The sequence below is a fragment of the Acomys minous genome, assembly GCF_964271855.1.
Source record: "Acomys minous genome assembly, chromosome: 6".
In the NCBI taxonomy this organism is placed as follows: Eukaryota; Metazoa; Chordata; class Mammalia; order Rodentia; family Muridae; genus Acomys; species Acomys minous.
Window position 1 is genome coordinate 72736989 of NC_140487.1, and position 72089 is coordinate 72809077.

At 44.6% G+C, this 72089-nt stretch overlaps 1 protein-coding gene and 1 pseudogene across 2 annotated transcripts; one reads left to right on the plus strand and one right to left on the minus strand.

Annotated features, from left to right (window-relative positions):
* Nucleotides 1-12050: 12050 nt before the first annotated feature.
* On the minus strand, nucleotides 12051-39978 carry BPGM (bisphosphoglycerate mutase). The gene is made up of 3 exons (XM_084787037.1): nucleotides 39826-39978; nucleotides 28566-29226; nucleotides 12051-12912 (listed from the first exon to the last, which is right to left on the minus strand). The coding sequence occupies exons 2-3, from the start codon at nucleotides 29164-29166 to the stop codon at nucleotides 12734-12736; spliced, it is 780 nt and encodes a 259-aa protein (XP_084643163.1). The 5' UTR covers nucleotides 29167-29226; nucleotides 39826-39978; the 3' UTR covers nucleotides 12051-12733.
* On the plus strand, nucleotides 24801-27113 carry LOC311599058 (mitochondrial fission regulator 1-like; annotated as a pseudogene). Its single transcript has 2 exons — nucleotides 24801-24827; nucleotides 26073-27113. The product of its transcript is annotated as a mitochondrial fission regulator 1-like (transcript).
* Nucleotides 39979-72089: the final 32111 nt, after the last annotated feature.

Below are 72089 nucleotides of genomic sequence, written 5' to 3' on the forward strand. Positions count from 1 at the left end.
GTGCCCAGTGTCTAGCACGGCCAGCAGGAGGGCAGTGTCTGTGCCTGGTGCCCAGTGTCTAGCATGGCCAGGAGGAAGGCAATGTCTGTGCCTGGTGCCCAGTGTCCAGCATGGCCAGCAGGAGGGCAGTGTCTGTGCCTGGTGCCCAGTGTCCATCATGGCCAGCAGGAAGGCAGTGTCTGTGCCTGGTGCCCAGTGTCCAGCACGGCCAGCAGGAGGGCAGTGTCTGTGCCTGGCACCCAGTGTCCAGCACGGCCAGCAGGAGGGCAGTGTCTGTGCCTGGTGCCCAGTGTCTAGCATGGCCAGCAGGAGGGCAGTGTCTGTGCCTGGTGCCCAGTGTCTAGCACGGCCAGCAGGAGGACAGTGTCTGTGCCTGGTGCCCAGTGTCTAGCACGGCCAGCAGGAGGGCAGTGTCTGTGCCTGGTGCCCAGTGTCTAGCACGGCCAGCAGGAGGGCAGTGTCTGTACCTGGTGCCCAGTGTCCAGCATGGCCAGCAGGAGGGCAGTGTCTGTGCCTGGCGCCCAGTGTCCAGCATGGCCAGCAGGAGGTTAGTGTCTGTGCCTGGTGCCCAGTGTCCAGCACGGCCAGAAAGAGGGCAGTGTCTGTGCCTAGCATCTAGTGTCCAGTGTGGCCAGCAGGAGGACACTGTCTGTGCCTGGTATCTAGGGCACTGAATTCTTGCTGGAGCAATCTGATCTGATCCACGTTTTGCTGTCAGCTGTGTGTCCAGGCTTCACTCTCTGGCTATCCCAAGAGTGTGAGGCACCTACCACCCTGGTCAGTGTAGAGCAGCTAGCACAGCGTTGAGCATCTCTCAGGGTCCAACGCTAATGTCTCCTGAAGCTGAAGCTTCAGGCCTCTAACCCTCCATGCTGAAGAGAGCATGGTTTTACTCTTGTTTTTTTCCTTTCCTGATTATCAAACATTTTGTATGTTTACGTCTACGTATTTCAGCATTTCAGTCAGACTTTAACATGTATCCTCTGGACTCTCCAAATTTCAAGACAGATAATTCGAGAAAAGAACAAAAGCAAACTCACATTTAGCCACTTAGGAAAGTATGTTTAAATATCATGTAAAGGAAAATCTCAGCTCTCTGGCTCCACACAGTGTCCAGTGGGACTGGAAAGATATTTGCAAGTGAGTGAAAAAGAAGCATTATTCTTTCAGCAGTCTTGGGTGGATGTTTCTCCACCGCCCCCCCCCCTGCCCCATGTCTCTCTCCCCCCCTCCCCCCCACCTCCACTAAACACAGTACAAAGGGGCTGGTGGAGATCAGAGAACAACTTTGTGGAACAGAGTTTTCTCCTTCCTTCTTTGTGTAGATTCCAGGAATTGAACTCAGGTCATCAGGTTTGCAAGGCAAGGGCTTTTACTCCAGGAGCCATCTCTCTGGATTCTATTATCTGTTTCTGTGTGTTTGTTTTGCTTTTGCAATGTTAGGGATTGAATGACCAGAGTTATTTTGTTCTTAAATACTCATTATACCTTGGAGTTACGGCCTATGCTGTTTCTTCAGCCACGTGTATGTTGATGTTTTGTGATTTACAGCCATATAAAATGGCTTTACGCATCTTTTTGTTTTGTTATTTTTCAAGACAAGGTTTCTCTGTGTAGATTTGCCTGTCCTGGAACTTGCTCTGTACATCAAACTGTCCTTGAACTCACAGAGGTCCACCTGCCTCTGCTCCTGAGCGCTGGGATTAAAGATGTGGGCCACCACACTTCTCTTACATATCTTAAAAATCTTATTACGAAGCTTTATCTTTTAAGGCATAGAGATATTTAACAGTATGTTAGCTTAATTTTATATTCTTAAATGTTATTTATTATAGAAAAATTGCAAGTACTGCCTCAGGATATTTTATGTTCTATCCACACAACAGAACAGCATTCAGTTGTGGAGTTCGCGTCACAGAGCCCTGAAACATAGGGACGTGTTTATGATAAATAAAATAATACAATATGGAATACAAATTAAGAGTGTATCCATGTGAAATAAATGAAATAGTTTTTGTGATCACAAAACTGGAGAATTCCTTCCACTCAAAAAATATTTATATTGTTATGTATACTCTGTAATTTGAATGACAACATGGCAGATCTCGGTAAATAACCTGCTTCTGTGGCATTGTAGCAGCTGCCTGAGGGGAAATCTCTGAGCTGATTATATATATTATATATTAGGCCTCTTTTACTCTCCTGTGTACCAGCAGCCAGGGCAAAGAGGGCAGCCCACTAGAGTCTAGACAGGTTAACGATCAAGGGCTGATTATAAGAAGAACCTTAAAAACCAAACTGACACTGGAGGAGATTCTAGAGGTCAAGTGTGTGTGTGACTTTGGTACCCAGACATGAATTCACTCACTTCCCTGGCTAGCCAAAGAGACAATCGAGCAAGTGTGCTCCTGTGAGGCTGCCTAACCCCATTAAAAAAAAAAAAAAAATATATATATATATATATATATATATATATATATATATATATATATATATATATATATATATATAAACCCATGTTTTGTTGGTGCCAAGGTGTAGTAAAGTGAACTATTTCAAATACACATAATAAAATTTTTAGTATATATCAACATTTTACATTTATTAAAGTTTCTCACACATCATTTCATTCTGTGTTTACACTTTTAAAACTTCACTTTGCATCCTGGCTGCAGCCCCATCCCTCCTCACCTCCCAGTTCCACCCTCCCTCCCTCTCTCCCCTCCCCTTCCTCTATTCCTCAGAAGAGGGGAGCACCCCCCTTCCCATCCACCCCAGCTCATCAGGACTGTGTCCTCTTTCATAGCCTGGCCAGGCAGGACTGCCAGGGGAAAGTAATTGACCCTATTTTTGTTTTGTTTTATTTTGTTGTTGAGACAGGGTTTCTCTGTGTATCTCTGGATGTCCTGGGCTCTCTTTGTAGACCAGGCTGGCCTCAAACTCACAAAGGTCTGCCTGCCTCTGCCTCTGCCTCTGCCTCCCGAGTGCTGGGATTAAAGGTGTGTGCCACCGTGTCTGGAGGGGGAAGTAATTGAAAAGCTGGCAAGAGAGTCCATGTCAGAAAGAGGCCCCGCTCCCCTTAGTAGGGGACCCACATGAAGCCAGAGCTGCCCATCAGCTCCATCTGTGTAGGGGGCCTAGGGCCAGTCTATGCATGGCCCTTGGTTGGTGCTTCAGTCTCAGCAAGCCCCTCTGGGCCCTGACTAGTTGGCTCTGTTGGTCTTTTCTGAAGCTCCTGTCACCTCCAAGTCCTTTTCCGGCCCCCGCCCCTGGCCCCCAATTTTTCCACAAGGCTCCCTATACCAAACCCAATGTTTGGCTATGAGTCTCAGCATCTGTTTCAAGGCACTGCTGGGTGGAGCCTCCCAGAGGTCAACTCCACTTGGCTCCTGTCTGCAAGCGTAGCAGTGTATCCTTAGTGGTGTCAGGGGTTGGATCTCTCCCACGGGGTGAGTGCTCATCCACTTTACAAATGGAGAACTCGTTTGAACTTCTGCCCAATCAGTCCTGAAGGATGAGCAGATGTGAGGCAGCAAACGAGCCGGGGAGAGGCGAGTGAGGGCAGGAAGAGCCTGGAAGGCCGCTAGCCCTTCTGGGAGACCGCATGAGGCCCCGCAGGGCAAGACTTGGGAAGTGTCACCCTGACAGTTGTCTGCTGAAGAGGAGTAGGAAAAGTTGAGGGAGAAGAAGTGAGAGAAACGCTGCTGAAATACCTCTGGGGGAGATGAGGGCTTTATTTAAGCAACAGATATAGTGTGGAGAAGAAATGAAACTGTTAGTGGAGACGATTAATTAATCAAGAAAGAGCCAGAGGTGGTGGCCAGGATGCTGGCTCAACATCCTGATATGACCAACATTACCAGACAAGTCTCTAGAAATCAGCAAGGACTTGGGTATCATTTTACATATTAGATTCAAAACTGTCTCTTTCCCAGGCTAAAGTTTCATGGAGATCCAGTGTTTTTATTTGTGTTTATGGTTACATACATAGGTGGGGCTCTCTAGTTACATCACCACAAAAAGAAATCCCACAGAGGAATTCCAGGCTTCCTTGTACGTGGCCAGTGTAGTAGATTGCCAAAGGTAGGGTGAAAGCCAAACCCAGAAGCATTTGTGAATAAATACTGACCCCCAGTGTCCACGTGCTGAAATAAAAACTATCAAACCGTCCCCTGGCTGCATCTTTGCCCTGCTATCAGTCAGGATCCAGGATATTTCAGAAACAAAGACACCAACTAGTGGACTGTGGTGGTTAACAGTAGGCCTAATAATGTTTATTATCAGGCCTATAATTATTATTATGGCAATATTTTCTAACCCTCTAGCAATGAATCAAGACACAGACACCTGTTATATTTTAGAATAGCCTTAGTCAACCTGGGGCAGGGCAGATATTAACCCCTAAACTACCTCCCATATTGGGGCAAGTATCCCATACCCTGGCTTAATCCCATGCCATCTGCTTCTAATAATTTCTATCTAGATACCTCCCATCCATAGTCTCAAATACTTGCTAATTATCATCATCTGGGCCAAATCTCCATCCACGCTGGCCATGTGCTTCTCCTCCACTTAACTCATGGTGCCAGCCTCCTCCTTCCTCTCTTCTCTTCCTCCTCTTTCCCAAGATTCTCTGTCTCCTAAAGCCCGGGAACCTTAGCCATGCCTATGCCACTGGCCCTGCCCAGGTGTGATGGCCCTTTATCAGTCAAACAGGAAGTTCCTTAGGCAAGGTGACATAGCAACCTTGGGGTACAGAGACAGCAAGCACTACCTACCATTAAAGTATGTCAGACCTACCTCCAACAGTGACCCTATGACTAAACGCTGCCAGGGGGACTCTGGGTGGTCACAGAATCTGTCAGAATGGATCAAGGGCCTCACTTATGGGTGCAGAGCTCGGTGCTAGTTTTCACTTTCTGGCACAGTGCTTACATTTGCCAAGGCCCAGTCTCACCAGCTTGATAATTTTATCACTGTGAAATAGCCATATGCAATTCCTTTGACCGATACAAACTCCAGCTCCATCTGACACCCACCTAGTCCAATACGGTTTCCAGCGAAGTTTCCTCTCAAGTAGATGCCAAGCAAGGCGACTGGGCAGATGGCCCCTTCTCAACTGAGTGCTGGTCACTACTACTCGATTTATAGAAATGTCCTCCTGAGGACAGTGGTCACCTAACTTCCTGGCTAGAGTCAACAGGGTTGCTAGTGAATAGCTTCTTTGGTACTTGGGATGTACAGTGGTGTCACATCCTGAGATGTGTCGAATCTTAGCACATCTCTTCAAGAAAATTCATTTTCATTTTAAACTGCATTTTTCAAAGTGAGGAGACTTAATGTTACAGTTTGGATGTGAAATCCACCCCACCCCCACCCCATCTGCCACAACTCCCCTGTGTTAACATGGGGCTTTGGTGGACAATGACAATACCAATGTACATGCTAACAAGGGGTCCCAGGCAATGGGGCCCAAAGCCTCCAGGTAACTAATGACTACTGAGAAAGGAAGGGTGAGTCCCCTAACTGATTACACAATACCAAGTGGTCAGCAACAGTAAACAAACTCAACAGGTTGTGTATACCTATGCATTATATATATGTACACACACACACACACACACACACACGTGTTACACTAATTTAATTTTGAGTGGGAGTAAAGGCAGTGGGCATGGGAGGGGCTGGAGGGAGAAAAGGGGAGAGGTAAATCATGTAATTATATTTTTATTAAAAGATAAAAAAGAGAAAAATCAAATTATTTTGTTTTGTTTTCTTTGTAAAAGTTGGGGCTTTGGGGGAAGTAACTGGATTGTGAGGATTCTGATCTAAACAAATGAATGCAGTGAGGGCTGTAAGATAGCTCAGCAGGTAAAGGTATTTGCCACTAAGCCCAATGAATTGTTTGAAGTCTGATAACCCCAGTTTGATCCCTGGGACTCACAAGGTAAAAGGACAGAACCCAGTCCCCAGTGTCGTGCAATGTGGCACGCATGTACCTCTATAAAATGTGTGTCTCTTATTAAGTACATTGGCTAATTGTGGGCTCTGCGTTAATAGCCATCTATCACAAAAAGTAGCTTATTTAATGAGGGTTGAGTGATGTACCAATCTGTGTGTAAAAAGATAGGTAGTAAAAGTGGGCGCAGTTTACTACTATATACATGTAACATACTACTTGTTAGTATGTTTTCTCCTAGAGCATATGATCTACCCAGCCATGGGGTCTTGGCACAGTTAATGGTACCGGGCATGGGATACATCTTCTGGAGTGGGCCTTAATGCTTGTCAGAAGTTGGTGAGTTACTTTAATAACATTAGTACCATTAATGCATCAGTGTGCATATCTTACCAAGCCAAATGTCACTGTAGTTTGCAGGGCTCATCCGCAAGTAGTGAGCATAGCACCTTCCATCAATATGAAAGGTAGCCATTAGGGACGAAAAATCCAGGTCTGACCCAGCTTGATTCCTCCCTGCACTGTATAGCCAGGTATGTAGTGCCTTCTCTCCTCTCAGATCACCACAAAAGAGAAGATGGAAGGCTTGTAAGAGCAGAGGCAGTTATTAACTGCAAAAGAGGCAGTGTTTTCTGCACATAAGAAGTCTGTTGCACACATGAACACACAGCAGATAGGACAATATGCATATAATTAAGCCAAAAAGTCTGAGCATGGTCATGAAATCTCTCTTTGAGGAAGAAGAGTCTGTTTTCTTCAGAGGTGCAGTCCATGAGAGGTTGCCCATGCTCCAGTACATGATCCCACACCCCACATGTGATGGCAGCACCATGTGGACTCATACACACACACACACACACACGCACACACGCACATGTACACACACGCATGCCCACACACGTGTGTGCGCATACACATGCACATAGGTACTCGTACACACATGCATGCACACGCACACAAGTGCGTGCAAACACACACACGCGCACACGCACGATGTTGGGAGGGAATAGCAGTGCAGCAAATAGGCAATTGGAGGAAAGGAACGAAGGGTGGGGTGAATTTGGCATTTCCCTTTTTATGACATAAAATTATATAAAAACTGAATAGTTCTGAAGCAATAAAAAAAGATCTGATGCATTGACAGAGATATACCTGAGTGGACTATTGAGAAATAGAAATTGTGGGGTGTGAGCCTGCTTCGAGCCTGGTCACTGGTGGCCTGCCTTCGAAGTGTGCACACTGCCTGACCTTGCCCCGCCCTCCTCCCTGGCTACCTCTGCTGTCCCACATGCGTCTGCCCACCACACCTGGGGACAACAGGGACAGGTGACCATGGACTGAAACCTCTGCACCAAAGAAACCTTAAGTTCTTTCCCTCTGGCTGTTTGTCAGTGAGAGAAAGCTGAAGAACACACATCTCGACGCCCAGCTGTGCTGTAAATAGAAGGGAAACCTTTAGTGCTGGCATTCGGTGGTGCCGACGCCATGGGTGCGTTTCAGGCCACTGACCCTCGGGAGTCCCCGCAGCTGGGTGCACGGGGCAGCAGGAATGATGGCTGTTTCCTAGCCACTCAGATTCCAGCTGACCATGACACTGAGCTGAGGGATACAAGAAACATCTGAGAGGTGCCTGCTGCAGGGAAACGGGGGGGGGGGGGGGGGGGGAGCAGTTAAGAGGACTTTAGGAGGCGTGGAGTAGCATCACGAAGTCATGCCGCTCCAAGGTACCAAGAAGGGAAAAAATAGAAATGTCTGGGTCAGAAGAGAAAGTCCATTGTTATTCAACTGAAAGGTGATGTCAATCAAAGTCATGTGGCTGCTGTGTTACATCACCAGATGAGCTGACTTGGTCTGATACACAGCTGTAGTTTCAAAGGAAAAAAAAAGTGCAGGACTATGTAATTGTCATTATATTTCTTTAATGTGTGTGCATCTAAGTACTACAACATGCATGTGGGAGTCAGAGCTAACTTTGGGGAGCTGGTCCTCTCTGCCCACCACGTCCTCAGGCTCGGCAGTCCTTACCTTCAGAGCCATCCCACCAGCCGGAGTATATAATTTGCACTGTATATAACGAACATGAAGTTTTCTATTTCCCTTATCTACCAACGACTGAGAGTTCAAGACAGAGACAGAGACAGAGACAGAGACAGAGACAGGCTGCCTTTATCCAGCCACTCCATGCAGCTAAGCCAGTTTAAGGACTGAACTCAGCACAAAGCTGTACGTATCAAGTGTTTTCTCCTGTCAATTATCATTACATTTTAGGAACTTGTAGCATTTTGTTTCTCTCTCTAAAATCTATGATTTTTATTGGCTATTTCTAATTTCAATGTCCTATTACCCATTACCATTTTAAATTACTGTTTTTAAATTACTTTTCTTAAATTGTCCCAAATTTGTACCTTCAAGCCGACTTTTCTATCCCAGCCGTCTAGGGCGCATCTCTCTCTCCTGCCTGGTGGAGATGCTGCAGGCTCATCCCGTGCTTCGTCTGTTTCAGATCTGGAACCAGTTCCTTAAACATTTCCCAGTTGTGTGTAAAAGTACTTAGGAACCAAGATCAAAGGGAAGTAGGTATGCTAAGGATTAGTGGGTTATGGCTGCTAGGCCCTTTCAGAGGATGCAAGTTGGCACGGCTGGCGGCAGCTGAGGAAAGCAATACACACATGACGATACACATGCGTGTTCATTCAAACGCTTCCAGTTGAAACAGTAGCAAAGGGCCCATCTTCGCCTTCTTCCGTCTTGTGTCTCTTCTCCCATGATGACGTCAGTTACAATATCGGTAACTTTACTCACCTCTAATGCTACAGAGTCACTGCAGAGTTACATCAGTCTCCACAACGTCATCTGGGGGAAATCACAGCGTTCCACACAAATCACACATAGCGAAGGAAGCAGGGTCGCTGCAACATCACCTCTAAACACACTTCGTGTTGGAGGTACCCACACGGTCCTCCGGAAACATCTAACCGGCTTTTTAAAAGGCCTCTCGACAGTAACCAGGAACAATACAGACCACATACAGGTCGAAACTTGAGTTGTAATACTTTGCCAGAGCTGCTTTTTGGTTCTGTAGAGCACCAAGAAGGCACAAGTGCAGGTAACTTTCATTTTTACCTGAGAAGGCTAAAGCTCGTTGTCTTCTTCAATGGTTTGTCCTTGTTTTTGTTTCAACATAGTCAGTGGGGAATGCGGAAAGCAGCGAGGAGGACCGTGTGAGCGGCTGTAAGTTGACACAGTAGTCATGTGACCACATGAGTGCTCTCTATGTTACTTATGCTCTCTACTTATATGGATATAAAACTTTTGTTATGAAAAGATTTTCAAGGTATTGGCAATGTATAATAAATGGTCAGCCCCAATTCAAATAAGAGATTAAGTTGTGGTTGTATCACGTGTACACAGTAAGTGGTACTGCTCTCTAGCTTGCTTTTAAAACTTTGTCAAAGTAGGAACCGGGGAGATACCACTAATGTGATGAGTTTGAGCCACAGAACCCATGTTTAAAAAACAAACCAGACATGATGGTACACATTTGTAATCCCAGTTCTGAGGAGGCAGGCAGGCAACCTAGCTTGCTTCTTGCACTCCAGACCAGAGAGAGATCCTGTCTTAAGACGGACAGGCAGGCAGGCAGGCAGGCAAACCGACCAACACACACACACACACACACACACACACACACACACACACTTGTCAAAGAATTTTGGGCTCAACTTATGGTTCTAAGCTCTTAAAAGATGAACTAGCTAGCCCATCCTGTTTTCATTTGTTACTATATTTACTGCTTGTAAAGAGAGGTTAATTTAGCTCGTGGCTCTGGAGGCTGGAAGGGCCAACAGCATGGTGCTAGCTAGGATCTGGTGAGGCCTATTCTAAGGCAGCAGAGAGCACTGCATGGACAGGTGGAGCAGGAACAATACCTCAGGTCTCTCTGGAGATAAAGCCACCATGAGGCTCCACTCTTGCGACTTCATTTAATCCTAATTACTTAATAGCTCTACCTCCAAAACCCACTAACAGGAATTTGGAGGTTAAATTTCACTCGATGACAGCACTTTTGAATAAACACAACTGTCAGCTACAGAAGCACAGCCTTTAGTTCTGTCAAATAACTCGACATTAGAGATTGGATAATTAAACTGATCTTTGTTGCTGCTGTTGTTCCACACTTGCCTTGGACTCGGTGGTTTAAATTTCTTTCATAGTGAAAACCCTCGCCTGTAAGATGAGGCACTTTAATGCAACAAGTGCATTAAATAAGTGAGCCCCAAATTTGTAACAAGCCAATCATACAAAAGATAAGATAGAGAATACGAACACGACCTGCCCTGTGGAAGAAATGATAGGGTGATTCTAAGAGAAGGAAAGCCTTTTTCCTGTGAGGAGCTGAACTTTGTGAAGATTCTGTATTGCTATAGAATAAAAATGGCCAACCCTGACCCTGTGGATGAAGAATCTTCTGTCTTGCAATGCTGTTTCCTCCCCCACCTCCCACTGAGGTAATTTTGTCAATATCAGAACAGTGCTAGGAAAATAAAGCACTAAAAGTGCACAATAAAGTGTCTATGGGGAAGGTGGCTGCGTGACCTGACACCTCTCCTAGGATAAGCAACGGGACCAAACAGAAGACACTGCATTTCAACAAGAGTGGGCAAAAGTCTAAGAAGAGAAACAACCTGCTGACTGGAGGCAGAAATCAACTTGGAAATGGATCACGGTGCTGACTTTCCGTGGTGCGGCAAAACACATTAGAAAGCATCCTGTCAGTGGGTGTGCTGTTATTTCAGGGCAACATTACTCAGAGGAAAACCATTCATTTTTCTCTCTTCAAAACAGAACTCCTTTGAGAAGACACGTCTGCAGCGCCTTGGGATGCTCGTCTGTGACACGCTGAAGGTGCTGCTGCGCTGGCCTTTGCTCGTCTTAACCACACTGGACATAGCAGAGGAGACCTGTCAAGCTGGCCCCCGTGGAGCCCACAATGACTTCTCCAGGGACCACACTTACAGAGGGGCTGCCTTTCTATGCTTTAGAAGGAAAGTGCTCCTGTCTGTCCCACTTTCAGAAAGAGACCAAGAACAGGATGTGAGTTAGGCCCACTTCTGGAAACCTCAGGTGCACGTCGACAAGGCCAAGAACGGCTTCACTAGCTGGTCCTGAGGCTGAGGCACTGCAGTTGCTAAAGTCGTTTCATGTGAGGTCCCCCAGAAATATCTCTTCTGCTCACATATATTTCAGTCATATTTCAAAAACAGTAACTATTGGTGAGTATTGGCAAAAATCATCCACAGAAGTCTCTAAGATTCCAAATGCCTTGCTCACCATCTCAGCCATCTTTTCTGCCAATCCCTAAAGATAATGAAAAACAAAAAACAAAAAACAAGCCGGGCGTGGTGGCACACGCCTTTAATCCCAGCACTCGGGAGGCAGAGGCAAGCGGATCGCTGTGAGTTCGAGGCCAGCCTGGACTACAAAGCGAGTCTAGGACAGCCAAGGCTACACAGAGAGACCCTGTCTCGAAAAACCAAAAACAAACAAACAAAAAAAAACAAAAAACAAAAAAACAAACAAACAGCAGCAAAACAATTCAGAATTGGTTCTGTCAAAGGCCAATTTTACTATAAAATGGATGCAAGTAAACTAATCTGCCCCTGGAAATGCATGAAGAATGATTTTTTTAAAAATCTATGGTAACTGCTGTGATGCAAAATGTGTACACGACCATCACCGAAACATCCGGGACTTGCTTTCAGTGAGGCAATGGCCTGAAGAAACGACTGACACACAGAGCCTGGACACATGTCGCTTCTCTTCACAGCCCACCTAAGCCAAGACACACACTACAACCTTTTGTCCTTAGCCGAGGAACAACAGAAGTACACGAGAAGCTGCCATATGCCTGTCACCCTGCTCAGGCGAATAAAATCACACGCACTGTAATCTCCTTCCCCAACCGAGCCTTCAGTTCAGGGGTGCCCTGGGTTGAACCAAGTGTCAGCCATGGGGTGTTACAGGAGACAGCATCAAGAACAGGTTCACAAGCCGGCCTACAGTTTATCACACACCTGAGACACTTTGCACATGGTTTGCAGTCATAAAACTTTATTTTAAACTAACTGTTAAGTACCCAAAGGTTAAAGTTCAAAAACTAAAAATGAAACAGAAGAATATAAACCACCACAGCTGTGCGTATCCCGGTTGTTCTAATGGCGGAAGGTAACTTCTACTGATGGCGGATAGGATGGCACTGAGCTCATCAAAGGGCCTTGCGCTACTGTGGCACTTGGTTGCCTTCCCTGGGACCCATGGGTGACTGCCCATGCGATGGGCCTCTGGTCTAAACTGCTCAAGTGCTACCTAGTAGTCTTTACTCATCTCAGAGAGTTTTACTGAGTACAAAAATGAGAGCTGCTCGCTGGAACAGTACCCCTCACTGATAACGCAGAAATGACTTGTTAAGTGATTTACTCTCCTGTCTCCAAACTTCATAAAACAACCCTGGTCAAGCCTCGCTGGCTACTACTTTAAAACTTAATTCAAACAGGAGTAGCAGAAAAGTTAATTTAGGCTTACGACCAAGCTCTTCAGCATCCCAAGGTCACATCTGGGCCATGATAAATTACCTAATCATCTACACGAAGTCGACCACACAGCCTAGCCTTGGGAAAGGAGGGACAACCGGGGACAACAGGGAAAGGAGGAGCCCGCACCGCAACACACTGCACGCCGCCTTGCGCTGACGTCTGGCCACACTGGGGAAGAGTTTTATTTTTTGCTTTGTTTCACTTTTCCTTGATCGTCTACTTTCTTAATGGCTGCCTGGATGGCCTCCTGGTCTCCCAGGAACTGGTGAGGCCCAACAGCACGCAGGCTCTCATCCAACTCCAGCAGGATCGGAACTCCAGTGGGAAGAGTGATGTTGATAATGTCATCATCTGAGATACCTGTTGGGCAGGAGAGAAGAGCAGGGTGTTACGTAGACAAACTTTACAGGAAGTTCTATTTAACACTACACTACACATTGAACTTGTCCTACATTAACCATGGGCCCCAAACCATGCATGCCAACCCCTCGAGGGATCCCACCTAGAGTCCCAGAACACCACGCAACTTAACAGAAAAGAGAGCTAAGACAGAGTGCTAGGTCTGCGAACTGTGTGTTCCTCATGCAACTTGTTCCTGGCTATTTCTTACCTAAAACTGAAGAAAAGAAAACAGAAAACTATTTTCCGAATGCTAGTCTTAAAATGAGGGCTTTTCATTAAGCACTGAATCTAATTCACTTGGTTAGAAAATGTGGCCGGTTTTCCAACACTGGATGCGTCTGGGCTAAACCCAGAGAAGCAGCCTTTCCCCCAGGAAGCACAGCCCGGAGGAGTTACAGCAGGACTTTACAGGATGCCTGCAAACACGGCCTCTCTCTCATCCCAGCTGCTGAGGGAGGGAGAGGTGTGTGTGTGTGTGTGTGTGTGTGTGTGTGTGTGTGTGTGTGTGTATTGAGCAGGTCATTCCATACTTTTTAATATATGAAAATTATAGGTAATCCACCTCTGACTACAGGAGTAGGAATGGCAGTAGTGACTATGGTTGTAAAAATTTTATTACAACTACTTTTAACTCACAAATCTAAAACCCTGGCAGCACACTCCAGGGCAGTCCCTTTCTAAGCACCTTATATGCTATGTGCAATGACCTCACACAGCCATCACTGCCACCTATAAGGAGACATGCTGTCATTTTCTTCAAGGAACGAGGTGCAGCACAAAGAACTCAAGTGAACAACTCACGACCACACACAGAGTAAACGGCAGGGCCTGGATCCACACCCAGGAACCTGTACCTACCGAAAGCCGAGTTCAAAATACACAAGGTAAGGTGAAAAAGAGCGGGAGATGAACAAATTAAAAGGCAGCTGAACGTACTCAAATTACCTACTTAAAACCCCGTCTTTAAGAAGAAAAGCCGTGCTCTGTGGACTTGTAAGCTCTAGCCATGTTTCTCTTTGCACTTACAGCAAGGATCTAGGTGCCGCAGTTCCGAGCAGAGGGCGAGGGTCTGTCCTCCCTTAGTGGTGACAGAATGAATTATCACTAGCCAGTTACACATGTGCCTTGCTATTCTAATTAGTCATTAATCACCGTCCCGCAGCGCAGATTCACGGCTTCACGGCCCTGGGCCCGTACCGATGGACTAGCTCTGTATTCTAGTCTCATGTCTAGGCCCAGCGGAGCCATCTAATGACTGTCATGCACAAACTCCGCCCACGTGCACAGCTGCGGACCAGTGTGGAGACGCCTAACCTTAGAGAGCCGGGTTTCTCCCGAGCACGCTGCCCCAGAGCTCCGACACAGATGCAGTGGCCGGAGGGAAGGGAAGCAGGCTTCCTGGCCGTCCAACATGGCCTTATCTCAAGTTCAACGTTCAGAATCAGATATTCGTATTCACTCGTTCATAGTCTCTCTCTCCAACCTTGCGTCATGAAAGGGTTGTGGGGCAGAAGACGTGGCTTAAGGAGAATAATACAGGAAAAGGTGCAGCGTGTTTGTGCTTTGCCTTCTACGCATTCTAGACAGATTTTGTTTTGTTTTGTTTTTTGAGACAGGGTTTCTCTGTGATAGCCTTGGCTGTCCTGGACTCACTTTGTAGACCAGGCTGGCCTCGAACTCACAGCGATCCACCTGCCTCTGCCTCCTGAGGGCTGGGGTTAAAGGCGTGCACCACCACGCCCGGCTCTAGACAGATTTTAAAGAGACTGCTGAGACCCGCCGAGCCCCTGCCTCACACTGCCATTTTACACAAGATTACCACCGCAAGCAGAAGCTGGCAAGGGCAGCCACACTCAGCCCTGGCACCCGGCTGTTCAGCAGAGCGATGACTGCCCTAGATTCTACGAGAACTCTGACTGCATCAGTGACAAAGTGCAGCGGCCGCCCCGGGGAAAGCTCTGGAGGCCCTGGAGCCCAACTTGCCCAACCCCCCAGTAACCAAAGGCCTTTTCATACAAACAGTACTCCCTTGGCAGGCTTTTACCTACAGTGAACTACTTTATTACAAAAGGAGAGACCACAGACACTCTCAGCGCCAAAATTCCTTTATTTTATTCTTAATAGGCAAGAAAAATGAAGACATCTTAGAGCAGTGGTTCTCAACCTGTGGGCTGGGACCCCCTTGGAGGGGAGGGTCACATATCCGATATCCTTCATCTTAGATATTTGGAGTTCATAACAGTAGAAAAATTACAGTTATGAAGTAGCAAATGAAAATGTTTATGATTGAGGGTCACACCATGAGGAACTATACTAAATGAACTGCGCATTAGGAAGGCTGCGAACCACTGCCTTAGAGGCACGAGAAACATGAGGCCATTAGGTACTGTGTCCACTCAGCTACCAACCACAGACCACGCTTCATTTTCTAACCAGCAAGTGAAAAGATGGGTTTATAGAGATTTACCGAATCCACACATATTCCTTCTATATAAACCACACCCACTGGACCCTCACATCCGGCTTCAAGCTGTCACCAACGGGAAAGGTCTGGAAACAGATGCGGCTATACCAATCTAAAGCTTTCCTCTTGTCAATCCCCACACATCAGAGTAGAGCACAAGTAATCTGAGGAGTATACAGATGCCACGTCATTTCCTGTAAGGGACTTGACCGGCTAGCTACAGATTGTGGTAACTGCAGGGCTGTCTGGAACCGCCGCCCTCTATGGCCACTTAAGAACAACTATGCACTAAAAACCACTCTGAGGATCAGTTACGTGTGGCTATAGCTCAGGAAAGCTGTTAAACACACTAAGTAGGCCCCAAAAGGCCAAGTAAGCCTGCTCATATCACAAGACTGTTAGAGCTGTGAAAACGAGCCATTCTTACACTCAGTCCTCAAACCCTGCTCGTTCGCCTCGTCCACTGTTGTTTCTAACACCCAGGGTGAAAGGATGCTTTCGGTTTTGCTCAGCTCTGGTGAAAGGCGAGGTACTAACTGGACACCAGTCCCAACATCCTCACTGGAAAAAGGGAAGAGGACGTTTGTCTAACTTTAAATTGCCAAGCACAGGGAGCAGCAGATGGGCCGGGGTTAGAGGTCACCTGTGTCATCTGAGAGACAAGTGCTAGGTTTGCATCAGGTAGCTGGGGCATACCACATGGGACTCAGTGGTTTGACTTAGACGCAACTGGATCCAGCAAGTCAAGTCCTTGCCCAAGGCTTGCTTAGTTAATGACTCACACTCGTGAGTCCTCCAGACTGAGCATGTCACTAACAAAGACGGCTTTAAAAAAAAAAGAAAAGAAAAGAAAAGAAATGTTTCCAATGAAGTTAACAGTCTATTTTAATAATGCCTCAAGCTATTCACGTAGTAAAGTAATTACTTACAAATGCTTAAAATACTTAGACTGGTTAATAATCAGTCAATGAGACTTAAGCAGCTGACATTTAAAAATAGCAACATAAGAAAACCCACAGGGAAGCCATTACTCATTACTAAATGTGGCGTATACTAAATGCCTCATCCTAAGAGAGCTAAGTAGACTGAACTTACAAAGTTAGGACAATGCAGCCAAACGGCAGGAAACCAAACTGAACTAACACAGAAGATACTATGCATGATACTCTTTAAAATTCACCCACTGGGATGTCAAACAGAAGTTAAACTGTGTAGCTGCACCTCCACCTCCCAAGTGCTGTGAGGACAAGCCGGCACCAGCACAGCCAGTGTTAATGCGGTGTTGGGGGCCAAGTGGCAGGGCTCCATGCACTATAGCTAAGCACCACACCTACTGAGCTACCCCCAACCTCTAGCTCACATTTAATAGGGTCTGTAACCATTTTCTTGGCAGTGGCGCCACTTTCTCCCTGCTCCCCACCACAGCCCCTGACACAGTCTCGGGTGTCTTCAGCATTAACTATGTAGCACGGGCTTGCCTTGAACTTGAGCGCCTCTACCCCGCCTCTGGAGGGCGGGGACTACAGCCTTGATAGCTACACCATCTTTTAATTCTTGAATCTCTGTGCGGGAGCGTCTCGGAATTCACTGCATCTAGTTGAAATGACTGAAGCACTTCAAATGTGAAATAACAAAAGTTTAGGAGGAAACCAAGTGAGTAAATACAAACCAAAGAACTTATTTCCTGCATGCAGAAGTAACTTCAGAAAGTCAATTTGCCCCTACAAGCACCCACTCTAAGTCACTGTAATGGATGAGAACACGGGGGACGCACTGTACTTGAATGAAATGCTCCTCTCACTGCCTTCTGGGAGAAGCTTCAACAAGTCCTGGCTTCTACCAGGATTAGGAGTCCTTTGTGAATGAGCCCTTGGCGCTGCCCATTCCTGTGACTCCGGCTCTTCAGATACAATCAGTGAACCAGGCACGGTGGTGCACGCCTGTAATCCCAGCACTCAGGGAGGTAGAGGCAGGCGGATCTATATGAGTTCGAGGCCAGCCTGGTCTACAAAGCGAGTCCAGGTCAGACAAGGCTACACAGAGAAACCCTGTTTCAAAACAAAACAAAACAAAACAAAGCAAAGCAAAACAAAACAAAAAACAACAAAAAGAACACAGTATCTGCATGGTCTCTGAGCAGCGCTTTCAGGATTGTCTGCCAGGAGGCAGAAAATATATAGATATATGGCCCACCAGATACACTAGGTACGTCACAACCAGATTTACCAAGAATACACTTTTTAAACATGAGATTAGAGACTATAAGGAATAAAGGTTAAAGATGGCACAGCATAAAGCTTTTGCATGAGAGCAGTCCAAGGACGGTCTTGTGAGACGTGCCTTTGTGGTGATATTTCCGAAAGATTAGAAGGAATACTACATAAGATCCCCAGCAGGCTGGGCCTGCGTGTCTCACTCAGCCTGTGGACTCTAGCACTTGGACCAGGAGCGGGACTGGAATCACTGGCCGCTGGGGATACAGTTGAGCTGAATGAATTCTAACTTTCTTGGCTTTCAAGGTAAATCTAGTCTTTGCTGTTGAAGTCCTGATTAAAGACTCTTCCCACTATGAGCTAAACAAGAAAAAGCGTGCATGGGGGATGGGGCAGGTTTAAAGAGTTCTTAGCCTGGAACAAAATGTCGTTTATATCTAGTGCTAATCAAGCAAGCGGCCCACATTTAATGTGTTGTGTGTGCTCTTTGGCTTTTCTCTAAAATGCCCACAGATCTTTTTAACAGCAGGAAATAGGAGAAGCAGCATTCACTGGGGGACGCAGGAAGGTTTGCTACAGGACAAAAGGAAAGCCCATATTTCAGGGATTTAAACAAAAACAAGAGACCCAGCTCCAGTCCAGCAGTTCACAGTCAACAGTGAGAGCCACCCACTCCGTCCTGTCCCCTGCTGGACTGGTGGGATTAGAATCTTGTACTGAAAGAAGGGACTTCATAGGTGACCATAGGACTAAATTTAATTTTAGACCTTTAAAAATGTAGTTTCATATTACATAAAGCTTAAGGATAAGACTGGGGGAACCAAACAAAATGAAGCACTAAATACTGTAACTGGATGGCAGAGTAGCAGCTAGTGATTTAAAATAAAGTGAGAGAGAAAGATACTCACCTTTAATTTTTATAGTTAAAATCTTATATTTAAAAATAAAGGCTACTATAGATCTTGTAGGCTTACATAAAAGAAAGCTCAACTCTCCCACTAAATAACCATTTGTCTCCCAGGAAAGAGGGCTTGAACTCCATGATTCTGAAAATATCACACTAAATGCCAAAGGTGACGAGCACCTCGGTTGCCATCGCCAGCCACTCCAGCTGACCTTTCCTCTCATTTCTCTCATTTCCTGTCAGCCTGTCTTTGCCTGGCTGCGTGTGCAGCTGCACACAGTTCTCCAGGGACAAAGTCCAAGTCTTACACAAATGTCTTGCCTGCCACTCTTTCTTATCCCAGTCTAGTGACTGCCTAATCCTGTGCTTAAACCCAGACTAAACAATGCATGTCCCCCGGCAAGGCGCAGACCACATCCAACAATCAGTTTGGTACCCAGCTCTTCCTTCAGCATGGACCAGCAGGAAACAAACAGGAAGTGACTGTGCCAACCACAAGAAAAAGAAACACACGCCTGTCTGGAACTGTGCAGAACAGGACGCTTTTAGCTCTCCCGCCTGCGTTAGAAGTTCTTGCAGCTTTGTGAGCAGCTTATCTGACCCTGTCAGGGGACAGAGGTGGGGGTGAGGGTGGGGTGGGGGGGAGTGAGAGGAGGGGGGACGCTGCTTTTTAGCCTGGACTTACTGACAAACACTACATATGCTTCCGAAAACCAGTAAAGTAGTCCTGAGAAGAATTTTCTTACCATATAATACCTCATGCTTTGCTTTGTCTTCTGAATGTATGAAGTATTCTCAGATTAAAATCCTAGCACTCAGGAGGCAGAGGCAGGCCGATCACTGTAAGTTAGAGGCCAGCCTGGTCTACAAAATGAGTCCAGGACAGCCAAGGCTACACAGAGAAACTCTGTGTCAGGAAAAAAAAATTTAAAACAATATCAAGATTACAAGCAATTTACAAGTCGGGATACTATATACATAACATCTGGCAGGGTACAGGCCAGGCTCATCAGTCAGGAAACCTGTCACAGAGGATGCCACATGGCTCCCAAACTGGAGATCCTTAGGGGTAAGAATGTTAGTTAACTTCCAACCAATAGCAGTTGCCTTCAACTGTATTGTTCACACACATTAACTCCAAGAGGCTTATAACCTACTTCTAGACTAAATGATGTCAGAAGCAGGGTGTGTGTGTGTGGGGGGGAGTGTGTGTGTGTGTGTGTATGTGTGTGTGTGTGTGTGTGTGTGTGTGTGTGAGCAAATGAAAGCATAAGGCTATAGAATATGGTGGCAAATAAAGGGTCATAGGTCTGGGGTTGAAAAGCCATTATTGGAAGGGCTCAACAAAAATGTATGGTTGGCCTAGGGTATGGCTCAGTGGCAGGGCACTTGTCTGGTAGGTGCGAGACCCTGGGGTCAATCCCAGCACCACAAAAACAAAAATGTTAACAAACTCTTCCCATACCTTATGTGTAGCCTCATGAAGGAGGACTCTAGAGGGTAGCCTGTGCTGTCTATGGCTTGGATGCTGAAGCGAGTCAGCACCACGCAGCTCTAGAGGACTGAAAAAGTCTCAACAAAGCCCAGGTGAGCTTCCAAAGGCACAGGGAGGTATGCTAAGCAATGCTCACCTAGTTTTTACTAACAATCATACTCAGATGATCACTTTGTGAAACAAAAAATAAAGTCCCAATTAAGGGCTCCTCACTAACCGATCACACTGGTCTTTTCTGAGGTGCCATTTTCACTATGTTAACCCTAAAACCTTTACATCCAGATCTGTTAAGTTTTGCATACAGAAGTAGAAACACCTGCAGTGATGATGCCCACAGGTCTGGCATCCCCTGCCCCGGAGTCCCCCTGCACTCATGCAGCTGCCTTCTGCTGCCCATCCCTGCTTGGTCCCCATAGCTTGGTTTCCTTCCACATGCCATGTGCATGGGGTGACGCAGTATACAGCATTCTCAGGCAAGGTGTTTTGTTTTGGGTTTGGTGTGTGTGTGTGTGTGTGTGTGTGTGTGTGTGTGTGTGTGTGCGTGCATGTGTGTGTGTGTGTGTGTGTGTTTACTTCTCATAATGTAACAGATTCATGCAAGATGCTGAGGTATAAAAAGCTTGCTTGTTTTATTTAAAGCGGGTCAGTAAGTGGAGTAACTTTCTGATCTGTGATTGATCCCATGAAATAAAGAAATATGGAGACAGAAGACAACAGACTAGAGCTCAGTACTGAGCTACGGCTTTCCAGGAGCTAAAAGCCACATTCAGGTTTCTACATGAAACGAGGTCTATGTACAATGTCTAGGACCGTGCTGGGCAGGGGGCAGGAGCGCCAAAAAGGCCCCTCTGTGCACTGCAGCAGGGAGTGCCACTCACAGACCACATGGTACTCTCTTCCTTGCATAAAATTACGTCTTTAAGAAATTGCTTACTGGCTGGAGATGCTCTTGACTCTGCTGCCTACACTATAATGTTTTGAATAAAGAAAAAGGAAAAGAAGAGCCGCTTTTCAGAAAAATAAAAAAATAAAATGAAAAAAAAATCCTGTTTGCAATCCTGTTTAGAAGCTGAGTAAATTGGATTTGGGGCAGAGTTGACATTTCTGACTTAAGATTATGGTCATCCTGGCCACGTCATCTGTGGCCTTCCTGAGTTTTACACTACTCTGGGACCTGCCCTCTAAGCACAGGCAGGCTCTGGCAGCAGTAAGGGCACAGCACCAAATAATGAGAAACAAACAGCATCCCGAGAATCGTACGCAGATGCTACCCCTGCAGATGAGAGGGCGGTGAATACTGTGCAGATCCTTCCGACTGACGAACAATGGTACAGTTACATCTATAACTGGAGCCACACTATCCCCAGCTCTCAGTTAGCTCTTAAGCAACTAAGAAAGTAGGTTGATAATCGGTAGCATGTTGTTTGTCAAGTGGTTTAAGGACAGCACAGAGGAAAATTTCTCAGTTTCTTGAAAGATTCAATTTTATAGGGGAAATTTTCATATAAATATTTATACCTATAGAAAGCACGAATTGGAATCAGATATTCTACAAAAATTTTGACCTTTTAAATCAATGTAAGCAATTTTGCAACTTTTGTGTCTACAGGAAGTATGCATTTTAAAGACAACTGAACTAATGAATTCAGGCTAGTCATTAAGTTTAAAGAAAGCATCCGTACAGAAAGTGGCTCTCTAGTTTACTGTCTGAGCTGAGCTATCTCTAAAAGTAAATGGTGCTAGTAGTTACATCAAGGTAATTAGTGTACTAAACATAAGAAATGGATTTTGTGGTGTAGACAACTACAGTAAACTGGCAATGTGGTAGAATTTCATAATAAACACACATATTCCAAGTGTCGATTCCTATGAGAGAGTTGATGTGCCCCTCAAACTAGGGGAGATTCATTCAACTTTCTGGAGCTTTTAGTCTAGAGGCAGTGGAATTTTTTTAGGTTAAGAATTTATCAAACAGCACAGGACACCCTATAAACTTCGCCCCCTGAAAAGTCGACATAGGAGACAACAGGACTAAAGCTGGCGGTCCTGTGCTGGCGAGTGAGTGTACACAATGGATTTTAGGATGCTGAAATCTCACCAAATAACAGATGGTATGGAAGAAGCACTAAGACACCACTTCTTCAGACCCTGGGAAGGTCCTGAGGCTCAACTCTTCCCTGTGTGTTCAACACCAGGGCTGCGGTGAAGCCACGTAACGTGACACCCCAGAGTCGTTCACTTTATTACTATTGTGCGCTCAGAAACCCTTTAGTGTTGCTGGAGTTTCCGTAGCCTCGCCTTGCTACAAGGTCCCGGGTCATGATTCAACTCCATATGGGTTTCGGATCCACAGTTTAGAAGCTGTGTGAACATTTGGCTTAAACCTTAACATAGATTATGAGAGAAAACAAGTGGGGGCAAGCATTCTGAGCACTCCCAAACAATAGATAACTGCTTTATGAAATAATCCTAAACTCAAGGCCAGCCCACTTCACCTGCGTGAGATAACCTCTTCCATGTCAGGCAGGCAGTACACAACCAGGAGGCGTGGTAACATCGAAGAACTCCATGAATCTTAATAGTGGTTCCAGCAGGGACTGAGCCGAGCCAAAGGGGGGGGGGGGAAGGGCGTGTTCTCAAAGGATGGGCGAGAGCCAAAGCCAAAAGCTCCCTTTGTGTTTTGCTGTGGTCAGATATCAATCAACATATCCACTACGCTGTCTCTTTGGTTATGTATGGACTGGTGGCTCCTGGCATCTTCTGGCTTCTGTGCCATTCTCCCTTGCACCAAACCCACCATTTTTATTCTCTAGCTGCTTCGTGCCCGTTTCTCTTTCCCTGCAGGCATGCTCCAGCCCTCGGCGTTTGGGGTGCATACTTCCCTTTCCTCTCCGCTGTCTCAAATCAGCATCACACAACGAAAACATTCTCTCAAGTTTCTCTACAGTGATAAGGACTGAAGTTATAACAAGGTTATCCCAATTTTGTTACCCTCTGAAAGGTCACTGGATCCTACTTAGCCAGCTTTTAGGAAGGCATTCCGAAGTGCAGGAAGCAGTGGATGGCCTAAAGCTTGCTCCTTTCTCAGAAGGCCCCAGAAGTCTTTTTATGTCCCCATGGTCAAAGCTGAGTTTTTGCCTTTCTTATTTTATAATCATTATCCATGCATATCTGTGTCACTATCACCTCCATATTCTTGCCCTGAACCACTCTTCACTAACCTGAATAGCACACCCTTTATATTTTTAATTATACTTTCTATAGCTTAATAAAATAAAATTCACATATAAGCTGCCTGTTTAAAGTGTATATTTTAATAGCTTTTCATACACACAGAGTTATGCAGCCATCGTTACAATTAATCTTAGAATATTTTCATCACCCAGTAAGCAACTCAATCCCAATTTAACTGTCACTCACCGTCAGACTCCAGGCACCCCAGGCCTGTCAGGACGGGTTGTAGTCTCTGTTCTGTCTCTAGCTTCATGCCTATTCTAAACAATTTTTTTTGAAAGGTTAACTTTCTGTGTATGCATGTGTGACTGCATGGGTATGTGTCACACGTGTGGGTGTGGGTGTGGGTGTGGGTGCCCTCAGAAGCTAAAAGGTGGCGTCAGATCCCTTAGAACTAGTTACAGGCTACATGGTACTGGAAGGTGAACTTGGGTCCTCTAAAGAGCAGGAAGCGCTCTTAACTGCCAAGCCTTGTCTCCAGCCCCCAGTTCTGGACATTTTATAAAGAATCCTATACTGTTGGCCCTTGTGGCTGGCTTTCCTGTAACGTAATGATCTCAGCATCCATCCGTCACAGCAGACACAGCACTTCGTTCCTCCTCACTGCCAAATAGACTACGGTGTGGCTTAGACATCTAGTTTGCCCATTTGTTAGTTGGGTATTTGAGTTGATCTACTTTTTGGCTATTATGAACATGCTGTATTAAATTTGCATACAAGTTTTGGTGTGGAATTTTTCATTTCTCTTGGGTGTTAATATGGGTTGAACTATATTCCTTGAGGTGTGGGGGGAGAAGGTATGTTGAGGATTCAACCTCCAGGACCTCAGAATGTGGCCTTACTTGAAAAATAGGTCTTTAACAGAAATAATCAAGTTAAAATGAGGTCACTGGGGCAGACCCTAACTCAACAGTATTGGTATGTCTACAGCATGGGATTTGGAGAAGGACCCCTAAGTCCCACAGGAAGAACACAAGGGAAGAGGACAGGAACAGTGGTCTGCAGATCCAGGGAGTACCAAAGATGGGCAGCAATCACCAGCATCTGGAGCTGCAGAGCTGGACATGGAGGAAAACCCCTCCTGTGCCTTAAAACTTGGGACGTTTGGACTCATAAAATGAGTGTGTTGTTTTAGGCATCCTACTCTGGCACTTCCTTTATGCTACACTGGGACACGAACACAGTGTGAGTGTAGGAGTTGGGCAGCTGGATCATGCGTGGGGGACACTGAGTTCTTTTCCAAAGCAGGTACACTGTTTAATTAGGTAATTTTTTTCAATAAATCATTACTACCTTAACATTTTCCCTTAGTTGTAGAAAAGTTTTTGTTTCGGTTTGGTTTTTTTCTTTGTTTGATTTTTGAGACAGGGTTTCTCTATGTAGTTCTGGCTGCTCTGGAACTAGCTCCTCTGAGTTTGCCTGCCCCTGTTGCTCAAGTGCTGAGATTAAAGGCGTGTGCCACCACCATCCAGCATGTAGACAGGTATTTGACTGTCCAACCTCACCTTCCGTGGACATTTTCCCTTCGCCTCTACCATGGTGATGCCCTTCCCACCACCGATGGTAAGACCTGTTTCCTAGCTCCCTTACAGAGGTCATTAACAAACAGTACATTATCAATGCGCCGACAGTGGTGGAGGGTGGAGTGGGCATCCAGGGCTACAGAAATATCTTAAAGATATCGAACCTTGTATACAGGTGAGGAGCAAATGGTACTAAACAGCAGGAAGATTTTTTATTTTAAGGGATCATCTAGCTAAGGGAGAGAGTGGCATTTTTATTTAGGTAAGGAAGCCTGACCACCACACGATCTAAGTTCCCTCCTTGTAGAAGGGGTTGCATGGAATACAAATTCTGTCAGAAATATTGGAATTTTAAATTTCAATTTGATGTTTCCATAGGCCCCTCAACTCTTTAAACAGTAAGTTATAGTATGTCTGTTAATGATACAGTTATATAATTTAATCACATTTTGATTTTTCTGAGCAATTAAGAATAGAAGCCTTTATATATAAATAAGTTATATGGGCACAAAAAGATAGCCACTGTCTATTCAACAAATTTAGTAACAGCTACTGAAGTCTGCAGATCATAGGTCTCTGCATGCCTGGTGGGCGTCAGGGTCACAAGTAATAAATGGAGTCTAGATAACGCCATAAGCATCGGGGAATGAAACACATGGTAAGATGTTCACACTAAAATCACAGCGCTTTGTGGTCACTTATTTCACACACAGCTTCAAGCTCTCCGACTTTGTGGCCTCTTATGGGAAAGCAGCCCAGCTGGAAGGGAGGGCGAAGCAAGGGATTCTAAGACAGCAAGCTGTGGCCAGTGACAAGGCAGGAAGACCTTGTGGAGAACAAAGGAGTAGCCGTGGGGGTTACTGAAGGGAGAGCAAGAGTGAGAAATGCCACCCTAGGTCTCTAGCACCCCAGGATGGTGAGCCCAGAGTCCTCAACACCCCTTGTTTCACAGCAGAACATCAAGTGGCTGAAATAAACTGAGGCTCCTGGTGTCTCCGAGCTCTTAGCAGAGAAGTGTAAATAAGCCAATTGTTTTCTTTTGCCCCCTGCTAACATTCTCATGAGCAATGACGAAGCCTAGACTGGAAAGCTGGAACAAAAAAGCTGTTCAGGAAACCTGGGTCTGAAAACCTAGCCAACATATAAGGTCCCGGGACAGCCGACCTGGGAGGCTGAGCAGCTGGGGAAGGTGAGGGCTGCTGCTCAGCAGTGTGCTCTATGGGCCTGAAGGACTTGATCTGCAGGGTGGGAAGACTCAGCCACCTCCACACTGGCCTGAATTAAGTGCCTGATGAGGATGGTGTTTCATCACGTTGGAGTTGGTTTGTTGTCAGTACTTTGGTCTGGAAAACCATATGGTCCATCTCAAAGCATCGTAAGAAAAATTGGTACCAACTTATCTCTAATTCAGTGTCCAAGGGTTGAGTTTCAGCTACCAGCCATGCAACACAATGAAGCCTACTCAGGAGAGGATGCAGTGGCATCATTTGCTGATGCTGGATGGGCAGCCAAAGGAGGTGAGTGTTCAACAAGACTCAAGGCCTAGATCGAGTCCAAGCCTCCCCTTGAGGATGACCTTCCTTTCTCTGAGAAGCCCCCAAGAAGGCACATTTCCTTACCAAACTTGTCTCACGATAAGCCTCTCCAAAGATGACACTGGCCAGGGAGGAGGTCTTAGGGGAAGATCTCTGCACCTTAGAGCTCAGACGGCCAAGATTGTGATCCTGCAGGAGTCCTAGCACAGGCCGCTTAGAGTCTTCCACATCTGTTACTATAGCAACACCATCTTCTCCTCCTCCACCCCTACAGCCTCCTTCTCCTTTCCATCTTTTGGTGCTCCTCCAAAGCATGTGTGCTCTTGACCTAATTAAAGAGCAAAGCGAGCAAAGACTAAATGCTGCAAAGACTTTGGCTAAGTGCCAACTAAGGAAGCCGGACATGCCAAATATGGGAGCGATCCTTAAAGACATGAACAGTCAGTCGAGAGGTCAGAGAAAGATGTAAAGCTTAGGTCAGTGGATACTACTGACCCTGCTGCCCTCGTAGCTGAGGTTCTGAAAAAGAAGTCTGCTTATCAGTATCCACACAATAGTCAAGGTGAGGTTGAAAGAGGAATTCTAAAGCCAGAGTCAGAGGCCACCTCAGAGCTGGCCCTGTTAGGCCCACGTATCCCTAAGTCTACAGAGAAAATGAAGGCTTTAATTGAGAATGCTCCAGACTCCTCATGGACAATGAGTTCAGAAAGACTACTGGTTCCCCTGCTAGCTTGAAGAGCTGAGTCTGGCTAGTAGAAATCACTAGTATTTAGTAAATTCCTGACTGTAGTACTCACTGGTCTCCTTCTTAGCCTACTCAGAGGAGTGAGAAGTAGTAGTGAAAGCACCAGAAGTTGGTTTGGCTCTTAGGAGCTGGTCATTTCTGGAGCTCTCTGGAGCATACATGTATTACGACATGCTTTTAATAGGTCGTCAGGGTTCATCTTCCAGCCTTGAACACAGACAGGCTATTTGCATGTTGCTGTGCATTTTCAGTTCTGTGCAAACACTTTATATGGCCACATGTGGATATAGCACAGTATGTAAAAACTCCTAGTGAATGGCATCAGTGAGGACACAGTCACCCTCCTCTTCGTTGAGGGTTTCCTGGTCAGTGGTGGAACAGCCTTGTACCCTGTTATTAGAGCACAGTAGTAGAAATGGGAATGCCTCGAACAGGATGTACATATGTTCTCACTCTTTTTTTTTTGGAACTGAGTTTCACAAGCAGTGGCAGATGTTTACTGCGGAGTCCCTGTATTCCTTTCTTTTAGAAAGAAGTGAAGGCCAGGAAGGCCAATTAACCCTCACTGCCACCCAATCAAATTATCGAATTAAATCATTTCTTAAATAAAAGCAGAATGTATCATCTTTCTTAGTTTAATGAGTGGCCTCAAAAAGATGACCTATTAGCTGGGCGCAGTGATGCACACCTTTAATCTCAGCACTCAGGGAGGGAGGGGCAGGTGGATCTCTGTGAGTTCGAGGCCAGCCTGGTCTACAAAGCGAGTCCAGGACAGCCAGGTCTGTTAAACAGAAAAGCCTTGTCTCAAACAACCAAAACCCAGTTTGTTCTATAAACCAACTCCTATAGTTTTTGGTGTTCGCTGTACAATTGCTTCAGTATATGTGGTCTAAACAGAGCCAGCTCTGAGGCGGCCTCGGACTCGGGCTTTTGAATTCCTCTTTCAACTTCACCTTGGCTACTGTGTCGCTACTGATAGGCAAACTTCTTCTTCAGAGTCTCTGCTAAGAGGGCAGCGGTGTCGGTGGCATCCACTGGCCTAAGCTGTGCATCCCTCTCTGACCCCTTGACTGACTGTAGCTCACACTGTTCCTCTCCTTAAGATCTCTAGCATACTCACTCCCTTTCTTAGCCTGTTTTCATTTTACAACAGAAGCCACATGACCCTTCAGATGAGAGCTCCTCAAAGTGCAGAGCCCCTAAAGCAGTGGCTATCACCAGGCACTGCTAAGAGACACAAGGCCTTAACCGTACCTCAGTTCTGAAACTCTGAGGGAGCGACCCACGACCGTCAAACTGAACTTCCCCAAGTGACTGACATACACTGACACAGCCACCGTGAACGCCAAAGCCCGCCATGGCTCCTTAAATATGAAGTGTTGAGGGGTATCAAGAGGGAAGGGTGTTGTGGGACAGCACACTACACCTCAATTTCTAGAGCGAGACCCAACCACAATACTTAGGAAGCTCTGAGGCAGGACAGGAAGCCAGTTGGTACCTTCGAGATGTTTCAGGAGGGCTCTGCTGCTGTTCCCGTGAGCAGATATCAGAATGGTCTTGCCCTTTAGTATTTCCGGGGCAATCCTTTCCTTCCAGTAGGGAAGAAGTCTTTCCAGGACATCCTTCAAGCTCTCGGACCGCGGCAGTTGCTCCAAGGGCACATCGCACACTTTATACCTCCGGTCACTGTAGATCTCATGGAAATAGGGATGAGACTCCTCGATAGGAGGCGGGGTCACGTTGTAGCTTCTCCGCCAGAGCCTCACCTGCTCTTCACCGTGATTCAGAGCCATCTTCTCTCTGTTGAGGCCAATCAGGGCCCCATAGTGACGCTCGTTCAAGCGCCAGGAGCTCTCCACAGGGACCCACTCCTGCCCCAGCTCTTCCAGGATCAGCCAGGCTGTGTGAATGGACCGGTTGAGGATGGAGGTGAAGACGAGGTCAAACTCAAAGTTCAGTGCTTTGAGCTGCTTCCCACAGTTGCGCGCTTCCTCCAGTCCGTCACTGTTAAGTTTCTGGTCCACCCAGCTACAAAAGCGGTTCTGCTTGTTCCACTCACCCTCGCCGTGTCTCAGGATAATCAGTTTGTGCTTGGACATGCTGGGGGCTGCACTTCCCTGCTGTTCTCAGTGGGATAATATCCAAGGACAGCCGTATAGCTAGAAAGAAAAGACAAAAGCTACAAATTATATTCCTTATTCAAATGACTACCAGTAACAGAGAACAATTACACAGCAGCCGGTTTCTAAGATAAAGTGAAATTCCTTCGGACAGTTTTGACGTCAAACAGCCGGTGTTTCATTCACAACGACACGTACAGGAACCCTCTTCAGATAATTACAGACAACCTTGTTGACTTAACTTTTCTGATGCCTAGATAGTATGTTAACTGTATGACATAAGATGACAACACTCCTTTCTAATGGTGTGTTTCTACCCAACAACTAGGTAGCTTACGCTTATTAAGAAGAGGACAGAATGAGGCATAGATCGCAAAAAGAGTGACCAGCAGCTGGGAACGCCAGATTCCAGCCCCTGACTCTGCACCAAAGCATCCTTCTCTCTTGGGGTTCTCGGTGTTTTCCCATTCTACCTCATTATGGGCATTACAGAACATGTTGACTCAATGAAGCACTACATGTATGTCACACATCTCTCTGACAGGAGGCAAGCAGCTCTCTGACGCTATAGGCTTACAAATCTAGGGTATGGAGAGACGCCTGAATTCAACACTCAAGCAGAATTACAAATGCTATAAAGTAACCTTAGTAAGAGCAAGTGTGGCACCTCACTGAAGTAATTTTTCACCTGCCGTTGGCAGGAATAAATCCGGATGCAAAACAAGCTATCAACTGTAAGCAGCTGAGAAATAGATGCTGCCTGCAGGAGCAGATTAACAGAAACAAGTCTGTGGGGGTGCAGGGAACCACACTGATAAGAAAGCCTTGCCTCCTCCTCCTCCTCCTCCCTCAGACTGCAGAATTCTCCTCACATCAGCCACGTACTGTGAGGAGAGTCTAGTAAAGCAACCCTAAAAGATATTCCAAGCTCCCAACTCCCGTATGCTGTTGCTATTGCCCCAAAGGTCTCGGGGCCTCCTCTGTCCCCTCTAGACGAGTGGGCCACTGCCCACACATTGCTCAGCTGGCCCTGCCCATCTCTACCCCAGTGTCTTTTTCCACACTGGGGAGCAAAGATGACATGACCACCAGGGCCCGGCTTCTGCTGCTCTTGCCAACCACCAGTGACTGGACATTTGTCTGTCCTGCTGAAGCCGTGACTCACCCACAGTTATAGAACAGCCAGGGACAGCGTTTGGAGCAGTCTGTCTTGATTGTAGTCTTTTTGAGTAATTCCTAGAGATTCTGAAGGGGAAAAGTCCCAATAAGGCTTTGGGAACAGGGAGCGGGGTGGTGGTGGTGGAGGTGGTTTGAAAATAGCTGAAAGGCTACAAGAATTAGAGTTAATTCTCTTTCTCGCTGAGCTTCAGGTTTGACGTTGTGCATATGGATGAGGGGTGCGCCCAGTGCCAAGAAGAACCCAGGCTCGTGTGGAAGTGCCTCAGCAAGCTGGGAAACTGCAGGAAGACGGAACAACGCCTATCCTCTTGCCTCAGAGGGGCATCGAGGACGGAAGTCACCTAGGCAGCGCTTTGCCCAGTGACTCTTTTTATCCTTTCTTTCTTTCTCTCCGCCCCCCCCCCCCCCCCGGTTTTTCGAGACTGGGTTTCTCTGTAGCCCTGGCTGTCCTGGACTCACTTTGTAGACCAGGCTGGCCTCGAACTCACAGCAATCTGCCTGCCTCTGTCTCCCGAGTGGTGGGATTAAAGGTGTGCGCCACCACACTGGTGACTCTTTATCCCCAGGGGATAATCACATTGATGAGGTTCCCGCTTCACCCAGGAAACACCAAGCAATGAACTCATGTGGATGGGTATGGCACAGAGTTAAGAGTTGTGCATAAAGATGAAAACTGCATGTGTGTGTCTGTGTCTGTCTGTCTGTCAGCCTGTTTTGTCAGCACGTATGTCTGTGCCCGGTACCCTCAAAGGCCAGGACAGAGTGACAGATCCCTAGAGTTACAGATGGTGTGAGCTACAATGCAGGTGCCGAGAATCAACACCAGGTCCTCTAGAAGAGCAGCCCATGCTCTTAGATGCTGGGCCATCTCTCCAGCCCCAAGAAGGGCATTTTTATATTCCTGCTTTCAAGAGCCTCCGTCAGCCAAGTAATAGAAGCTTCAAGACGACTGAAAACCACACCCAGTCTCACGAATCGTGTGTGTTTTGTTTTGTGGGTAAGAAATGAGAAGCCAGCCATCATCTGTTCCGCTACGGCAGCCTTAGAGGAGAGGCTTCTGAGCATGGCTGCCCGCGGGGTGGTCCTGACTGGGGAACAGAGGTCAGGAAGACTCGCCCACTGTGGCTGCGGCGCTCCCTGACTGAGACCCAGGATTATTTGAAAGGGAACAGAACATCAGTACAGGGCATGAGTACTGCCCTCCACTCCTGCCAGGGCGTGGAGAGTGACTCCCTTCACATCCCTGCTGCCTGGATGCTGATGACGGCCTGGAAGCTGGGACCGACCCAAGCAAACCCCTTCTCCTTCTATTTGCCTGTCATCGTATTTTATCACAGCGATGGAAAAGAAACTAAGACAGGCACAGGCGTGGTGGACAAACTCTATAAGCAAAAGCACTTCTCAGGGGAAGCAAACAAGTAGCGATGGCATCACCAGTACTCAGATCTGACCTCCAAGCTTCCCAGTCTCTTAATCTGATGCAACTGCTTCTGTGTTTTTTGAAAAATAATTCTGATTTTCTTTTTACTGAAAATTATCTATAGTAGAGCAGCCACAAAACTACGCATTTTCCTTCAGTCTGACATCTCAGAGGGGGACACAGGTTACAGACCAACCTAGGGCATCTATCTCAGGTAGCCTAACCTTCTTACTCTCTTATTTGGTGCTATCAACTAATTTCCTGTGTAACCAGCTGATGAACAAGTGCAAAGGCACTGTTGAGTTTGCAACTCTTAAGCACCTGTTGAAGCTGGCCTGCCAAATGTTTAGCAATAAATATGAGACACGTGTCAGTTTGACAGGTTCAAGGCAGGGGCTGCACACTCAAGCATCTTCATGTGTCAGACATGTGTCAGACTGACACATGAAGAAGGCGCCACTGGACCACAGGCAGTAGCCAGCAGAACGGTGACTTCTGAGGCATGTAGGTGCCTAATGGAGGCAACTCTTGAGAAAAACTTGGAGCTTTTCTATAACCCATGCTCTTCCTTCCTCAGCCCAGGGCAGAGTGTGCGTGTGTGCGTGTGTGCGTGTGTGCGTGTGTGCGTGTGTGTGTGTGTGTGTGTGTGTACACACTGCAGTCTTAATGTGGGAATCTAGGCTCAATGGATTTCACGTCACAGAATCATCTCCAGTCACAACTTGTCCCTTCAGGTCTAAGCAACCATTTCGGAAAATGCACTGAGACACATGAACACAGAGGAAAGCTTAGCTTGTTACTGCTAGAGATAGGGCAAGCAGTAAGTACCACAACTTACAAAGAGCTACCTTTGAAACTAAGAATATACTCCTCTCATGCCCAGCTCATACCCCTTTCCTTAAAACCTTAAGGTTTTTTTTTTGTTTTTTGTTTTTGTTTTTTGCTTTGTTTTGGGTAAAGGTTACCACTCTGTAGTCAGTTTCTATGGCTACTCTTTTTATGTCTCAGCAAGTTACTGACATTGAAATTAGGCACTAATTTCCAATCAGTAGCTTAATAGCAAAAAAGGCTGCATAGGTTACTGGGTTATTAGTTCTTAGGGTTTCTTTCCTTTTGTTGTTTATCTAGTGTGGGGGTGTTTTGTTGGACTGTCTGTCTGTGTACCACACGCAGGATGTCTGGTGGCCACAGAGGCCAGAAGAGGGAGTCAGGACTGGAGTCACAGACAGTTGTGGGATGACATGTGGGTGATGGGAATTGAACCTGCGTCCTCTGGAAGAGCAGCAGAGCCCTTAACTGCTGAGCCATCTCTCCAGCCCCAGATCCTTCCTTTTAAGGTATGATGTGCTTGAAGAAAAAGTTTACTAAACCAACGTATCTGTTACATGATTCTCGTCCATTGTTCCTTTCCTTTCTCCCCACTGCTTTTCCTTCTTTCCAGACATTTTCTTCTTCTTATTATTATTTATGGTTTCATGTGTGTGTGTGTGTGTGTGTGTGTGTGTGCACACACGCGCGAGCGCGTGCTTTATATGTGTGTGTATGTGTACATATGCGTGTATATACAGGCAAGAGGCTGCTGGCCAGGTGTTTATCTCTATTTCTTTTCACATTATCATCATCATCATCATCATCATCATCATCATCATCATCGTCAGATACATGACTTCATGTTAACCCAAATCTTACAAATTAAATGGCTACCTGACCAGGAGCCCTCAGGGACTCTCCTGGCTCAATCTCCCCAGTGCTAGGAGTGTAAGTATGTGCCCCCAAGCCTAACTTTTTATATAGCTACTGGGAATCCAATTCAGGTTTCCAAATTTGCATAAGACTGTGCCATTTCCCCCGGTCCTAGACATTATCTTCCTAGTCCTCTAACTATGAATGTGTGCCTCATCTACTTTACTGTAGTGATTTCTCAAAAGGCTACGAATAGTCACTTCTACAAGGAGACCAGCTTCTCCCAGGGCCATGCTGCTCCGACTCTCTTCTGAAGCCAATTACGACCTCAGGACAAACATATGCTAGCATTTCTGTACTGCCTTTCCTGCAGCTCTCCTACTTTTACTTTCTGGTCTTGGAACTTCATTTTATCCTACTTTACCTACCCTATGATGGTGGTGGCGGTGGGGGCAGTGATGGTGATGGTGGCGGTGGTGGCAGCGGCAGTGGCAGTAGTCTTAGCCACAGCAGTTGATTCAGAGTGCGTGTTCAAACCTTCAACCACTGTTCATGGAGTACTTTCTATTGTGCCCGCTTTACAGATGCAGAACTGAAGGGAAGAACTTGCCTAGGGTAACACGGGTTGTAAATGACAGAACTACAATTCGGTTTCAGTTTGGCCCCAAGGATACACCAGTGTCCTGAGCCACTCTGTTACACTGGCATCCTCGAACCCAAGGCTCTGGCCTCAAATATTGAAACCCCAATTATCTTTCCACTACCTTCAACACATTAAAATGAATGATTCATAAACTGAAAGCCCAATCCCCCCTGAGCCTTCCCAGCCCAGGCAACTCACTCATTCTTCAAATGTGCAGAAATACTGCTAGGGCACAGCACAATGGCAGGCCTGTGAGGAAGACAGGGCCAGCATGGATTATGTCTTCAAAACACCAGTGAGGGACGCTGACTTGTGTGGACATGTCTGTGTGTCACTAAGAAGTGAAAGTCCTTAATAACACGAGATGCTCTTCACTCATACAAAAGGAAGAGTGGGAAGGCAGAAATGACCTCGCCCTTCATAGTCATAGCGTTATTTAGGGTGAACTGGAAAGATATTTAAATTTAGACTGATTAAAAAAAAAAGAAAAAGAAAAGAAATGGAGTTCTAGCCTAAGGTAAAAATCAGAAACAGGTGAAGAGAGAGAAAACAGTAGGTCCTTTCAAAATGGCTCGAGCTCTAAGTAGACTACTATTCGTTCTGATTTGCCTAAAGCAGTATTGCTCTATGCTTTTTCCTTTCCCAGCATAATTATTACAAAGGCCCCTTTCACACCTAAGTGTCCCATTTGGAAAATTATATGGTCACTCTGTATAGGGTATAATCAGGAAGAAGGCGGAGACTACTCCAGAAAGATAAAGAGTGAATGGTGGCTCCAGAAGGGCCTTGTGCCAACGAATGCAGACTCTTCTGTAACTATGGAGACACCATTAAAGGCTTAATAGCATGCATTTGAGGACCAAGCAGCATTTCCACTTACAGAGAAGTATAAAATATTAGCTGTGAAAGGTTTTGCGGTAATGCTGGTAACATGTAGTGACAACCTGGACCAGGAAGATGGCTGCTAAAAAGGAATAAGGATAAAGTGAGAAAGAAACCATAGCTTAGCTAAGAAGCTAAGATGTTGGAAATATTTCCTGTGAAAATAGAAGCAGTGAAACTTTTTTGTGGCTCTGCAGATGGTATATCTGTATACATACCTATGTTCACCTGTATAATTCTATGTCTGTGGCTGCAAGCATCTGTATGCAATACATAGGTGATATAATTTGATGATGGCATCATAATTAGAATGTCATATTATTTTCATGTGATATATGGTCACTAATAGATTAATTTAAGCAATTTAAAATTAAAAAAAACCCACCCATTTCTATCTTGTGAGCTATAGAAAAACAATGGGCCAAAAGACATTTTTCACCAGTTATAACAAAGGCCTTTCATTATGTTGTATGTTGAAATTTCATATATATATATATTTCATATGCATGAAATTCATCTAGATTATAAAACAAAAGGTTTTTTTTTTCCTACAAATGCTACCATGAAGCTGTGTTTCAAAATTAGATGCATTTGACAAGGTAGAAACAGAGAGCGCCGACAGGTGAGTGATGGCATGCAAAGCCGACTTACTGAGGAAACATGACTGTTTCAGAACCTCTGAAGACTTTTAACATCCACCTGGTTCCTGCTTCCGGCTCTATCCACCATCAAGCCACACAATTTTCATATTCTTTCCCCAATCTGTTTACAAATTAACACTGCTGGGACTTGGCTTCCTCCTTCCCTCAAGTGTTCAAAAGTCATGTACACCTGAGACTGCCGTACCAAACACAACTCATGACGAGATGGATAAATCACAGTGCAAAACAGAATCCACAACTTCCATTTTTAAAATAGCAATGATGTGTGAAGTAATATCTCATAAGGGCCATGGGGCCAGAATCATTAAGTTCCAAAGCTGACTCTTAAGAATTAACTATACAAAACCCAGATCCTTAGTCTAGATCTTCACTGTGAAGCTCTCGGCAGCCGTTATCTCCCACTGTGTGAGGGATCCAACTTAACGCAAGAGGAGCTGACTATATTGGGGGACAAAGAGAAAGAGACCAACGTCCCTAATCAATTAAAAAGGAACAGTTCTTGAGGCAAATGAAACCCATGATTTAATTCCTTAGAGTTTCAAGTGTCTTAACAAAACATGCCTGTAAAGTAACTTTTACTCACCTGATTTGTCATCTCGGAGGCATACTGCCTCCATCTGCTGACGTAGGCCTAGTCTTGGAAGCTTCTGGTCTAGAACCTAGGCCTAGAATGTTTTCGGCCTCTGAGACTTACTGCTGAATAGGCTCACCCTTTCTGGTTCTCTCTGAACATTGGCTGGCTGGTTCAACTCAGCTGTTCTGACTCAAAACTCCTCTCCAAGCTGATTCCAACCGGCTTCTCTCAGCTTCTGACTTTTTGCTCTGCTTGGCCTCACACTAACTCTAGCAATCTAATCTTCTGGCTCCTTCTGTCTTCATCTGTGTCAAGTTTGTTCTTTCTTCAGCCTGTCTCTGTAAAAATGTCCTGGTAGAGCTGCCTTTGAATCCCACAAACTGAACTGCCAGGGTCTCAACTCCACTGCACTGCCTCTCGACTCACTGATGTAACCAAACTCCCGAGCAGCACTGACTAGAGCTCAGAGATCTTTCACACCTCTGTCTCCTGGGCGCTGGGATTAAAGGGGTGTCTGTATTCCAGCCGGATCACACAGACCTGGAAGGTCTTTGGATGTGATCTCTTGCCAGAGCAGCCATGTTCTGAATTAAAATCCCTCTACACATGCCTTTCCCAGACTCAAGCTCAATATTAAAAATTCAAACTGAGTCCTAACAGCACTTAATATTCTATGGCCTGTTATTTTCCTAAAGGTCGATATGGTAACTTTTCCCTCTTTGTATGTGCAGCTCAAAGAACACCTCTGCACAGACGTGGCCACTCACAGGTGTCTATCAGACACTAAAACACTTTCATCCTTCAACTTTACATCTACTAACATCACACACACACACACACACACACACACACACACAGAGAGAGAGAGAGAGAGAGAGAGAGAGAGAGAGAGAGAGAGAGAGAGAGACAGAGACAGAGACAGAGACAGAGACAGAGACAGAGACACAGAGAGAGAGACAGAGAGAGACAGAGAGACAAAGGATTCCAAGTTACAGCAGGCAGAGCCCCCATTACATAAAAGAGACACCAAGTGTAATAAGGAGATGTGACTTTGCCTGAGCTGCAGTACCTGTTCCAGCCTGCTTGGCATCACCAGCGTGTGCAACACCCACTCAAGATTCTCCTTTTCTGTCTCCAGCTACTTCCCTAGGGTGGTAGACTTGTCAACACAAACTGTGTCCATCAAATCCCAAAAGTACAGAGTCAAGAGGCCTGCACAGAAGCCCAGCTTAGCAGCTTACTGACAGTTTAATCATGAATATATTAAATTTTTTGGATCCTAGGTTCCATGTCCATAAGAGCAAAGCCACTACTCTCTTCGGGAATAGTAAATGAACTATGGTAAAGTGCTCTACCAAACAGTGGGAGGTAGAGAGGACTAGGCTTTAGCTAACTCATGGAGATTGGCACAGACTGCACTCTACTGGGCTGATGGTATGAATCTGCATGAAATCTAGGAATAAAGTAACATGAGGGAAAGGTTACAAAGGAGAAACTTAAAACAGAAGAAAGAAAACTGCAATCAAATGCGGGTGAAGGGAATGTGGAATGGACTGCGTAGTCCTAGCAACACACGAAATACTACTATAGTCTGCAACCCAAATGTACTAGTAAGGAGGTCAACGTTAAGTTTATATTCTGTAAAGTATTTTCATCACATCTTTTTAATGAAAGGCTTTTGTCACTGCTATCTTTTGATCGAGGGTCTCACTATGTGGCCGTAGTTTTGCAGTAATCCTCTTGCCTCAACCTCCTAAATCCTGGGGTTACGGGAGCATGTCAACATGCCCAGATATTAATACCTTTATTCTCTTCTTCCAAACATCACCACATAGTTGATTTCAATTCCAAGAATGTTCAAGAAGCCACCAGTGAAGCACTTTGTGTCCTCTGCTCTCTAGACACACAAAGTTGGATGCACGGATGATGAATTTAGATGTGTCAATCACTACTTAAAGTAAAACAACCCTATTAACCTCAATAAACCATAAAAGGTAAAGAGAAAAAGAAACTAAAAACAAAATGGCCAAACACTAATAGTGGTTGCCTCAAAGTAATGAGACTAAATTTTTTTTTCTATCTTATACTTCTATACTCCCCTTTTGAAAAACTTTTTTTTTTTTAAAACAATGATCTTCTTGGTTTGGTTCACCTTAAATATGGGCACAGAAGAACATGTCTTTGCCACTTGCACGTTTATTTGATACAGACTTTATACAAAATTCAATACAGTGAGATTTTCCTTGTGGACTTGGTAGTGCAAAATTGTCTAATTATCTTTATTTTTAGGTAGACTTTAATAAGAGTATGGGCCTCAGAAATGTAACTTCTTCTTAAAAAAAAAAAGTGAAAATTGGGCTGGAGAGATGGCTCAGTGGTTAGGAGCACTTGATCTTCCAGAGAACCAAGTTCCTTTCCCAACACCAACATGATGGCTTACAGCCATTTGCTCCAGTTCCAAGGGGTCCAAAACACCCTCTTCTGGTCTCCATGGACACTAGGCACACACACAGTACACATGCATACATTCAGGCAAAACACTCACACATAAAAATAAATCTTTTTTTAAAAGATATGAAAATTAAAGAGTCAGCACTGAAATGATTTAAGGTCACTCACATAGTAACAACTCCTGGACTAAAGCCAGTGTCGTGGCTTCGAATTCACTGTTCACTAACTATGCCATTCTTGGAATTACACTCTAAATCTCCAACAAAACTCCAACTCCCTCCTGGGAGCATTCATAGTGTGTGATGTACTACAGCAACAGGAAGTTGAGTAAAACCTCGTCTCTGGACTTAGGGGAGACAGTTACACAGACAAATTGACATGACTTCCTCCCTTTATTAGATAAATGTGAGCACCTGCTAGTGCTTACTTTTTTATTTCCTTCAGAAGGTGTCTGAATTTTAGTTAATAGTCTAGGACCACTCACAAGCTAGAAATCCTTCATAATTCAGAATGGAGTGGGGGCGGTCATTCTGAAAAGTCTAATGGTAAACTTCATTACAATGACGCATTTCTTCTGACTTGCTGTAGTGAAATGCTTGCTCCTATCCCTTAGAACAAAAGGAATTAGCTTTCTGGGCCCCGTGGTGGTTGGTGGTGCTGGTGTGTTTTTAGTTTTCCCCTGAGCCTATAATTCGGTTCCTGAATCACTGCCTATGAGCCCTCTTTGCCTTCCATGCATTTCTCCCACCTCCCTTATTAGCTTACACTTTTCGGATCGGGTCTGCCTTCACCTTACCTACGGTGTAGAACTCTGATTCCTTCCAGGGTCTCTACTAGCAAAGACAATTTCCCACACCGCATTTAAGGTAGCGTTCAGCATTCCTAAGCCACCATCACTCCACCGCTGGGTTCATCCTCCAGCTCACAGAACTCACTGTCCTTAAGAGATGGGTCCTGAGAAAGGGACAACTGAAACCTGCGGGATCCGTGAGGGTCGCAGCCTCAGGGGATGGAGCGGGCAACACAAATTCCCACCAGATACTAAAGCCGGGTACGATAGGAACCGGTCTTCCGACGATAAAACACCACGCCACTTAGAAAAGAAATTCTCACAACTGTAACAATCTACAACGAAACCACTCACCTGCAGGGAAATCACCAGCAGCTGCCGCTCATCAGCGACGCCGGGTTGCCGACACCAGCGAGGGTTCATCACTACAGCAGGTATCGAAGCTCTTTTCTAGCCCAGAAGCCAGAAAGGGCAGAACCAATGGCGCTGTGTATTGGAGAACAGAGCTGTCACTCATCTATGGTCCCGCCCTCTCACCGAGACCGGCCGGGGGTTCTTTCCGGTTTCCCTAATCCCTTGGGTAAGAAGGGATGTTATGGTTGGTTTAATGAGGAGACGGACGCCCAGATAAACCAATAAGATGGTAGACTCGGCATGGGTGGGCGGGCTTTAGCCGTAGAGATCCAAACCCAAGAGCGCCTCAGGCAATTTAGAGATTTGCTGCCTGCGGTACTGCCAGAACTATTTGAAGTTTCCCAAAGGGTGTAAGTGTCTCAGGGAAACACCTCGAGTCGGCGGAACCGTGGAGGAGACGAGGTGATATTCCTTCTAGTCCGCGGAAAATTTCAGATTCTACTTTGGCTGAACCCGGTAGATCCTCACGGAAACTCGCTTGCCACGCGTAAGCATCGTAAATAGAGATTAAAAATAAAGCCTTTCAAGTGCCCTATTTATAGATGGTATTTCATTCTTACTTTATCCTAACATTATGAAAGGAAGAGAAACGAATAATAGAATATCCTAAAAGAAAGAGACCTGGAGAATGGGGCGGAACTGGGGAGAACTGTAAACTTGGAAAGCCACTTTCTGAAGAGTGGAAATGCCAGCTTGTCACTCGGAGAGGCGGCTAAGCAGGCTCAAGGTGTGAAGCAGGTGCCGCACAGGGAAATCCCCCCTCTTGAGTTCTAAAAACTGCTCTGCCTACTAGGGTCTTCTGAACTTTTCCTAATTAATCCTATAAACAAGTCCAATAAGTTTGTGACCATCCATACATTTAGGAAGATAATCTTGTCACACATTAAACTAATGTGACACATGATAAACTGATGGCATTAAGGTCTACTTGTAGCAAGCTGTGTGGCCCATTTCTCCATTTGTACCAAGGGTTTCAAAGAACAGACATTCATTTCTGGAAGAGCAGATTGAAAGCCTTAGGTAGCTCCCAGCAGGCGATCAGCCATCTCTAGTGATAGTTGTAATGTGCGCTAGGTTTAACTAGCCTTCAGGTTCAGAGCAGCTGGAGGAGGCCGCTTGCTAATTTTACACGTTTGCCAACCTGTTCTTTTCATCATGCAGATGAGGACAGGTGAAGCAGAGAACATTTCCACTGCCCTGTAGCAGCAAAGCTTTCTCCTCAGGAAGGGTAACAGCCGCCTCTCACAAGCAATAAGAAACATTTGACAGGGGTACTCTGAGCCTAAGGATGCCTGCTCATTTGATTTATTCTGGTGTTGTTATGAATACCCAATTATGCTAGCTTGTTATATAAAACTTTAACTTGTCTTTTAGAATTAGTCACCAGAATCATGTGTTTTTTTTATAAAAGAGAAACAACTGTATCAGTGACTCTCTTAAGTAGGAACTAAGGAGCAAATGTTAGGAGGAAGCTTGGTCTTTGTGACACGTGTTCACAGAAGCTAGCAATGTCAGGAGTCACTGTTGTCACGGGCAAGATTGTTATGGTTATCTAGATCACAATATCATATCCTGGACCCTGTGTTCCGATCATTCTACGAACTGTTTTCCTTGGGAACATTGTCAGAGTGAGTTTGTGCTCACAAAGGTTATCATAAACCCATTTAAGGCAAAGATGACCTTCAAAAAATATTAGGCTAATACCTTACTTCACAGGACCTTAGGAAGAAACCTAATCTAGTTCCTTGCACAAATAAATTTTAAGCGATTTGCTCAGAAGTAGTTAAGTATTTACAGGGAGTTAGGACAAAACCCCGAGGCTGCTAATTTATAATTCTGGGGAAATTCCTCTTGCACCCCCACCTCCCACTAGCAATATATTCCAGTTGTGAGCAATTTAATTCTGAGGTGGAAGAGATGACCCAACAGTGAAAAATAGTATACTGCCCTTCCAGAGGACCTGAGTTCAGTTCCTAGCACCCACATCTGATGGCTCACAACTACAACTCCAGCACCAGGACATCCAGCACCCAGAGACTCCATGGGCACCTACACTTCCTGTGCACATCTATACATATAATTTTTTAAAATAAGAAGAAAGCCAGACCAGGTGCTCCATGCCTTTAGTCCCAGTACTTGGGAGGCAGAGGCAGGCAGAGTCTATGAGTTCAAAGCTGGCCTGGGCTACATTTGGAGTTCCAGGAATACTAGGACTATATAGTGAGGCCTTGTCTCAAATAGGAAAGGAAAAGAAAAATAACAAGAATGAATATTTAAATATTTAAAATGAGGAATTTCATCCTGATACAGTATAGGTATTATGAAAACAAGTCTGTTTTGCTTCATTACTTCACCTTTTGGTGTAGCCCCGTTTTCGTCCAAATAAGTGAAAAAGTAAATTATTTTAACCCTATTATTGCCTCTTTGTCTTTATTGTGTACAAATATTGAAAAATTAGTATCAGCCCATATGGTATCTTGGGAATTTTCCATTAATAACCTAAATAAAGTATCATTTTATGGTAGCAGTGTACACAGAGGCGATGGTCTTTCACAAATAGGGCTAAGCTGATCCATAAAGCACAAAAACATTATCCTCTAAGTCTGTTCTATCTTTATCTAGTTTGGCAGAACCATTGTCTTTCTCCAGTAAATTACGGAGTTAGTCCTATATCCCACGTGCAGGGCTGTCTGCTTATCTTAATATCGGGACCCATCTTGAGCTGCCTGTTTGCTGCTTGCTAGGAGTCCCCACCGACTCTGTCTTTCGCCAAGTCAAGTCAATCTAGTGCAGTAGGCCCATGTCTGTCCTCTGCCATTGACCTGAGTGTGTGTGTACTATGTACTATCAATACTAAAGCCTAATCTGCCACCACACTCTGCTTGCAGTTTCTCAGCAGCCTCCTGGTACTTCTCCCTGGATCTGCTTTCGTTTTCTTAGGGAACCAGGCTAGTACTATAGTCCCCGACAGTACTCCCTGCCTTCTCGCTTAGAGCAGTGACTTCATTCTTCCTCATACAGAACTTTCTCCTTGTGGGTAGGTCACTGCCCACGTATTTTTCCCTAAATGTTATTTAGATACTCATAATGTTAGCACCAAAGAAGATGGAAAATTTATATAATTCTCTTTATTTCAACTTGGCTTTTTGAGTCAGTATTTGCTATGTAACTCACAATCCTCCTCCCTTGTCCTCCAAAATGGTGGGAACACCAAGCCCTTTTTATTTTCTTCAATATTGACCTTTTCCTGTTTGCATAATTATATTTGTATATTGAGCACAACGTAATGATGTGATACACATAGGCAGTGTCTCGTGATACCATGGCAATTGACGTTTCTCTCCTTCTGCACGTCATTTCTTTGTGCTGGGATCTCTTGGACTCCCTCAGTCTAGTTCATTATAAAATGTGTAATTGTAGAGTCACCTGACGTTGCTGGACATCACTAGAACTAATCCTCTCTACCGGTTTTGGTCACAGTTTCTCAACCCCTCCATATCCTAGCCCCTCTTGCAAGCCCTCGGCAACCAGGATTTTACTCTGTGCTTCTGTGACATCAGCTTCTTCAGCGTCCGTGTGTGAGTGAGTACCTGTGTTGGCCTTTCTGGTCCTCCGGTTCCATCCCTTCGCCCCCCCCCTCCCCATTTTATAGCTGAGAAAAAGGCAGGCTGGGTGAAAGAATCACTTGAGTATAAAAGCAGCTGAGGCTTAGTGTCCTGTCTCAGGATGGGTAGCCAAGGCAGATCTATTACTGGGACCTAATAGCGATCCACTAGGGAACAGGGGTTATGGTGGCTTCAAAGATGCACAGCCTTGTAGGGTATGCGCTTTGCCTGCTGGGAGCCCTTCTGGAACCAGTCTGCCTGGTTTCCAGTAAGGACGATTATTCTGTACTGTGCAATCCGGGGCAGCTTGTTTAACGTCTTTCTCTCATCTGCTTATATAATGGGCATAGTAAATTGTAATTACCTCATAAAAATTATATTATTTAAAGAATGTCTGTCTTCTTTGCATGGCATGAACTCAAATTCTAGCTTTAAAAGGTCTCAGCACAGGCACTAGAGAGATGGCTCAGTGATTGAGAACATTTGCTGCTCTTGCAGAAGACTCTCGCTGGGTTCCCAGCACCCACACGAGCAGCTCACAATTATCTATAATTCTAATTACAGGGGAATCTAACATTATTTTAAACCTCTGCAGACACCAGCTACCTACACAACGCACAAACATGCAGGCAAGCACTCATACACACAGAATAGAAATACATCTTTTTGTAAAAGGTATTTCAAGGTAAATGGCCCAGTATAATTTCTTACAAATACTGCCAAAGCAACCTGGTTGATTTTCTCACTTTCTTCTAAGAAAAATAAATGCTGTGTGTCACTTGGAGGCCTTCCAGGGCAGCAAATGGCTGGACCTAGCAGATAAGGTTTCAGGGACTGAGCTAGTAGAGAAAGGCATGTGATTACAGAGTCAAAATACGTGCTGGGCCATAGATGTCAGTCAGGTAAGAAACCCTGAAGCCTTAGGGGCTGGAGGGCTTCATGGTGAGATACACATTGTAAAGACGTCTACAGTGACATAAGAGATCACAACAGACAGGAAACGTCAGCCTGGGATGAAATCCCCTGAAGCTCGGGTGAGCTCTTTTAGGCGCTGGAGAGATGGCTGAGCTCTTACCAGCACATGGTCAGAACCAGGTTCAGGAAGAGGTCCTGGCTCCAATCCCCAGCTCCACCCAGGGCCTCCTACCTTCCCATAATTCCTACTTCCAGGGGGTCTGATGCCCTCTCCTGACCTCCATGGGCACCAGGCAGCCATGCATGCAGGCCGAACACACACATAAAATAAAATTTTTAAAAATAAAGTTTAAAAATTAAATAAGCTCTTTTAACACAAAATATTCTTTCTTTGGGTGTAAGCATTTGAGAGACCACTTGCGGTGCCAGGTAGCACTATCCTAACACACTGCCCTCTACGGGCTTGGACAGCTGTTTCTGCTACCACTTGGTGCTATTGCTGTATTCTGAGAGGAAACTTTTGCCTACAGATCCATGACTCCAGCATGTATGTTTCTATCTACAATCTCACAGATTTTTTTATAAAGTAAATTTGGAGAAAAAAAACTGTTTCATTTGTTAGTAAGTTTCCCAGGAAGAAACAGTGATAGTTCATAATTCATCACCGGGCCTGTTCATTCAGACTCATTTAAAACTGACATCTGCCGGGCACAGCAGCTCCCGCCTGGCAGAACTCTGTGAGTTTGAAGCCAGCCTGGTCTACAAAGTGAGTCTAAGACCCAAAGCTACACAAAGAAACTCTACCTTGAACTCCCCCCACAACCCCCCAAAAACCTCAAACAACAAACAAAACAACAAACAGAACAACAACAACAGAAGCTGACGTGAGGTTTGGGCTCTATGCTGGCTGAGTGCCCTGACTGCTCTTCCACACGTTGCTCTGTGCGGTGTCAGATACAACATAGATATGTTGGCAACCACGGCATGAAAAATCAAGAAGAAAGTTACTCTAAGACATATGTTGCTTATGAAGTGAGAGAAAAGGAAAGGTCTTTAAAGTCAGATGGCTCCAGGAAAGATGGCGTGTCCAAAAATTCAGGCTGCTGGGATCCATGTTCATTCTTGACAGCTGATGCAACTAGCCACAAGGCCAGTGGCCTGCTTTCTTCCTTTGTTTTGTTTGTTTGTTTAGAGTTTCTCTTGGCTGTCCTGGGCTCACTTTGTAGACCAGGCTGGCCTTGAACTCACAGAGATCCACCTGCCTCTGCCTCCCAAGTGCTGGGATTACAGGCGTGCACCCCCACTGCCTGGCTACTTCACTAATGGAACACTAAGCAAATACATGAAGGCCAGTACATCTATGCCGTGCTAGAGATTCTTGCCTGTGGAGAAATCTGTTCAAGGCCCATAGTGAAGGACCTGTGCTCTCTACTCCAAATGCATTGTATCAAGCAAAACAAGGGTAGAGAAATCTAACAAAATGCTGTTGCAAATGCTTTCCATAAATTTGGCATTTTCCTTCAGAAATTTACAGGACCCTATTTCAGGCAGCACATCAAATCAGAAATAATCAGCTACATTGGTGTCTCTCGCATTTGAAGGGATTAAGGTCTTAGATAAATTTAGTCTCTGCATAAAGAATCAGTCTAGCTCGATGTTCAAGGAAGTCCCGCCCACAACAAACTCACACACATATTCTAATCAGTTATCCTTATAACTTACTATCAGTGAACTGAAGGGAAATATTTAATTCAATGTATTATCTGTCATCTTTCTGTCTTTAAAAGTTTATTAGAGCTGATGGGACTAGAAACAGCATTTTTGAGAACCATGCTTTTTGTTTATTGAAGATATGCATCATAAAATGAATAGGAGAGAACAAGTCTTTTGCTTACAAAATGATAGATGAGTTTCTGAATACTCTTAAAAAATAAATAGGACATAACTTTTACTGCTGCTTGCATTTCTTAAAAATTTATGTGACATACAAGAGCCCTGAGATACTAGATTTTATGATTCCAGTTATATAAAACTAAGAAAAGGCAAAGTTACAGAGATAAGCTACAAATGGGCACTGAGGAACTTTATAGGTAATGGTGGTGTGTTCCCAAGATGGATTATCCTGATGGCTACATGTCATGTTAAACTTTTCAAAACTTAACAATTGTGTACTTAAAATGGGTAATTTACATCTTCAAAAACTTGTAGTGACCACTGGCTTTGGAACACCAGACAGATATAGACAAATTCTTGCCTTTGCCTAGTTGAGAATATGCTGGTTATCCTCTCTAATCTTCAGGGTTCTTTTGGGAAGCAGGAATAAGATTTAGCTTTGCCTTGTTGGGAAGTTGACCTAGGGTAATTTAAGGAATTTGCTACACAACAGGTGTCTAGTATTTGCTAATATCCTTTCTCTCCCAGGGCACCTAGTGAGTAATTCTGTCCACTGCCCAGCAGATTTCTATTTGCTGTGTCATAAAATGCAGCATGTGCAGCTGTAGCTTCTTGTGGTGTGCTTGCTTTAGAACGTGACTCTGTTATCCCCACAACTTACGGTCCCATTTCTCTTTCCCTTTCCTGCCAAGCACTAAATTTCTCACCTATATAGCCAACAACATTTCTCTGTACTTTCGTACATCGTTTGTTTGTTTGTTTCTGTTGGAGAGGGTGTTGTGCATGGAGAGGGTGTGTGTGGTAGTTGGGGCATGCACTTGCTGTGCAGACATGCATGCTTAGGGCAGAGGTTGACAGCTTAGGGCACAGGTTGACATCTGGGTATCTTCCTCAGTTGTTTCTCCATTTTTATTTTTGGTTTTTATCCTTTTAGACAGGGTCTCTCACTGTGCCTGGAGTTCACCATTCTTCCTAGACTGGTTAGTCAGCAGGCTCCCAGGCTCTGCCCGTGTCTGTGCCTGAGTACTAGGGTGACAGATGTGTGCCACCACACCCAGCTCCATGTGGTGCTGGGAACCTGAGCTCGGGTGCTCATGCTCATGCCACAACCGCGCTGCCTACTGGGCTATCTCCCCAAGCCCTGACATGTGTTTCTTAACCCACTTCATTGAACTAATCCCCAGTTATTATTTTGGTTATTTTAAAGTTATATAATACCTTTAACTAGGACTAGAGAACATTATGTAAGACTGAAATTTACCATGTCCTAATATTCTACTATGCTTCATAACTTTTCAATTAGACAGATTTGTGAGTTGGTTTACTTTTTGTTGTTGTTGTTTTGTCTTTTGGTTTTTTGACAATAAAATGTAACAGAGACCAGATTCAGTCTTCTTTCCATTCATGATGCACACAATAACTGACCATTTTCATTGGCATTGTGTAGAGATGATGTGAGTGTCTTATAACATGAGATTGAAGAGTTCTGGAAATAATACCCCTAATTCCCAATATGGTAGGTATTCATTCATGGTTTCAAATTTTGAAATGTAAAGTTACTGTGGTCAGTCCACCTCATGCCTCAAAGGGCCTGCTTAAGATATATCCATTCATTTTTTTCCTGAAATGATGAACAGAATCAAATAGAAGGTATTTGATTAGGTATTAGGTACATAGTAAGTCCCTTTTATATTAAAATTATGCATCATTTGGGGGTTTGTCATTAAAACAAAATATTGGAGCTGGGAAGATGGCTCACTCAGTAAAGTGCCTCCCATACAAGCTGGAGACCTGGATTTGGATTTCCAAAACCCCTGAAAAGGCCAGGCGTGGTGATATGTGTCTGTAAGTTAGGGCTAGGAAACCATGTCAGACAGATCTCTGGAATTCATTGGTAGAAAACCTAGTTGAGTGAGTGATCTCCAGGAATGGTGAGAAACCTTGTCATGATGATGATGATGATGGTGGTGGTGGTGGTGGTGATGGTGGTGGTGGTGGTGATGATGGTGATGATGATGATGATGATGATGATGGTGGTGGTGGTGATGATGGTGATGATGATGATGGTGGTGGTGGTGGTGGTGATGATGGTGATGATGGTGGTGGTGGTGGTGGTGGTGATGATGGTGATGATGGTGGTGGTGGTGGTGGTGATGATGATGATGGCGATGATGATGATGGTGGTGGTGGTGATGATGATGGTGATGATGATGATGGTGGTGGTGGTGGTGTTGATGGTGATGATGATGATGATGGTGATGATGATATAATGATAGAGAGCAATGAAGTGAAACATCAAATCTCTGGGCTCACATACACACAAATATGTGCTGGACAAACATAAGTCCTTGTCATCCCTCCCTCCAGCACTTTATTCTTTCTCTTTAGGCTGTCTGGCTCTCCCTTTCCTTTTTTGGTGACAAGGTCTCAGTGTAGGCCAAGCTGCCTGGAACTTGTGGCAATCTTCCTGCCTCAGACTTCCAAGTGCTGGGATTACAGCTGTGATCCATCATGCCTGGTTTCCGTTTAAAGAACTGGGAGGTAGGATCTCTCTATGTTTCATCCCTATTTCTTCTTGTCTCACCAGAGTCATGTATCTCTACGAGCCACAGCATTCACTCTATAATGTAACCATTCAAATGATGTACTTTATGTGCCATTTGCTTTTTCATTAGGATAAGTTTTCCAGTGTCTTATTATTTAGCGGCAGACATATTTTTGCCAGACAACAGACATGTCTGTAGCTCTTCAGTAAATCTCAGGGGCTTCAGGCTTCATTGAGCCTTTCAGGGATCCTTCAGAGACTGGTTAAAACCATTTAGAATGAGTGGCTGTTCTCTTTCCTGGTAAGGCTTTTTCTTCATGTATTCCTTGGTCTGTAACTCTCCTCTTCCCCTTCTCTTTGGAGCAATCTTTGTATCTTATCGCCAGCACTTAGTTTAGAATTAAAAGTCATCACCAACCAGGCTTTCTTTTTTATTTTATTTTATTTTTTTTTCAGGCTTCCTTTTGACATCTTTTTCTGTGCCCTTTCTATTGCACCTTCACATCATTCACCAATCCCTGCTGCTCACCGCCACAAAATTTGAAAATCTGAACGAAATGGACAGTTTCTTGATAGATTCCACTTATCAAAGTTGAGTCAAGATTGGGTAAGCAAATTAAATACTCCTGTATCTCCTGTGGAAATAGAAGCAGTCATCAAAAGTCTCCCAGCCAAAAAAGCCCAAGGCCAGATGGTTTCAGTACAGAATTTTATCAGACCTTCAAAGAAGAGCTAATACCAATTCTCTTCAAACTATTCCACAAAATAGAAATGGAAGGAACATTACCAGACTCTTTCTATGAGGCTACAGTGACCTTGATACCTAAGCCACACAAAGACCCAACAAAGAAAGAGAATTTCAGACCAATTTTTTTTATGAACATTGATGCAAAATACTCAATAAAATACTTAAAAACTGAATCCAAGAACACATCAAAGATATCATTCATCATGACCAAGTAGGCTTCATCCCAGGCATGCAGGGATGGTTCAATGTATGAAAATTCATCAATGTAATCCACCATATAAACAAACTGAAAGAACAAAAATCATACTAAACCTGTTAGAAGAAAAAATGGGCAAGAACCTTGAACTCATTGGCACAAGAGACAACTTCCTGAACAGAACACCAACAGCCCAGGCTCTAAGATCAACAATTAATAAATGGAACCCTGTGAAACTGAAAAACTTCTGTAAGGCAAAAGACACTGTCAACAGAACAAAACGACAGCCTACAGACTGAGAGAATATCTTCACCAACTCTACATCTGACAAAGGGCTAATATCTAAAATATATAAAGAACTCAAGAAATTAAACACCACCAAAACAAATAACCCAATTTAAAAAATGAGGTAAAGAGATAAACAGAGAATTCTCGACAGAAGAACATTGAATGACTGAGAAACACCTAAAGAAATGTTCAATGTCCTTAGTTATCAAGGAAATGCAAGTCAAAACAACTCTGAGATTCCATCTTATACCCACCAGAATGGCTAAGATCAAAAACTCAAGTGACAGCACATGCTGGCAAGGATGTAGAGAAAGGGAAACACTCCTCCATTGCTGGTGGAAGTGCAAACTTGTACAACCACTTTGGAAATCAATCTGGAGCTTTTTTAGAAAATTAAGAATACTGCTACCTCAAGACCCAGCTATACCACTCCTGGGCATATACCTGAAAGATGCTCCACCATACAACAAGGACATTTGCTCAACTATGCTCATAGCAGCTTTGTTCATAATAGCCAGAATCTTGAAACAACCTAGATGTCCCTCAACCAAAGAGTGGATAAAGAAACTATGGTACATTTATACAATGGAATACTACTCAGCTATTTTTAAGAAAGGAAACCTTGAAATCTGCAGGCAAATGGATGGAACTAGAAAAGATCATCCTGAGTGAGGTGACCCAGACCCAGAAAGACTGGGTCTGGTATATAATCATAAGTGGATATTAGCCCAACACAAATGTTCTCTGAGAGACTCCACTCAGCGGGGAATCAGGACAGGTGCTGGGACTTGCAGTCAAGTCAGACTCTGAGTGGAGCACTGAGAGTGATATGGAAAAGTGGGGGGAATGGAAGGACCCAGAGGATTCAGGAGCTCCAAAAGGAGACCATCAAGGCAGGTATATCTGGATCCAGGGGAGCCTGCACAAACTGATGCACCAACCAAGGACCTAGACTTTCCGTTCAGATATAGCCAATGGACAGCTCATTGCCCACAGTTGTGGGCAGAGCGGGGACTGCTTCTAACATGAACTCTGGTGCCCCCAATTTGATCACTTCCCTTTGGTGGGGAGGCCCTGAGGATACACACACAGAGGAAGGGGATGCAGGGTATCTGGATGAGACTTGATAGGCTGTGGTCATATGGTGAGGGAGGAGGCCCCCCAGTCAGAGGTCTAGGGGAAGGGAATAGGGCAGAAGAAGGAGAAAAGGTGGGAATGAGAAGATACAAGCAAGGAGATAACAATAGGAATGTAAGATTAATAAATTATAATAAATAAACAGAAGCTGAACTGACAATGATTTATTAAAACTGACTCTTGAAGGAGAAATAAATAGTTCTGTAATCAATAATGAATGAGGTCCATAGTATAAAATCTTCCCTAAAAAATAATAATACAAATGATTTTATAGATGAGAGTCCTTTCACTCTTCTTCCCAATGCTTGCTGTTCTATGTTTAGGAGGGTAGGAGCAAACCTGATGTGTATCTAGTCCAGCCTCTTCTTTGGAATTGAATGTTCATGAGTGGTGTTAGCAGTATTCTGGGCTCCTCCTTTGCTGTGTACACTGAGCTTATTAAGAAGCAGAGGCAGAGGCAGAAGCAGGCAGATCCCTGTGGGTTAGAGGCCAGCCTGGTCTACAGAGCTTGCTCCAGAATAGCCAAGGTTACACAGAGAAACCCTGTCTCCAAAAACAAAAACAAAACAAACAAATAAACAAACAACAACAAAAACCCACAAAGAAAAGGAGGAGGAGGAGCAGCAGCAGCAGCAGCAGCCGCCGCCACCGCCCAGTGGTGCTCATCCTTGAGCTGTGTGATTCAACAGCCTTGTCAGGAATAACTGCTGTTCTGATCCCTACCCTGACGACGTAGCTTTCATTTTATAGCTTCAGAATTGTAAAAGCGATTGGGAGGTTTAAACTAAATTTATACTCTGAAAAAAAAAAACCCAGTAAGAGAATGAGAGAACTTACAGGTGGTCTTCGCCTAGCGTCTCTTAACATTAACATCTTACAGAACCCTACCGCAGCGGTCAGGGCCAGGGAATTGGCCTTACCTGAGAACTTCGCTCAGGTTTCGCCGCTGACTTCCCATGGAGGCCCTTCTGTGTGCCAAGATCTTATCCAGGATCTCATTGGCATTTAGTTGGTTAGTTGTCCTTGGTCCCCTGCAGCCTGTACTTGTTCCTCTCATTTTTCCCCCCACAGCCTTGATACATTTGAAGTGTATACATTATTTTTGCTAGACTTCTCTCAGTTCTGAGTTTGATGTTTTCTTGTCACTGAAGCTATGCATGCTAGCGGAGGGTGCTGTGACGTGGTCCTATGTCACACCATAGCACAGTTTGTGATGCTGATGCCATCCCACGCAGCTGTAGTCACTTGGTGCTTGTGGTCTTGCCAAGTTTCTTTCCTTTAAAAGCATTGTTTTTCTCTTTGTAATTAATAAACATCTTCACAATTATATAAAATGATGTGAACTTTGTGTCTGCTCATACGTCTCCACCCAAAATCACCCAGCAGGCACTTCACTGACTACTTCCAAGCCCTACCTATTTCCTTTTTTATCAACGTATTTTTTTAATCAGATAACTCATGGAAATGACTTTATTTTATGGCTTGTAAGTCAATATTTTGTTGCTGTGTTTTTCTAGGTTTGGGTGTTTATTATATTTTATAGTTTATGGCTGAATGCTTTATTTTTACTGCTCTCATTTTTCTAGATGGTCCTTTGAGTTGGCCTGTGTTTTTGTTTGGTTTTGCTTCTTGGATTGTTTTCTTATGTTTTGGCATCAGAACGCGTTTCTTGTACGCTCTTTGTTCTGGCCTTGTAATCAAACGTTTCTTCAAGGCTTGCTGGTTCTTTTGATTCCAAATCAGTGCTCAGAAGCCACGATGTGGGGCCTGATCTGGAAGAGAATCTGCAATAGCTAGTAATGTTGTAGGTATGCACACTCTATGAATTAGCCGCTTCACCCCATGTGACATGAGTATTGTGGAGACAGTTTTTGCTTATGTGCAACTGGAGTCATATATAGCTTTAATAGCACAAAACTGAAAAAAATTCAGGTGCCCATCAGTGAGAAAACATGAAGAAAGCATGGCACAGTCCTGAAATAGAGCGCTCTAGCTCGGTCAATGAGCTCTGTATCTGCATACCAACGTGGATAAATGTCAGATGTATAATTTTTAATAAACAAAGGATATATTGTCTAGCAATAAAACACTGTGTGTTTTTAAGGATGTATAAGTGACAAGAAAGAAAGGGAGCAGTGCCTATGAAGTCCAGGATAGTAGTTTTGGCATGCAGTGTCACATACTCAAACAATTCTTATTGGCTTAATTCAGTGGTCTCTATGGTGTAATACACAATGTAATCTGGAGACAGGAGACTTTGGAATAATACAGCAATTTATTATTCTCACTGTGTGACATCAGAATAATGAGTTTAAAACTGTAGTCCAAGTTTTGGAGGTGCGTTTTAATTTTTTTTCTAAAATTGTCTAAAATTTTCTAAAATTACATGACCCTTAACAATATTTTGAGCATTGCAATTTAAGGTGACCCAAATAATGAGATGCTTTTCTTCTGATCAAGTCAGTATGAAGAAAATAAACCCTGCTGGGTATGTTGGTGCCCATCTGTAATCCCAGTGCTCAAGAAATAAAGGCACACGGATCTCTGTGAGTTAAAGGTCAACATAGTCTACATAGCAAGTTCCAGTCCAGGCAAGACTACATGAGACCCTGTCACAGGTTTAAAAAAAAAAGACAGGAAGAAAGGAAGGAAGGAAGAAAGAAAGGGAGGGGGAAAGAAGAAGGGAAGGAAGATAACATAAAAGAAAAAAGAAATTCTGAATACTTTTTGTTTGGTTTGGCTTAAAATTATAGTTGTTTTTATTTTAATTAGAATCTAGTTGCATCACTGTCTGCTTCCCTTTCCCCCCTCTAACTCTTCCTGTATCTCCTCCCTCAACCCCTCTCACACCATCCCAGTCACTCTCAAATTGATGGCCTCTTTTTTAATTCTTCTTCTTCTCTCGGTTTCTGTCTCACTTTGTCTCTGTCTCTCTCCCCCTGTCTCTTTCTGTCCCACTCTGTCTCTTTCTGTCCCTCTCTGTCTCTGTCTATCTCGGACCTGCTGGGTCCATTGGTGTTCCTTATACCCACCTGACTTCAGGGCTGACTGCTTTGTACTGTATAATCAGTTAGGAGGCTCATCTGGAGGGAAGTCATTAGTTACCTGTAGTTCTTTGTCTGGTAGGAGGGACCTCCATGGGATTTTCCTCTTCTGTGTTAGCATGTATTCTGGTATTGCCACTATTCTGGTCCTCTTTAGGCAACCATATTGATGAGATATGAACGTGGCTTCTCTGTCATTTATGGGAGGTAATTCCTGGTTCTCTGGCTCTTTCGATCTCTCTGGAGCCACTCTTCCCTTCAGTTACCTGCACCCTCAGTGCAGAAGTTATGCTATGTATGTATCTGTTGGGGCAAGGCTCCCCAAGATCAGGTGAACTCTGCATTTTGATCAGTTGCGGTTTTCTCTAATGGTCTCTATTTGCTGCAATGAGTTTCTGTGGTGCAGGATGAGAGCTACACTTAACTTTGGATATAAAGTTAAGTTTTACAAGGCAGTTAGGCAGTACTCTGTTCTAGCAAAGTGGGAGCAGGAAGTTATCCTCTAAGATCCATGAACCCACCAGCCCCAGGTAGATGTTATGTTTCTAATACTAGATATGAGTTCCCTCCTTTTGAATTTTGTGCCTTAAGTCCAATTAGACAACTGTTGGTTACCAGCCAGATGCTCATGCCTCTCTTGCATCTTCAGGTTATCTTGCCATGGTTGTTGCTGTGGTCCATAGCCATCACAGCCCCATCGAACTATTGATTGCTTTCCTCCATGCGCATCTTGCACAGCACCTTCTGGTACTACAAAAGCTAGATTCCAGGAGCTTTTGGGTTATACCCAGCTTTAATCTTCTAAGTCCTGTGTCCAAAATGTGCAATGTCTTCGGCAATAGGGACCTATCTTCAACCTCTGGAAGGCTACCAAGGGCAACAGCAGTAATCTGTATTATTTTAGAAGTTACTTGGACAACCTTGGTCAACAACAACAATGGAGGTTTCTCATGCCAGGTGACGGAGTTCTTATTAGATACTCTGTGGCTCTTGTGGGAAGCATTGTCAACCTAAGTGGCATGACACACATACACAGATACATACACACATATTTATATATTCTAGGCAAGCATAAAATACGATTCCTCAATGCTTCATCAAACATCCTTAGTGTTAATTGTCACTACTTCCTCCTTTTTTTACTTCCGTGTTGCCCTCTCTCTCTCCTTGTCCTAATTAAAGCTCTCTCATCCATTATCCCCTTCATTCCACCTGTGGCATGGGGTCCTCTCACTCTCCCACCACGGTCTCTTTATATTTCCCTGGCTTCTGTGGCTACTCCAAGTTATATAGTCCTATCTGAAGATTTGGAGCTAGGAACCACAGATAAGAGAGACCATGCAGCATTTGTATTTCTGGGTCTGGGTCGCGTCACTCAATATAATACCCATCCATTTACCTTCAAACGTCGTGGATTCATTTTTTTGTGTGCTGTATCCCACCATCTATGTGGTCCACATTTTCATTATCCATTTCAAGACATTTAAGTTGCTTCCATTTCCCAGCTAATGTGAACAGAGCGGAAGTGAACATTGTTGAGCAGGTGTCTGTGGAACAGGATGTCTTTTGGGCAGATGCCAAATAATGGTGCCATCTGGGCCATATGGCAGATTTACCTTTAACTCCTTCTGGAGTCTCTGTACTGATTTCCAGAGTGACTGCATCAATTTGCATTCCCACCAAGCTTGGAGTAGACCTATGCAAGAGGGTAAAAAAATACCTCTACAATAAAAACTTCCAAGCTTTAAAGAAAGAGATCGAGGAAGACATGAGAAAATGAAAAGACCTCCCATGTTCATGAATTGGTAAAATTAGTATTGTGAAAATTACCATCCTTCCAAAAGCAAGTCTACAGATGCAATGTAATCCCAACCCACAATGTCTTCATGAAGAAAGAAAGAAAGAAAGAGAGAGAGAGAGAGAGAGAGAGAGAGAGAGAGAGAGAGAGAGAGAATCCCAAACTCACATGGAACCAGAAAGAACTCTGGGTAGCCAGAGCAATCCTGAGCAAAGAGAACAATACTTGAAGGGTTACCATTCCATTCTTCAAGTTACATTACAGATCTTTAGTAATAAAAATAGAATAGTATTGGTGAAAAAAAAAAACCAGACATGTAGACCAATGGAGCAAAAAAGAAGACCCAAACATGAGTACAAGACATAAGCATCTGTGGGACCAGGAAACCTGTGGGACCCAGGGTGCCAGCCTGCAGCAAGAGAGAGGTCAAGACATGTCCAAACCCTGAAAATCTCACCCTCAGACTGGCAGAAGTAGGACTGCTTCTTCCATGCTCTGGGCCTGCATGTCCTGGTGGATGTAAGCCTTAATGACCCCCTCCCCTGCCACCCTTGAGGCGGTCACATAGCCTGGTGGCCAGGTTTCAGGTTAAACTTCCTATATTTTTTTATAAGTGCATGTGCAACAAGAACCCAGCACTTCCATCCCAGTCAATAACGTACATTCATCCCAAAGCCCCTTCCCAACCCCCAAGGTTTACATAGCTCCACTCCCCAATGAAAAAGGGCTGTTTCACTGAAAGCTGTCAAGAGAAGGCTGTTGTCACCCCTGACTCACCCATCCAGGCTAAGCCTCATTCACTTCAGTCCATAAGGATGCTTAGATACCCCAAGGGGAAAAGCGGACCCAGGGCAGCAAGCATAACCTCTAGACATTTGACAGAGATGCCAAAAAAAATACACTGGAGGAAAGATAGCATCTCCTACAAATGGTACTAGAAAGCTGGGTGATCTCACAGTGAAGAATGAAATTAGACCTCTATTTGTCATCCTGCACAAAAGTTAACCTCAATTTGACGCCTGAATTGCTAAATCCACCAGAAGAAAGCAGGCAGCACCCCACAAGATGTAGGTGTGGGAAAGGACTTTCTGAATAGGGATTACGGCAAATGAAGGCGTTAACAGTTGACAAATGGGCCCTCACAAAGTGAGATTCCTTTATTCTTAAGAAGCTTGTCATTTCCTGGAAATCTTAAGAAGTTAGTGGGTTGGTAGTGTTTTCTTTTCCTTTGACCTTGACCCCAAGAACCCATAGGGTGGAAGGAGCGAACTTGAGAGCAAGTGTTGTGATACCTCCAGCTTTACTCCTTTCTCAGGATCCCTGGTATTTTCTAATGTCAAACGTCATTCTTTAACATGCTGACTGTAACTGGTACGAAACTGACGTCATAGTTCAATGGGAGGTTACATTTGCAGCTTGAAGAACGCAGGTGTAAAACACGTGCTAGCACACAAGTGGGAGAGTAAGGGAAATAAGAAGCGAGAGTGAAAACAAAGCAACTGAAAAATCTACTCATATGTAAGCAAACGGGGTGTGTGCTGTAGTCTTCTGGGAACCCACTGAACAGTGGTGTGTTTGTACAGTTACCTGTGAATTGACCAAGAGACAGTTATCTTGAGTTATTCAAGAAACATGCACTTCAGATTCATAACACACTGTAGCATAGTCTGCCTCCAGCTGAAGAAATCAGAACATGTGGAACTGTGGTCTAACCCACTGCTACCCTGAAGCAAATATTTCACTTCTCTTGGAGTCTGTGCTGAAAAAAAAAAATCTGTCATTTCTTTTAAGCCTACAAGTGGTTTCAGTTGCTCTCCGTCTCGCCCTCTCTACAGCACACTGCGTTACGATGAAGGGATTAGAATTCAGTCTCGTCTGCTGTATTGATGTTAAGGATGAGTAAGGCAACTCGCTGACCATGCTTGTTACAAACTTCCAGAAACGTAACTATAAGGCACTTATCATTGTGATTAACTGTTGATTGGGCGTGGTGCAGTTTAGTTACTGCGACTTCAAGAGCCTGACCAAGTTACAAAAAAGGCGATTATACTGGTCTGAACCTGCATCATGAGATATTTCCTTATTCTACTGGTAGCTTCATGGCTCGTGCTGCTGCCAGGTAACTCAAGGAACAATATTTGGCTTATGTTTACATTTGAAAAAAAATCTGTGTTGTTTGTTTTGTTTTGCCAACCATGATTATTCATTTCTGTTAGTCATTGTAACCATCCATGCTTTATAATGAGATGTGACTAAGAGACTTAGTGTTTTCAGATCACTGCAATCTTGGAAAATTCCTGTGAGATCAAAGACTGTAAGAGACTGCTTCAGCCATGGGAAGCTATTTTCAGGTCTCTGAGAGCCTTTTGATAATTTTTGCTTGTCTTTGTGTGTGTGTGTGTGTGTGTGTGTGTGTGTGTGTGTGTGTGTGTGTGTGCGTGCATACATCTTCAAACATAGATAATACAATGACCCTCTTCAGTTATGGCCTGTGTCCTGCCATTCGTGTTTCATCTATGCCTCGAGGTCCTCAAATGTTCCAATTATTAACATTATGATTTGATAAGTTTAAATATATTACAATATACAAATCTTAATTATTTTGCCAATTGGATGTAAGTGCATACCTACATGCTTATCACACTTCTATCTCACAAGAGGGAGTAATTCCTCCTTGAGGTCCATTGCCTTACCTCCAAAGGCAAGCAGTAATTTGTTGTTGGGCGCCACATGTTGTTTTTAATTTATCTGTATTATCAGTATGCCCAGCTAGCAATCAATCAAGACACAGACACCTGTTATATTTTTATAATAGCCTTAGTTAACCTGGGGCAGGACAGACATTAATCTTCTAACTACTTCCCATAGTGGGGCAGGTACAGGATCCCTGTCCCAATCCCATGCCATCTGCTTCTAATAATGTCTATCACACTACCTCCCATCCACAATCCCAAATATTTGCTAATGTCCTTTATCTGGGCCAACTCTTCCATCCACACCTGCCCTGTGCTTTTCTTCCATCTAACCTATGATGGCTTCCTTCTCCTCTCTCTCCTCCGGTCCCTTCCTCCCCATCCTTCCCAGGATTCTCTCTGTCTCCCTAAGCTCAGGAACCTCAGCAACACCTATCTCAGTTTGCCCTGCCCAGGTGATTGGCTTTTTATTAATTAGCATCAAAATACATCAGACCAACCTCCAACACTAATTTGTTTTCACTTTACCTTATTTCTTTTTACCTATTCTATAACAATATAAGTAGAGTTTAAAGTGTATATTCTTTAGTATCCAGCTTCTGTTCTCAGCATTTATTCACATTGTTCTGTGTATTGGTATAAGAGTTCATTCTTTGTATCGCTAGGTGCTACTGTACCATAACATGTTTACCCACTCTCTTCTTGATGGATACTTACATGGTTTTCTATTTTGTAACCTTTTGAATAAAGCTGCAGTAAACATTCTTGAATAAATCCTTTTATAAGCTTCAGTTGCTGACTAAGTACCTAGGGCTGTCCTTGCCGATCTGAATGTTGGTGTGCACCTAACTGCCAAGAAGCTGCCAATCTTGTCAAGGTGGTTTTATCGTTTTATATTCCTGCAGAAACATAACTGAGCTGTATCCAAATATTCCACATCCTCCTGATAGCTGAGATTATCACTCTTAAATTTCAGCTGTTCTAATGGGCATGGAGCAACATAGAGTAGGAAAACTGGTGTGTTAGATACAACGTAGACTCCCTTTGGGCCCAGGTTTCCATACACAAAATAATATAATAAAGTAGCTGGGCGTGGTGGTGCACGCCTTTAATCCCAGCACTCGGAGGGAGAGGCAGGTGGATCGTTGTGAGTTTGAGGCCAGCCTGGTCTACAGAGCAAGTCTAGGACAGCCAAGGCTACACAGTAAACCCCTGTCTCAAAAAACCAAACCAACCAACCAAACAAATAAAACAAAACAAAACCAGAAGTAAGTACTTGAAGGGCTTTGCAAAATGCGAGTCTGGAATCAATGCAAGCTGCTGCTTTTGTTGACAGAAGCTGAGGGACAAGGTACACCACACGGTGGACATGAGTGCAGGCGGAAACAGGTCAAGCTGAGAAGGGGTTTTTAAAGCCCCTTCCTTTTGTTTTATCACTTATCCTTCTTGTAAACTAGTACGAAAGATAGTTAACTGATTAAGATTTCTAATCATCCATTGTATCCACTTGTCAGATGTGTGGCAAATGAAAAGTTACCCATGAGCTGTTGAGAGTCGTGCGTTCCTCGTGAGTGTGTGAACACACGGCTCTTGTTCATTTAAAGAAAGAATCATTTCTTTGAGGAGATGCCATTCAATTTCCTGTTCCTGGCTGCATGATTGGCCGAAACCCAATGGGTGGATCCTGAGAGGGGGAGCAGGGATAGGAGGTGGAGGGCGGGGCCTGTGGAGAGACAGACAGCTGGGGTGAAAGAGACCTCAGGACGCTGTGAGGACAAAGAAAAACAGACTTCTCAGGAGACAATTTTATTGAAATATCTTGTTTAGTTAGGAGAGACAAAGGCTACTTAAACCTTTTGGGGATGGGTAGGAGCTTTTGGGGTGAGTGTACATTATTGGCCGGGGTCGGGATGCTGGGAATGCTTCCTTTGCATAAGGAGAAATTCCAGATGCTGCCAGACCTGATAAGGGGAGAGGAAGTTTAACCTGGCTAACAGGCTACATTACCTGGCATGGGGTGGGGGGCCCTACTTCTGCCAATCTCAAGATGAGATTTCCAGGGTCTGAACACCCCTTGACTCCATCTCCCCCATGTCTCTCCCTCCCCCCTCCCCTGTTCCATGTCCACACTGCCCCCCCACCCCCCACATTCCCTGGCCTCACAACCACTCTTACTTCTTCAACAACAGCAGTATTACATTTTCATAATTTAACTAAATAATTACACTTATTGAATAATCAATGATAACAGCCACATGTTTAAGACTTATTTTTATTTATGTGTGTATGACCATGTATGCATGAGTGACTGCAGACTAGAAGAGGGTATCAAATCTGGAACTAAAGTTACAGGCAGTTTGAACTGCCCAGCGCGGGCCTGAGGTACCAAACTTGGGTCCTATGCAAGAGTAGCAGGTGATCCTAACTGCCAAGCCATCTCTCCAGCCCCGCACGTAAGCATATTCTATTTGGAGACAAGTGTTCATGTCATTTGAGTGATGTTTGGAAGCTGGGGAGATGGGTAAAAACACTTTCTGCTTGAGGCTGAGTGAACCCAGAGTGAAAAAAGAGCCAAGTCCTGAAGGTGCCCTCTGGCATCCACACATGCATTGTAGCAACCTCACTGCACAGGCATGCATGGACACACACACACACACACACACACACACACACATACAGCATCACACACAAATGACAATACTTAATAATTGAAAGTGATTGGCATTTGAGTGGAGGTTAGTGCACCCATAGAATCTAAAGAGAAGTGCTGTGTAGACCTTGTCCCTGAAGGACTGTAAGCATTTCCATTTGGAAGGATAACCTTGTGGCTTTCCACCTGTAAAGAAATGCGGTTAAAATTCACAGCATGAGAAAACAATTTCCTTGTGACATAGGCACTAAGTTCTCAGCGATAGGCAAAGTGCCGCGTCTCTTGCTGGGTGTGATCTGTGGAGCTTCTCTGGCCTATCCCGCTTGCCTTCTGAGAGAGGCTTGTTTTCTCAGGCTGTCCAGATAGCCTGATTTTGAGTTACTACCTGGGGGCTGAGAAAGAGCATGCAAGGATCTTGTGGGGGGGGGGAAAGGATATAATTAATGCTTTCCATGTCTAGCATCTTTGGCTCCAACCTTTTGGTTTTGCTGTTAAGAGTAGTGCTAATTATTGGCCTTATAATCGTCACATCTCTGAAGGCAACTGTGCTCTAAGTATATATCTCTTCCGCGTCTGATGTTTCTCTGAGAGCTCACAGACTAAAGTAAATGTCTGTATTTCTAGGTGTTAATCAATCAGTCCTTTCTTTGGCCACTAGATGCTACTGAGGACCAGACAGGTGTTAGACTTGTTGGGAATGATCCTCCAATTAGTGTCAGATGGTAGGTCTCTAGCTTTCTCATTCTTTGGCTAGTACAACTCCGAAGCAGGCTGTACTCTAATGGTCTAAATTAGCCTAATAGCTCCCTACAGCAGTAACTTCCTCATTATTGTATCCTCAGCTTGCTTCCTGCTCTTCCCAGACTCATTGTCCCCCGACCCAAACTCTGGATTCACCTATCGAAGCAAACTACCAGCTCTCAACCTACGTCTTGGGGGCTGCTCTGGAGAAAGACACCCGATTAATTTAGAACCAAGCAGAAGCACTGCTAAAGTAGTGTGGGTGAACGTAAGTAAATATTCTGATGTTCCAATGTTCCACTTGGCGTTGAGTATCCCTGAAGATTTGCCACTCGCTTGCTTTACGTGGCATCCTCTTTGAGGTATTTTGTTTGTTTGTTGGCAGGGTCTCATGCGATCATGCTGTATGGCTCAGCCTGGTTTGAAACTAAGTGGCTCAGGCTGGCTTCTAGCACACAGCAGTCCTCCTACTCTGGCCTCCAGAGTGTCGGGATTACAGGGCCCGGGCCACCATTCCCAGCTCCTGAGATACTAGCCGTAGACCATTTCCCTCAGGTAAAGACCTGTATTAACAAATAGTCCCCAATCTAAAGAAATGTGTCTTGTGTACTGTGTTAGAAGGCAGTCATCTATTCGACTTCTCAAGGAAGACTGTTGTTTCCTACTGCATTGCCTTGTTGTGAAATAAGAGAAATCCTTAACATATTAATATTTGGGTTTGCCAATTTTGGATCAGGAAAAATGGAGTGAAAGAGTAATTTTTCTGATAAGAAACGGCTGACACCAGGGTACAGGTATGAGCTGACAAGTTATTAGAATTCTTCATCATCCACACCCACCACCCACCCCCAAACATTAAGAATTAAAATATTCTGGAAGGGCACTGAAGAGATGGTTAAGAGCATCTCAGTGGTTAAGAGCACTGGCTGTTTTTCCAAAGGACCCAGGTTCGAATCCCAGCACCCACATGGCAGTTCCAGTTCCAGGAACCTTACACCCTCACCCAGACGTACATGGAGGCAGAACACCTACATAAATAAAATAATAATTTAAAAATGCTCTGGAAGATATGAGCTTATGAACTTGTCTTAGGTTGGTAAGCTTGGTTAGGCATTCCACATAATAACTGTATAGGTCAAGAAGAATGTTATGGAGTTGAAGTGCGTCAGGTTACGTGACTTTGAGTCTGCGAGCACTAACAGCCCCAATTCAAGGTCTGGCGATCCAGCTTGAAGCTTAGTTCCCTATCCTCCCTCGCAATAAACATCTTCCAGATGCTTTTAACTTCATCAGCGCCTTCTAGTGCCACAGGGCTATCTCATGATCTTTTCAGAGAGAATTTTGAGGTCAACCAAGTGCCTCACATGGCTAGCAACTGGTTGGAGCTCAGATTTTGTAACTATCCACTTTGGAGGCACGCAACTCACGACTTCATGACTTCTTGGCAGCCCAGCTTTGTTGTAAACTGACTCTCCCTACCCTGCTTCCTCCCAAAGGTTAAGAAACGAGCGTTGGTATTCTTATCACACACATCCCTCTCCGCTTCTCTGCTGCCTCCTTTTGTCTTGGGATCCTGACCTCTGTAAAGTGTGCTGCTTACGTTTCTTTGTGCTCTGGCTTGTGGGACAGGAGAGAGGTCTGGATAGGCGCTCCACCCCCGCAACCCACCCTGCACCCCCACCCCCACCCCGTCTCAGTGTGATTTTGACAGTGACCTTATCTACTGCTGTGTGTCCTTCTGCTTAGGCAAGCACGGGCAACTGCCTCCTTCCCCATTCTCTTCATCAGACGTGGGTAGTCACCTTGTGGGAGCAGGAGGGAGACACAGTGACAAACTCCAAAAGCCAGATGGTACCAGACCTTGAATTTAAGGAGAGGTTGGGGTAAATAGATGAAGAGGAAGGAAAATGCCCCAGGGGGTAGTAAGATCACGTGAGAAAACCTTGGAGTTGGTCAGGAATGTTTAGAAAGTACTGTTAGGTCTTAGGGAGGAACAAGGTGTGAGATAAGTTCAGAATCAGATCCACCTCCAGGCAAAGAGCTTATTAAAGTAAACAGCAAAGTCTGAGGTGAAAACTTTAGCCTGTTCAGGGAGAACAGACTATGTCTTTTAAGGTCCCTTGTGAGGGTGTAGGGAAGAGGAAAAGCTAAGCCACAAGAAACGGCGTCCAAAATCGGCTCCTATAACCCAACAAGCCTAATGAAATTAAAAAGCACATGCTCTTTTAAAATATATATTGTATATTAATATCTATTTAATTTCAGCCCCGAGCTCTGGCTATTTCTGGATATGGTGTGCGTCTGGAAGAGCAGTGTGTCCAGTTAGTCTCCGATGTGCCAGGAGTCACTGCTCATGCAGTAGCTCTGTTTTTCTGCCTTGCTGTCTGGAAGGGCCCGTTCTAGGAGGTGTGTATGCCTGCGATTGCAGATGGACAAGTTCGCTGCCGATGTGACATGCCAGAGGCTCGTGTTCATCAACATGGGAAGACGCAGCAATTAGGTGTGAGACTCTTGATTCAGACGATGAGTCTTACCAGGCCGAGGAATACTCTGTGATGGGTTTTATGTGGCTATTGTGTGAAGCGGTTGGACCACCTTGCTTGGAAGGTTCTTTAGTGCAAACATCCGCAGCTGAGCAGTGGTCTGGTTTCCATGGTGACTCTTGGCCAGCTTTTGATTTAGAGATAGTGGTGACAGTGAGTGAGGGGATGACTCATGTATTTCTTCTTTCTTTCTTCTTCTTCTTTTAAAAAATAAATCCAAGTTTAGCCTGAATCATAAAACAAGTCTGTAGCTCTTTCCCACGGTCCTAGTCCCATGGGAACACACTGCTTACCTCTCCCAAATTTCTCTTCACGCTTCTGCCCACAGCTCCTGTTTACGGGAATGCTTCTACATCTCCCATCGAGCATACTTACATAGAAGCTTAGATGCTCAGAGCAGAAATCTAGCTGGTTTGAATACAGCCAAGCATTCATTTTTAATATTTCTAAATACAAAATAGTCCTGAGGTGACCTCAGGTGAAACACGATGAGAAGGGACATTTGGATAAAGTGCAGAATGACAGCATCCGGCAGAACACCACCTGCTGTGGAAGCTTCCACTGCCTGCATTGATATGGGGGAATGTGGTCCAGTGGGATGCTCTGGTGATGGCTTCTGGGAAGCTTCTGCTAAGTGAATGTCAAATACAAGAACCCACCTGCCACGTGCTCCAGGAGCTGGTGATCCTGGCATGGCACTGCCACTCCCATCTGCAGGGAAGAAACTCCTCTGACCATAATGACAAAGCATTAAGCACCCGAGACTTCTCTGCTGAACTCAGTGACGTAAGACACACTAATTTCTATGTCACTTTGTCTCTTTGTTTAAATTTGAATAGCCTGAAATCTCAAATAGAAGAAATTCAATCACAGCAGTTGCATGTTTTATAAAAACTTGGAACGTGGTTGTTATAGATTCTTGATATAACTCTCCTTGGCTTCTATGAAAAATGTGAAGATAGACTCTAGGCTAAGTGTTTCAGGTAGAAGTAAGCCATGACAGAACTTAGTCAGTTCCTCAACAGAAATTCACAGTTCTGTGAGAACAAAAGAAGCCATCACTAATGCCTTGCTTGCATGGACAAAGCAGAAGATCTTGAGACAAGTCTTGAAGCATAAGCAGGGACCCACTAGAATCAAGTAAAGCATCCGTGAGCAGAAGCATCAAAGGGTGGTGCTGGTTGCTGACTCTTCTCATTCCTGATGGGACCAGTCAAGAGCCCAGAGGCATCCAGATGTGTGGGAGGTTGCCTTCCTCCAGGGATCCAGATGTGTGGGAGGTTGCCTTCCTCCAGGGATCCAGATGTGTGGGAGGTTGCCTTCCTCCAGGACAGACTTAGCGCAGACTTACTGTAAGCTAGACTTCAGGACTGCAACCCTTATGAGTAAGCCATAGGGGTAAGACTTCCTGGAGAACAAAATATTTGCATGGAACAATGGACTCAAAATAACCGCAGGCTTTCCAGGCTGTCCCTCTGTGTGTGGTTTCTGGAGGGTCCACAGCGTTCTAGAGGGACCCAACGGGAAATGTCATAAGGTTTCAGGAACTTCAGATGGTGCCAGTCTCCTTTCCTAGCTACAAGAAAACTTCCTTGTCTATTTCCCCAACCATTCTCCTTATTCTTCTCTGAAGCATGCGTTTCCTCCCTGCCTCAGCTTCCGGGGCTACCATAGGAAATGACCAGAACCTGGTGACACACAACAAAAAACGCTTATTCCCAGGTGAATGAGACAGAACCGGAAGTCAAGCAGGGCTGTTTCTTTGGGGAGTGGAGGACTGTTCCATGCCCATCTCCTGGCGTTTAGCGGGGACTAGCAAACCTCACCCTTGCAGACACACCACTCTGATCTCTGCCTGTATCCTCGCATCATCTTCTGCCCACCAGAAATCTCCTTTCTCTTACAAAGAGCCAAGTCGTTGAGTTTAAGGCCTACCATCAATCTAGGATCATCTAATTGCCCCAATTTTTAACTTAGTCAATCTGTAACGACCTTATTCTCAAGTAAGTTTACATTCAGAGCTGTTCTTTTTTAATTGTATTTATTAATTTATTCACATTACATCTCAATTGTTATCCCATCCCTTGTATCCTCCCATTCCTCCCTCCCTCCCATTTTCCCCTTACTCAGAGCTGTTCTTAAGATTTGGAATTTGAGGTTATAATCCTTGGAAAATGCTTCTTAGCAAATTCCTATATGTCTTCCTGGAGCAAAATTATGTGTTGAGAGCTGTTAAATGAAGTATATACAATGTAGGGTAAGTTGAATTCACCTTTATACTAAGCCTGGACCCAAGAGGCTACATAGAGTTGGAGAAAGAAACACCAACGATGCCCGCTTGTACTTTAGACTTAAACCCACCGACCTCAAATGAGACTCTGTTGCTTCCTGGTCCTTCCTCTTTCCCAGTCTGCCAGAATTCTGTCCTCTCCAATCACCAGCTACCATCTAGAACATTTCAGAAGAGAATTTTTGAAAATCGTAGCCTCTGTCCTTGTTCTCCTAATAGGGTGGAGGGCTCCTGCATCTCAGATGCTGATGAGTATGGTATTCACAAAGGTGAGCCAGCTACAGTAGATTCCTTTTCATTTTTGATAGGCTAGCGTAAACTTTTGAAGGTAGCATAAACTTACTGTGTGGACCTGTACAGGCATTTAGAAAGGTCCTTCATTTTTATGATGAAGACAACTAACAATAGGCCCTAGATTATAGATTATGTAAATCCATACCAATTAAATGACTGTATCCAAAGAATAATGGTAAATTAATTTCTTTCAGTCTTCTTGTGGCAAATCTCAGGGCTCTGTTCTATTTAAACATTTAGCAATATATTCAATAAAGGCCATAATTCAAAAATAGAGTTAACTGAAAGAATATACACAATGTGATCATGGGACAGGATAGTAACGTGCTAAAGTCTATCATGGAGACAATGAGTCTAACAAGACGGAATTTAATGAATATAAAAAGTTCTTTATTTTGGTCTTTTTTTTTTTAAAAAAAAATCACATAAAACACCCACTCAGAATTTCCTTTGGCTTGAAGATAAAAACGAGTCAATGACAAGTTGTGGCTGCTAACCCAAACCAGACCAAACAAAACCCCAAAGAAATTTAGCGTCGAAAAGCAGAAGTATGGGCTGGGGGCTGTAGCTTGTTTACAGAGTGACTGTCTAGAGGCATGAGGCCCTGGGTTCAGTCCCCGGGATTGCACAAAGCTGGGGCATGGCACATGAGGCCCTGGGTTCAGTCCCCGGGATTGCACAAAGCTGGGGCATGGCACATGAGGCCCTGGGTTCAGTCCCCGGGATTGCACAAAGCTGGGGCATGGCACATGAGGCCCTGGGTTCAATCCCCAGGATTGCACAAAGCTGGGGGATGACACATGCTGCTAGTCCTGGCACCAAAATTAACATGTGCTCTGAAAGTTCTTTCTGTAAAGACACTATTCCTTTTAGGTAGAGATATTTCAATAAGAATGCTAAAATATCAGTGAACCACCACCAAAGCCTGGATATATAAAGCCTAACTGATTTACCAGCTGTAATCCTGCAATTTTCTGAGAATCTCACAAGCAAGGCTATATAGCCTTGTTAAAAGGAAAAATCATATGTTGTAATACCCTTTTGGCTTAATATCCTAAGGATTCCCTTGACCTTGTGACCTACAGATTCGCCCTATGAGCTCATTTACTGAAAAAAGAAGTTTTAAACAACCACTGGAAACTTACCTTCAGAAGCCACAAATCATATATGTTTATATATGTATACATAATATATAGTGTTGTAAAGGCACATAGCCATCATATTTGAGAAACCCACACCCACATTTAGAGTGTGAACTGTCCTTTCCCAAAGCACCTCTTTATTAAGGCCTATGCTTAAATCTGTGTTAAAACTCCTCCTTTCCTTTATTTTGAAGCGAGGTTGTTTAAGCCCAGACTGATGCAAGCCACACAAGTTGTGTACCTGAACACTGGGGTTATAGACATGTACCACATACCCAGTTCATGCAGTGCTGGGGATCAAATCCAAGACTTGTTGCATGTACTCTGGGCCGTGGGGAGTGGAGGAAGCACAGAGTGGAGTCCTGGGTGGATGTGTGCTGTTGACATGGGTACAGCCATAGGAGGCTCATAAGGAAATGGAGAAGCTTTCCTTTCTGGTCCATGTGTGGATGCTGACAGTATGTGCAGAAACGTCCATCACGGCTTTATCCTCCCACCCCTCCCAGCCTGAACTCTGCTCCTCTACAAAGACTGCTCTCACCAAGACTAGCTACACCTGTCTCCAGATGTGATCCAGATTGTACCATAAGCTCTGTTTGCCTGTTTAGCTGGATGTAATAACAGCTGCCTCCTGCTTCATCGGTTTATAGCACACACACACCAAGCTTCTGGGGTGCTGATGTTTCTCCAGCTGGGAGCCTAGTCCACCTGAAACCCAGCTTCTTTGTGCTCTTTCATTGTCCCTTCACTGCCCCAATTAGGTCTGTCTGTGGAACCATGCAAGGCCATGGCACTAGGGCAAACAACCCATCAACTGAGCTACATGCCCAGCCCCGAATTCTCAGTAAAGTCCAATTCTGCTTCCCAGTGACTCAGCCTGAGATTCCTTTCTGTAGCAAAGTCAACAGCAAAGGAGGAAGACTGTTAGGCACAAGAAACACAGATTTGGGGAGCTGAAAGAATTTTTGAGTTAGAGGTCTTGCCAATGGAGGAGTATTCAAGTGGGAATAGTATCAAAGGGGCGACTTTCAAGTTCTGTAACCTCATCTGAAAAGAAGTCTCTGGAAAAACTTCCTGGGCTGCTAGGCAACACTGTGGTTCTGTGTTTCTCACGCCCACTGACACTCACAGCTGGCAGAAATATAGTCCAAGGAATGAAAGAAGTCTCTAGAAATCATCTTGCCTTTGGGGAGTAAAGAAGGGAATTCTTCCAGACTGACCAAAGACTAGTGAGGTCAAGGACAAGGTAGCCAGGAAGCAAATGTTTATCAATTCCAAATTTCCTGAGGAAAGTCTGAGGAAGAAAAATAGCTCAGAGTAACTTAGGAGATCAGAAAAGAAGGGGTTCTCAGGAAGGCACAGGCCTGGAATCAAAGGAAGTCGCTTGCCCAAAGCAAGGGCTCTATATTCATGAGACACAATCCTTTTAAGAATGTTCCTTTTGGGCTGGAGAGATGGCTCTGTGGTTAAGAGCACTGTCTGCTCTTCCAAAGGTCCTGAGTTCATTTCCTAGCAACCACATGATGCTCACAACCATTTATACTGGGATCTGATGCCTTCTTCTGGCCTGCAGGTGTACCTGGGGGGGGGGGGAGAGAGAGAGAGAGAGAGAGAGAGAGAGAGAGAGAGAGAGAGAGAGAGAGAGAGAGAGAGTTTATATATATGAATGTTCCTATATATTCATATATATGAATGTTCTTTTTAAAGTAGGTGAAAGAGACCTAGCAAATTCTTCTATATGATTTCAGGGGATCCTCCATTGTCTGAAGTGTATGAACTGCAGATTCAGAATTCTTGAATGAAAATCTCCCTTGGAGAACATAACCAGGGAGACTAAGCAGTTGGGACGGCGAGAAGGACATTGTTTCCTCGGTTCAATTTTAGGCGACAAGTCAACAGCAGCATCCAAGGTTTTCCTCTCCTGCAAGCATATACAGGCCACTGAAGTGCCGGGTGCTGGGAACTGCTCAGGGAGATAGGTGGACAGCCTTGGAAAGGCTGAAAACAGCTGCTTGACTTGAGAAAGCCAAGTATTTGAAACTTGTCTCATTTAAAAGCTAAGCCACCCAGTTCAAAGTTGTCACCGTCACTGCTTGCGTCCTTGCAGTCACCTGTAATTTCAGGCATTCAAGTCAATCCGACCAACATTTTATGGACAATGCATCGGACAGGGTAAAGTTAAATGAAGCACCAAAACACGGATGATACACAAATCTGAGCGAGGAATGTGATGATCGTTCTAACGTCTTTGACTTTCGACTTTAAGGACCTCCTTTTGTCTTGTCTATTTGCCATCGTTGTTACTCCTTTGATGCTATCCCACATCATACTCCTCTGTTGTCAAGAGCTCTAACTAAAAATTACTTTTAGCCCCCAACAAATCTTACTATTTTGTATTTCTTGTACCTAATAACTCTTTTCCTTTCCCTTATGGCGAATTCCAGGTGTTTTGGGTGTTAATATTAAAGTCTTCCAGCTCTGTCTTGATTCCCTGTGACTAGATACCACGGATGGATATGTGAGTTGGCTAAGGACCACTGTTAGGATTCCGCAACAGTCCGCCTACCTGTGATGTCATTGCTTACCTGCCACGGGGGGGGGGGGTGGCCCCGCCCTGGGCCATATAAAAGAACAGACCCTCCACGTGGCTCGTGGCTCATGGCTCGTGCTCTCAATCTCTTTTTACCTCTCTCCTCTCCCCCCCCCCCCCTCTCTCTCTCTCTCTCTCTCTCTCTCTCTCTCTCTCTCTCTCTCTCTCTCTCCCTCTCTCTCCACGTGTGTCTCCAGAGATGGTTCCTGTATCTTCTTATTAAACCTCTTAAGTGGATCTGTTGCGTGGTGTGATTGCATCCCTCTGTACAGTTCCGTGGTTCACCTCTAACCTCCGCCGCTCAGCTTTTTACAACCACTAGGTGGCAGCAGAATCCTAATAAGCTGTTTGATTCCCTAGGCACCTAGTCCTCTCAGGTAATTAGTATTTGTAAGGGAGCCTAAAGTGTGAAAAGACAGTAATTTGTAATCAGAGGATTTTCTATGCCTGCCTTTGCTCTAAATATTGACATGGAGATGTTTACATTTATTTACAATAGCTTTAGGCACTATAGCTGGACAGATTCTCAGCTATTCTACCCCACAGTACTGTCGTGGCTCACACCCCGCTATATAACCCATTACCTGCCCTGGCATCTGCTGCTTCATCTGTGTCCTGATGGCAATTCTCTCTGGTCCCCACCTGAGACGTCACTCTGGGCCTGAAAATTCCACCTTAATTCTCCAGCCCACCTATTGGCCATTCAGCTCTTTATTTAACCAATCAGAAGGTGATGGAACAATGTTTCCAAAATACTAAGGCAGGAGATGCCTCATAATAATTATAATACCAAAGTATGTCCTGTACTCAACTCTCTGGGTACAGAAACCAGCATTTGAATATACAAGGATAATCTTTACATAGTGCACAAAACATCACTCCAACAGAAATTTAATTAAGCAAAAGCTTAAAAACTGAGAATACCTTTAGTCCCAACATTTCAGAGGCAGGGGGATCATATACTACCAGGAATTTGAGATCAGCTTGGTCTTCTAGGGAAACCTCATGAAACAAAAACAAAAACAAAATACATTCCCCCCCCCCCCAAAAAAAGGGTTTGAGAACGCAGGAAGACCAAAACCCAAACCTACC

What these genes read in the sequence shown, in the direction of transcription:
- BPGM (XM_084787037.1), bottom strand. Translation starts at nt 29,166, where the DNA reads ATGTCCAAGCACAAACTGATTATCCTGAGACACGGCGAGGGTGAGTGG. An exon ending in CCTCCTGAAACATCTCGAAG is followed by an intron (nt 12,913 to 28,565) that starts GTACCAACTGGC and finishes CCTGCCCAACAG; the next exon opens with GTATCTCAGATGATGACATT.